The following is a 71,692-nucleotide window of genomic DNA, read 5'->3' on the forward strand; positions in this document are numbered from 1 at the left end:
TGGGTCAATCATGTGATAGAAGGGCAAGGCATCAAAGGCTATCAAACAGGATGGAGTTAAAACGACGTGCTCAACCTCCGCATACTAATCTCATATCAACCTCAAAGTTTTAACTTTCCAACTCCATCAAGCACTTTACAAACCCCAAATTTGATCACAAGCCTGACAACCACAAACCCGTTCGCAAGGAACAAAACGCCCACAACTCATACGTTGTACACCTACCGCTTCAACTTCCGTATGCACATCACGTCTTAAAGAACTAACGTATCGCGTTACTATGTCTACAAGTCGCACGTGATATCAAAACAATTCTCGAGTCTACTCAGAAGGATACAAGATTTAGGAATGAGAGATAAATGTCAACAATAATACTCATAGATTTGAGAGAGTGTATCCAATTTCTAGATAAACAAAGACGCTCAAGCAATGAAGTTTGCTAGAAATAAATCAATTGACAACTTCAAAGATAACCCTTGGATAAAAGAATTTCAATAGGTCCAATAAGAAGAATCAGCACATTAATTTGAACCAAATTCAAATTGGGTCGAAGAAGTATGAGGTTTACAAAAGAGAATATTTCAGACCCAAGACAAAGCTCACAGAACTCGAGCACGATTAAAGGTACTTCCGAATACATTGTTCATAAAGGAACCAAAACTTGCGGAAAAACCACTTCGCAGTCTAAAAGAAAGGTTAAGTAACAACATCCTTCAAGAGAGTAACAAAAGCATAATCGTGGCTTTACCTCAATACAATTTCATGTTGAAGTAAATCATGTAGAGTTTTAAAAACAAAATGCACACAAGTTTCGCTAAGAGCTAAAATATTTCCTCAAATATTTTAGAAAGATAATTAGGTGCACAACTTAACCAAAAGTAATTCATAAAACTCGGAAGAGAAATCAAATGCTTGTTCAAAAATTCCCAAAATTCATATTCAAACAAGCGTGTATAACATTCATAGCAAGGGTGAAAGAGGAAGTTAAACTCTTTTTAGAAACGAAATTCCAAGGTAAAAACTTGCTTGCAATTTAGTAAAGGAAATAAGTGGTGCATCACAAACAAACCGGTTTCCACTAAACAAGGAAGCTTTTCAAAACTTCATTTAAAACAGCATATGCCAAATTTAAATTAACTTTGTCAAAATTGAACAATGGTTTCAATCTAAATCAAACAACAAAAATAAATTCCGTTTAGTATTCTTCCAAAGGGAATTCAAAACTTCTTTTAAAGTTCAAAACAAGACTCCAAAAGTGTTATTGAAATCACCATCTTAGAAGAACATTCAAGAAGTTTAAGATGCATTAAAAAGGAGTTCAGCCTTGCAAGAAAGGATCTTAAATTAAAGTAGTTCAAACAAGATCCACTGGACATGAAACATCAAACAAGATTTAAATTGATCCAAAAGAATACAAAAGTCATAGAAAAAGACAATTCGATCATTTGTAATTTCTCAATGATAAATCTTTGACTAAAAACTCTTGTAGAGATAATGGAAAAATAAACAATGCACTAACTTGAAACGAATTAAACTGACCCTCATAAGGATGAGATTCACAAGAGAGGACAAACCAAGATCAATGGTAGTGTTCACAAGATGTAAAAGATTAGTTAAAAATAGAATCACGTATGACATTCATAGAGGTGAAAAGCTTAAGAGGGAACGAGTCCGTTCATAAGAAGAAAACTATGAGTCCAACATTTTCAAAAGAATAACAATGGCATAAACCATGCAGTATGCTAAATCAAACTCAAATCAAAATGAATTAAGTGAAGTTTACCAAACGAAACTCAACCTAAGTAAAAGCGAAAAATTCTTTCTTTCCGGGATCTTGAAGAATAACCAAATACATAATCAAATGAAGATGTTCATTGGGACTATAGTAAAATTACTAGAAAGTCAATTTACTTTTAAAGTAAATGCAATTTCATAAACCAGTAAAAGTACAAGCGAGGTATTAGAGATAAATAGTTATTAAACTGTATAAGAAATCTTCAAAGATTCATATATAGATAAGTACATATCTAATCAACAGCAACTTTATAAAAATCTCAAAATTGGCTTTAATTCACTGTCAAATAAGAGGAAAACTGAATCAACAAGTTCTCTAAGAATGAACACGGAACCCGGAGTTAAAAGTCACAGCACATCAAGACAAGTTCAAGACTATATCAAAGAATAATTGAATCAAGAAGAACTCAAACAGAGGAAGACAGATGCATCAAGGATTCCAAACAAGCATATGCAACTGAGGTCAAACAAGAATGCATATGAATAGAGAAATAGAGTGGAAACATCAAATTACTTTTCAAGAGGAGTACCAAACAAGAACTTCAAGTTAGGATATGAAAGAACAGGTCGACTCGAACAGAATTCAAGACACACAACTGAATAGCCTCGAGAAAAAGTTTCTAACGTTCCACCAAAACCCGCGATTCACTTTACTCAAAACTCGTATTTCATCTATGACAACCCATCAGTGCTTCCATATACATAATTCACTAGTATTAAGCCGGCCAAACTTAATATCAGGAATTATGCAATGCAAGACTAACAGCGTTAATCAATAGACCGTCATGTGCATAAAGCTCTAATTCTCGTCATTTGACAAGACCTAATACATGACAAACGCTCAGAGTATGCAATTGAAGCATAGTCAGTCCATTCCTCAGGCTCTACAGGAAGAACTGCTCTGATACCATAATGTAACACCCTAACTACCAAAGCTCGCACTTCCGGCTGTGCGACTCTGATAGCTCGGACATTACGACGACACTTATATTATTTAATACTAAAATATGAGCCTGTTTAAAATTTTAAACCGCAATACCGCTCCCAAAGATACTTTCGTTCGATAACGTACATCCATAAATACCATTCAACTTACAACAACTCATAAAGAGTACATCCATATATATATACATAAATATATATAAATAATATTACAAACATAATACAATACAATTCCTATCCCTCTTACAGATTATATCGAGATAAAGGCGAGGGTACAATAAACCATAACTAAAACAATATAGAGCATCACAACAACAACTAAATAAGCTCTTCGTAACTTCTGCGCCCATATCCTGAAAGGGGAAAAATGTAGGGGGGTGAGAACATCATCCTCGAGAGGGTTCTCAGTAGAGGGTTTTTGGGAATTACTGTAATAGGATACATGAAGATAAACAGTACAAATGATTAATAACCATCTTATGCCTCTTTTCAAAAACAACCGTTTACAATAAAAGAGAAATCTGAAATCCTTTTTCTGAAAGAAGAAACTGTTCATTTAAAACAATATTCAAAAGCATTTCAGAAGGTTTATCTATGCTGAACCAAATTAGCCTTTCACGCATTTCCAAACCATAACCACAATACCGAAACCAACCATCGGTCCATCTCAATTCAACCACGGCCCTAGGCCCAAACAATCCAACCAACAACCAATCACCACAATCCAACAGAGTCCCAGATGCAAACACAGGAAGGAAGTTCAAGCACAAACAAACAGTTATTACAAGTAGAACAGTTAGCAATTAATCACATAGGCAAACCAGGTATAATATGCACACCCAACCAATGTCACACAAATGCATATGATGCATGCCTGTCCCTAGTGGCTGATGATATCATCTGTCGGTTATAGAGCCAACCCGACAAGTCCTGGTAGCTAACCATTGGACTGTCCCTCTGTCGTGCATCCCCAACTCGAGTTATACTCATCATAAACTTGATCATAATCATGATCCATATCCATCACCCTCACTGGTGAATATTTATCCATCACCATCACTGGTGAATATTTATGGGGCCGAGCTCATCCGGGCCTTTCACAGTGCCCGGCCACACTTACGACATAGGGTCAACAGAGTATCAAGTCTCGACCTGGAGCACGTGGTGGCTAGCCACTGCTACTACCCAGGGAAACTCGTATCTCAGATAGTGGAAGTGCAACATTCACATCTATCAATGATTCAGCATAAACATGCATTCAATCTCATCCATGGATCAACATCCATCTCAGCCATCCGGCTCACGGTTCAGTCCAGAACCAGCCAATATTCATATCATACACAGCCATTCCGGCTCACAACAAAACAGCACTTCCACCATTCAACATCATTAAATTCATAAAGTCGGCATTTAAGCCATAAATCATTTTCTCAATTCATTTCACTTTGAAATCGAGTTTCAACTCTTTTCAGCCTTGGCTTTAAAGATCTCATTTCTCAAATCATCTCAGGCTCATAAGCCACTTTTACTCAAGGTAAATTCCCCTTTGAAAACAATGCCACTCTCGGCATCCTCTTTCCAAACTTCCATAACCATGGCAAGTTAAAGATTTATTTTGAAACATTCAAAATCATCCATTCAACAATGGGATTTTATAACAAAGTTTCTCGGCAGAGTCCCAAGTCTTTAGGGGAGAATAACATATCTCATTTCGCCAAATTCATTTAAAATCATTAAAACATTGGCTTTCTGATTTGAGTAAGAAAATAGGATCTAAGCCAAACCGAGTCACGTAATCTTTACTTCTTTCAAAACCATTTCCTTTACTTAAACAAAACCGGCTTCAATTCCATAATTAAATCTGAAGCGTTTCAAACTGATAAGAGAATCCTTTTTGTTGTGTTAAACTAGAGTTCAAAAGATACTTTGAATCTTATTTAAAACGTCAAAATAATGAGGCTCATCACTCGAAATCCAATTCCTTTTAAAATCACGAAAACTCTCCCAAGGGACAATCTTTGTGTTTAATAGAGAAAAACATAAACCTGTTTTACCTTTTAAAACAGCCTCAAAGCAAAATTCTCTTTCGAATGACTTGTACCCAAAGACATACTGTTCTTCTTGGAAAATAAGGAGAAATCATGATTCTCTTTTCAATAATTCTTTCAACGCATAACTTCATTGCTTTCTTAATTGTTCTAAGTAAAGGTAATAAAAGAAGCCATAATTTCACAATCCTCAAAATAGATAGGAAAGGCATTAAACTCAAAATTCCCCAATTAACATTTCAAATAAGGACTCGGATTCTATAGAAATTTCGGCAGCACCTCCCCTAAAACTTGGACTTTCGCCACCCGGTTCGGGTCCCAACTAAACCGTTTCTCATTCCTTTTCAATAGCTCAAAACCAGAAATCAATTCAAAAGCAAGCTAAATCCAACAGTCGCCTCAGTGGCATATCTCAAGGAAGCCATTTCAAAAATCAACTCAATATCAACCAATTTAACTCATTTCTAAAGCTTTAAAGAATCGGTTCAACAATAAATCATTTATCAAAACCAAATCAATTAAAGCAACCCAGGCTGAATTTCAAGAGTATTCTATCTTCCACATCATCAAAATAATTGACTCAATTCAAACCAATCCTCAACGGATTAAACTCATTTCAAATCTTTAAAGAATCAACTTCAAACGTTACATTTCACAAGCCACACAACAATTCGGCCAAACCAATATCCATAGTCATTCGAGTCAATCAAATAATACATAAGGCAGATACAATCACCAAATACACAATATCTCACATCAGTACCCATATGTAATAATTCCAATAATAAACTATAGTTTTTGGAAAGTGCCCCTACCTCGAAACGCAAATCCATAACCCAAAAGTCTCATAGAGTCCTTTCCGCCTTAACCCGAGATCAACAATCAAAATCCCGGCAGCCAAAACCTCTGTTCCAAGCCACTTTCGCAACAGTCTCAACAACTCTAATCGCAACATACAACAACCGAAACTCAATCTTATAGCAATTAACGCCATAAACCTCAGCGTGAGATTACAGAACAGTAACGAAAGGGCTTTCAAATCGAAACGCTTACCGAACCGAAGAAGGAACGGCTAAACCGGAACAGCGGCGGTCTCCGAACCGGTTTGGCAGCAGCCCGGCAGCCACCTCAAGTAGTAGCGGTGACCAGACTCCGGCAATGGCGCCTGGAACCCACATACAGAGACGTTAAAGCTTCCAGAATCTTAAACGAATGAAGACCGAATTCAAAAACCCTTACCGGAAGAGTTTTCCGGCGACGGCAGCGGGGTTTTCCGGCGGCCAGGCATGGCGGCGCGACTCAACACAACCAGGCAAAGCGGCGGCAACCTCCAGCAACTCCGGTGAGCTTCCTCAACGACGGTGACGGCCGGAGCTTCGGCGGTGCTAACCGAGGCTTACCGGCGGTAGGAACGGCGGCGATAGCTTCGTGCAGCACGGCGGCGCCTGTCTTTTCCCCCACCGCGAGCTCTCTGTCTCTCTCTCGCCTTCTGTTCCGATGACGGCGGCCATGGCTTTGCCGACGAGACCAAGAGCGGTAGTTTCAGGCCCTCAGACCCTTCTCGCTCGCGTACCCTCTCTCTCCATGTCTCAGCTTCGATGGCGACCCTCGGTGGACCAACGGCGACGACCGTAGCGCGGGCAGCCGCGGCACCCAGGTGCGACGGCGACGGCGCAAGACAGCGCCCTCTCCTCTTCTTCTCTCGCGCCAGCTTCGATGGATCAACAGTGGCGGAGACGGCGCGAGTTCTCCCTCTTCTCCATGTCACAGTGGCGGTGGCGACGTGGTGGCGCAACGGTGGTGGTTCCAGGTCGACAGAAACGCGTGATGGAGGTGGCGGCAAAGGCCCCCTCCCCTCCTTCTCCTCCGATCTCCTCTACTCCCCCTCAGATCTCTTTCTTTCTTTGTTTGTTTTCTGTTTCTTTCAGGGAACACAAAGGAAACTCAGCGTGTGTTGCTGCTGCTGAGAGAAAGGAAAGGTTGGGGGTGTGGCTAAAGGGAACCGGGTCATGGGTTAGGGTTTCTTTTTTCAAAAATTAGGGTTAGGGACATTTTAGTAATTTCAAATAAAAATAGGGATATTATAGTAATTAGAAATAAATTCTAATCCATTAATAATAATGTATAAAAATACTATTTGCTCATCAATTTCATAAATTATTTTCAATAAAATGTCCCCACCAAATAATTAGAAATAATATACTTATTTTCTTCATTTTCCAAAATAGTAATATCAATATTCTAAAATATTACTTATCCAATCCAAATCATTATAAAATACTTATTATTTTATAACTATCAACTTTATAATTCAAATATAGAAAATAATCCAATAATTATAAAATTGGATAATAATCATAGCTTATCTCAAATCCAATAAATCAAAACTTGCATTAATTATCTTTAATAAAATAATTTCTGAAATTAAGGCTATAAATAACCATATGATTTTGAGACTTGATCATAATAAGACTTTTCAAAAGTTCTGGGTCTTACAAAATCAGTGGTGAGAGAGCACACTTTACTCTCTAAAGTGAAATTCAAACTTTAGAGGATCCAAATCCATCAAAATCAATCATGAGATAAAATTAGCAACAGACAATAAGGACGAACATACTCGAGAGCCTGAAAACTGAAGAGGTGTGGTGTCTGAAGCAACTTGAAACTGCAGAGGTGAGACTTGAGAGACAATGACAAAGCGGTGAGAGGCAAAGATGAAGAATATACGTCAGCAAAGAGGAAGCAGAACAGTCACAGTGAATAGAACAGCAATGCAAAGAGAAACGCAAAATGACAGCGACACAAGCGTGAAGAAGCTTAACTTAGTATTGACGGAGAGAACGGAAAATGCTGCAGTGACATCGACGATAGTAACTCTAGAGTCTGGAACAGAGAAAAAAAATTGAAAAGGGGAAGAAGGTTAGGTATTTAGAGAATTTGAAAAATTATAATAATTAGATGCTTGTAATTTATTTTTATTTCTCATTTTTTATGTTTTTATTATTTTTCAATTTTAAATTTATTATTAAAATAATTTAATAAAATAATCATCTTTATTTTGAAATTAGTTTAACACAATAATTTAATATTTTATCAGAGTTAAGGTTAACAAAATAATTTTGATAATGATTTATTAGAGTGGGATAAAAATTAATGTTGTAGTGGGGTAGTTAATTATTAGTGTTAAAGAACTACTCAAAAATTTTTAAAATCTTATTAGGGCATTTGTCTCCACTGGCCAATGAATAAATTTATTTTTGGTTTTGGATATATAGTTCTAAAAAAATTTATGTGTTGTATATTAAATAACTCAAATTTTTGAAGCATAATACAAAATATTTTTTATATAATACAAACTTATCGATATAATGTAAAATTTTTTGCATATAGCACATAAATATTTGTATATAACACATAAATTTTTACACATAGTACACAAATTTTTGCTGCGAATGTATTTTATTAACAAAATGAGTCAATATTTTGGGTATGTAGTCCTCCAAATATTTTTGTGCTGCATATTAGATAGTACACAATTTTTTTTTTAACATAGTACAAAAATTTTCACATAACATAAACTTATCGATATAATATAGAAATTTTTTTACATAGAACATAAATATTTGCATATAACACAGAAAATTTTGCACATAGCACACCACTACAAGAAAAACGTTGACTATCGTCAAATTTTCTGTAAAAAAAAACAAACAAAATTTTACCGTCGGAAGAAATCGGACGATATAAACCTCACCGGTAAATATTTACCATCGGATTTTTTCGTCCGATGGTAATTACTGTCAAATTCTGTGACGGATTACCTGCTCGAAAAACTATTTGGTTACTGGCAAATTTTTTTGACGGTAATGTTAGCGCCACAATATGTTGTTTTCTGTATCATTACCGTCGGATTATTCTCTCGGTAAATCCGATGGTAATGTCAATTTAAAAAAAATTGTGAAATAAATGGTCAATTTTAATTTTTTATTTAAATTTATTTTTCATACAATTAATGGTCAATTTATAAATAACAGACACATGTTATTTAAAATAAATTATCAAATATTTAAATAAATTAAAAGTCAAGTAAATCAAATAAATACAATGAAACAATAAAACAAAACACTAATCACTAAAGATTCAGGTAATCCTTCTCGTCGTCATCGTCATTCCCGTGGCCCTGATGAGGTGGCGCAGAAGGCGGTAATGTCTGTGTGCCACCAGTAGAAATGATGCTAACGCCACACATCTAAGCTTGGTACACCTCCATCTGAGCCTCCATCTCCTGAAGCCACTCCAACTGCTCCCTCAACTCCAGCCTGAGATCATCCGTGTCCCTCACGCATGTGAGGATCTCCTAACATCTCTCTCGATAATCATTCAGCTCCTGAGCTTGCTGGTGAAGGCTACAGGTGAGCTTTTACACAAGTAGCCTCAAATCAACACCTTCCTTGAGCTCGACGGTCTGACTGGTGGCAGAGGCGGACGTTGGCCTCAACATAGAGGTGTTAGGGCTGCTGGCGAAGAACAACCTCAATCTGTATATGCGGTTCTTGTATGGCACAGAGGCAGTCTCGTGTAAAATCGCAATTAGGTCGATGACTGACGTAACAGAGCCATCAACATCCTCCCCCAAACATTGCTGAGATTGCTAAGTTGTAGCCTCTTGTCTCTGTAGTGCACGAAATTGTGATTTAAAAACTTGGTATGGCGAAATAGTGATTTCAACACTTCTTCACAACTCCGATGCAACTAACCAGCAAGTGCACTGGGTCGTCCAAGTAATACCTTACGTGAGTAAGGATCGATCCCACGGAGATTGTCGGCTTGAAGCAAGCTATGGTCATCTTGTAAATCTCAGTCAGATGGATTAAAATGGTTATGGGATTTTGATACTTAAAATATAAATAAAACACAAAATAATATAGAAATACTTATGTAATTCATTGGTGGGAGTTTTAGATAAGCATATGGAGATGCTTTGTTGCTTCTGAACCTCTGCTTTCCTATTGCCTTCTTCCAACCATGCGTTACCTCCTTCCATGACAAGCTGTATGATCCTCTCGGATGAAAACAAATCCATATGCGCTGTCACCGCACAACTAATCATCTGTCGATTCCCGCTAGCGTTGGAATAGGACCATTGTCCTTTTGTGCACTGTCACTTGCGCCCCACATTCGCAGGTTTGAAGCTCGTCACAGTCATCCCTTCCCAGATCCTACTCGGAATACCACAGACAAGGTTTAGACTTTCCGAATCCCAGGAATGGCTGCCAATAATTCTAGCCTATACCACGAAGGTTCTAATCTTAGATTAGAAACACAAGAGATACGCACTCAAGCTATTGCAGATAGAACGAACGTGGTTGCCAGGCACGCGCTCATAGGTGTGAATGATGATGAGTGTCACGGATCATCGCATTCATCAGGTTGAAGTGCGAGTGGATATCTTAGAGGAGAAGTAAGCGTGAATTGAAGAGAAAAATAATAGTACTTGTATTAATTCATGAAGAACAGCAGAGCTCCACATCTTAATCTATGGGGTGTAGAAACTCCACCGTTGAAAATACATAAGTGAAAGGTCTAGGCATGGCCGTGAGGCTAGCCTCCAAATGTGAACATACAAGTTCCAAAGATCTAAGATCAAAAGTGATCAAAGATAAAAGATGAAAATACAATAGTAAAAGGTCCTATTTATAATTAACTAATGGCCTAGGGTTTACAGAAATAAGTAAATGATGCAGAAATCCATTTCTGGGGCCCACTTGGTGTGTGCTTGGGTTGAGCATTGAAGCTTTCACGTGCATAGGCTATTCTTGGAGTTAAACGCCAGCTTTGGTACTAGTTTGGGCGTTTAACTCTAATTCTGGTGCCAGTTTGGGCGTTTTACGCCAGAATTCCTTGGGCTGACTTTGAACGCTAGTTTGGGCCATCAAATCTCGGACAAAGTATGGACTATTATATATTGTTGGAAAGCCCAGGATGTCTACTTTCCAACTCAATTGAGAGCGCGCCTATTGGGCTTCTGTAGCTCCAGAAAAACTACTTCGAGTGCAGGGAGGTCAGAATCCAACAGCATCTACAGTTCTTTTTCAGCCTCTGAATCAGATTTTTGCTCAGGTCCCTCAATTTCAGCCAGAAAATACCTGAAATCATAGAAAAATTCACAAACTCATAGTAAGGTCCAGAAATGTAATTTTTATTTAAAAATTAATAATTATATACTAAAAACTAACTAAATCATACTAAAAACTACCTAAAAATAATGCTAAAAAGCATATAAATTATCCGCTCATCACAACACCAAACTTAAATTGTTGCTTGTCCCCAAGCAAATAAAAAAAATAGGATAAAAAAAAGAGAATATACAATAAATTCTGAAAACATCTACGAAGATCAGTCTTAATTAGATGAGCGGGGCTATTAGTTTTTTGCTTCTGAACAGTTTTGGCATCTCATTTTATCCTTTGAAGTTCAGAATGATTGGCATCTATAGGAACTCAGAATTCAGATAGTGTTATTGATTCTCCTAGTTCAGTATGTTCATTCTTGAACACAGTTACTTTATGAGTCTTGGCCGCGACCCTAAGCATTTTGTTTTCCAGTATTATCACTGGATACATAAATGCCACAGACACATAATATGGTGAACCTTCTCAGATTGTGACTCAGCTTTGCTAGAGTCCCCAATTAAAGGTGCCCAGAGCTCTTAAGCACACTCTTTTTGCTTTGGACCACGACTTTAACCGCTCAGTCTCAAGCTTTTCACTTGACACCTTCACGCCACAAGCACATGGTTAGGGACAGCTTGGTTTAGCCGCTTAGGCCAGGGTTTTATTCCTGTGTGCCCTCCTATCCATTAATGCTCAAAGCCTTGGATCCTTTTTCTATCCTTGACTTTTAGTTTAAAGGGTTACTGGCTTTTTTCTGCTTGCTTTTTCTTTTTCTTGCTTTTTTTTCTTTATTTTTTTGTCACTTTTTTTCCGCAAGCTTTTTCACTGCTTTTTCTTGCTTCAAGAATCAATTTTACGATTTTTCAGATTATCAGTAACATTTCTCCTTTTTCATTATTCTTTCAAGAGCCAACAATTTTAACATTCATAAACAACAAATTCGAAAATATGTACTGTTCAAGCATTCATTCAGAAAAATAAAAAGTATTGCCACCACATCAAAAGAATTAAACTATTTTAAAATTTGAAATTCATGTACTTCTCTTTCTTTTTCAGAAAACATTTTTTTCATTTAAGAGAGGTGAAGGATTCATAGGACATTCATAACTTTAAAGCATAGGCACTAAACACTAATGATCATGTAATGAAAATGCAAACATAGATAGCACATAAAGCATAAAAATAACAATAAAAAACAAAAAGATAAGAACAAGGGGATCAAAGAACGGGTCAATCTTAGTGATGGCGGCTAGTTCTTCCTCTTGAAGATCCAATGGAACGCTTGAGCTCCTCTATGTCTCTTCCTTGCCTTTGTTGCTCTTCCCTCATGGCTATTTGATCCTCTCTAATTTCATGGAGAATAATGGAGTGCTCTTGGTGCTCCATTTTTAGTTGCTCCATATTGGAACTTAAATCTCCTAAGGAGGTATTGATTTGCTCCCAATAGTTGTGTGGAGGAAAATGCATCTCTTGAGGCATCTCAGGGATTTCTTGATGAGGGATTTCCTCATGATCTTGTTGAGGTCCATAAGTGGGCTCTCTCATTTGCTCCATCCTCTTTTTAGTGATGGGCTTGTCCTCTTCAATGAGGATGTCTTCTTCTATGACAACTCCAGCTAAATTGCATATGTGACAGATGAGATGAGGGAAGGCTAACCTTGCAAAAGTGGAGGTTTTGTCAGCCACTTTGTAGAGTTCTAGAGATATGACCTCATGAACTTCTACTTCCTCTCCAATCATGATGCTATGGATCATGATAGCCCGGTCTATTGTAACTTCAGACCGGTTGCTAGTAGGAATTGTAGAGCGTTAGATAAACTCCAACCATCCCCTAGCCACGGGTTTGAGGTCAAGCCTTCTCAATTGAACCGGCTTGCCTTTGGAGTCTCTTTTCCACTGAGCTCCTTCCACACATATGTCCATGAGAACTTGGTCCAACCTTTGATCAAAGTTGACCCTTCTAGTGTAGGGGTGTACATCTCCTTGCATCATTGGCAAGTTGAATGCCAACCTTACATTTTCCGGACTGAAATCTAAGTATTTCCCCCGAACCATTATAAGCCAATTCTTTGGGTTCGGGTTCACACTTTGATCATGGTTTTTGGTGACCCATGCATTAGCATAGAACTCTTGAACCATTAAGATTCTGACTTGTTGAATGGGGTTGGTGAGAACTTCCCAACCTCTTTTTCGAATCTCATGTCGGATCTCCGGATACTCATTCCTTTTGAGCATGAAAGGGACCTCAGGAATCACCTTTTTCTTGGCCACAACTTCATAGAAGTGGTCTTGATGGACCTTTGAGATGAATCTCTCCATCTCCCATGACTCAGAGGTGGAAGCTTTTGCCTTCCCTTTCCTCTTTCTAGAGGTTTTTCTGGCCTTAGGTGCCATAAATGGTTATGGAAAAACAAAAAGCAATGCTTTTACTACACCAAACTTAGAAGGTTTGCTCATCCTCGAGCAAAAGAAGAAAGAAGGAAGTAAAAGAAGAAGAAAATGGAAGAGATGGAGAGGTGTATGTGGTTCGGCCAAGGGGGAGAAGGAGTGTTTATGATGTGTGGAAATAAAAGAAGGATGAGGGGTTTATATAGGAGTGGGAGGGAAAGGATTTTGAATTTGAATTGTGAGGTGATGGGGAAGGGAAATGGAGGTGATTGGTGAGGGGTATTTGGGAAAGGGTGTCATGGGAATGTGTGAAGAAGAGAGAGAGAGAGAGTTGAGGTAGGTGGGAATCCTGCGGGGTCCACAGATCCTGAGGTATTAAGGATTTCTCATTCCTGCACTATTTTGGCGTGTAAATGCCCTTGGAGTGCCAATCCTGGCATTAAACGCCAGGTTCTGCCCATTTTTGGCGTTTAACACCAGCTTTTCTTCCCTTTCTGGTGTTAAACGCCAACTTTTCTTCCCTTTCTGGCGTTAAACGCCAGTTTGGTGCCCTTTTTTGGCGTTAAATACCCAGAATGGTGCCAGACTGGGCGTTTAACGCCCATTCTGCTAAAACGCCAGTAAGCTCATCCTCCAGGGTGTGCTATTTTCAATACTGTTTTTTATTTTAGCTTTTATTTTTGTGACTCCACATGATCATCATCCTAAAAAAAACATAAAATAACAATAAAAATTTAACATAGATACGTAAAAATTGGGTTGCCTCCCAACAAGTGCTTCTTTAATGTCAATAGCTTGACAGTGGGCTCTCATGGAGCCTCACAGATACTCAAAGTATGAGGATGGCCTCCCAACACCAAACTTAGAGTTTGAATGTGGGGACTCTGTTTGACTCTGCATTGAGAGAAGCTTGTCATGCTTCTTCTCCATGTGTACAGAAGGAGATTCTTTAGCTTTAAACACAAGGTAATCCTCATTCACTTGAAGGACCAACTCTCCTCTGTCAACATCAATCACAGCTTTTGCTGTGGCTAGGAAGGGTCTGTCAAGGATGATGGATTCATCCTTATTCTTCCCAGTGTCTAGGATTATGAAGTCAGCAGGGATGTAAAGGCCTTCAACTTTTACCAAGACATCCTCTACAAGTCCATAAGCCTGTTTCCTTGAATTATCTACCATCTCTAGTGAGATTCTAGTAACTTGCACCTCAAGGATCCCTAATTTCTCCATTATAGAGAGGGGCATGAGGTTTATACTTGACCCCATGTCACACAGAGCCTTCTTAAAGGTCATGGTGCCTATGGTACAAGGTATTAAGAACTTTCCAGGATCCTATTTCTTCTGAGGTAATTTCAGTTGAACCAGAACATTTAGTTCATTGATGAGTAATGAAGGTTCATCCTCCCAAGTCTCATTACCAAATAACTTGGCATTCAGCTTCATGATTGCTCCTAGATATTGAGCAACTTTCTCTTCAATAATATCTTCATCCTCTTCAGAGGAAGAATACTCATCAGAGCTTATGAATGGCAACAGTAAGTTTAGTGGAATCTCTATGGTCTCTATATGAGCCTCAGATTCCTTTGGTTCCTTATTAGGGAACTCCTTGGAGGCTAGTGAACGTCCATTGAGGTCTTCCTCACTGGAAATCACTGCCTTTTCTTCCTTTCAAGGTTCGGCCATGTTGGTTATAGTTATGGCCTTGCACTCTCTTTTTGGATTCTCTTCTGTATTGCTTGGGAGAGTACTAGGAGGGAGTTCAGTAACTCTTTTATTCAGCTAACCCACTTGTGCCTCCAAATTTCTAATGAAGGACCTTGCTTCAGTCATGAAACTGAGAGTGGTCTTAGATAAATCAGAGACTGCAGTTGCTAAGTCAGAGTGGCTCTGCTTAGAATTCTCTGTCTGTTGCTGAAGAGATGATGGAAAAGGTTTGTTATTGCCAAACCTGTTTCTTCCACCATTATTATTATTGAAGCCTTGATTAGGCTTTTGTTGATCCTTCCATGAGAGATTAGGATGATTCCTCCATGAAGAATTGTAGGTGTTTCCATAGGATTTTCCCATGTAATTCACCTCTGCCATTGCAGGATTCTCAGGGTCATAGGCTTCTTCTTCAGAGGAAGCCTCCTTAGTACTGCCTGATGCAGCTTGCATTCCAGACAGACTCTGAGAAATCATATTGACTTGCTGAGTCAATATTTTATTCTGAGCCAGTATGGCATTCAGAGTATCAATCTCCAAAACTTCTTTCTTCTGAGTTATCCCATTATTCACAGGATTTCTTTCAGAAGTATACATGAATTGGTTATTTGCAACCATTTCAATGAGTTCCTGGGCTTCTTCAGGCGTCTTCTTCAGATGAAGAGATCCTCTAGCAGAGTTGTCCAATGACATCTTGGACAGTTCAGACAGACCATCATAGAATATGCATATGATGCTCCATTCTAAAAGCATGCCAGAAGGACACCTTCTGATCAACTGCTTGTATCATTCCCAAGCTTCATAGAGGGATTCGCCTTCCTTCTGTCTGAAGGTCTGGACTTCCACTCTAAGCTTACTCAATTTTTGAGGTGGAAAGAACTTTGCCAAGAAGGCATTGACCAGCTTTTCCCAAGAGTTCAGGCTTTCTTTAGGTTGTGAGTCCAACTATGTCCTAGCTCTATCTCTTACAGCAAAAGGGAAGAGCATAAGTCTGTAGACCTCAGGGTCAACCCCATGGGTCTTAACAGTATCACAGATTTGCAAGAATTTAGCTAAAAACTGATGAGGATCTTCCAATGGAAGTCCATGATACTTGCAATTCTGCTGCATTAGAGAAACTAATTGAGGCTTAAGCTCAAAGTTGTTTGCTCCAATTGCAGGAATTGAGATGCTCCTTCCACAGAAGTCAGGAGAGGGTGCAATAAAGTCACCAAGCATCTTCCTTGCATTGTTGGCATTGTTGTTATTTTTAGCTGCCATGTCTTCTTCTTCTTCGAAAATTTCTGTTAGGTCCTCTCCAGAGAGTTGTGCTTTAGATTCTCTTAGCTTCCTCTTCAAGGTCCTTTCAGGTTCAGGATCAGCTTCAACAAGAATGCCTTTGTCCTTGTTCCTGCTCATAAGAAAGAAAAGAGAATAAGAAAGTATGGAATCCTCTATGTTACAGTATAGAGATTCCTTGAGGTATCAGAGGAAAACAGGAATAGAGGGATGAGGTAGGTAGATAAGAATTCGAACATATGAAGAAGAAGAGAGAGTCCGAATTGCTAATTGAGGAGGAGTGTTAGTCCTTAAATAGAAAGAGGTGAGAAGGGGGAAAATTTTTCGAAAACAAATTTTTAAATAAAACTAAAAATTTTAAAATAATTAAAAAAAATTTTGAAAAAGTGGTTGATGGTTTTTCGAAAATTAAAAGTGAGAAAGTGGTTAGGTGATTTTGAAGAAGATTTTGAAATCAGTAATAAAAAAGATATGATTGAAAATTATTTTGAAAAAGATGTGGTTGAGAAGATATGATTAAGAAGATATGATTGAAAAACAATTTAAAAAGATTTGAATTTTTTTTTGAAAATTAAAGTTGATTACTTGACTAATAAGAAACTAAAAGATATGATTTTAGAATTTAAAGATTGAACCTTCTTAATAGGCAAGTAACAATTTGAAATTTTTGAATCAAAATATTAATTGTTAGCATTAATTTTGAAAATTATGAAATAAAAATAAGAAAAAGATTTTGAAAATCAAATTTTAGAATTTTTGAAAATATTAAGAAGGAAATTGAAAAAGATATGATTTGAAAAAGATGTGATTTTGAAAAAGTATGAAGATTTGAAAAAGATTTGAATTAAAAACTAACTTACCTCCCTTGTGTTGTCCTGGCATTAAATGCCCAGAATGGTATCCATTATGGTGTTTAACGCCCAATTGGCTACCTCCTTGAGCGTTGAACGCCCAGCCATGTACCCTGGCTGGCGTTTAAACACCAGGATTCCTTCTTCACTGGGCGTTTTGAACGCCCAGCTTTTTCTCTGTGATTTCTCTGTTGTATGTTCTGAATCGTCAATTCTCTATATTATCGACTTGAAAAGACATAATTTTAAATTTTTTTGAATTTTTAATGATGAGAGAGAACAACAACAAAATGAAACCAATCATAAAAAAAAACTAAGATCAAATAAACAATGCATGCAAGAACACGTTGAATGTCCAGATGAACATTAACACATATTTTTAAGAAAAGAAAGACATGCAAGACACTAAACATAGAAATTTTCATATTAGAGACACTAATAAATTGAGAATGCACATGAGAAACAACAAAAGACACAAAAACAAGAGAATTTAAAGATCAATCCCAAGAAAATCATCAAGAACAACTTGAAGATCAATGAAGAACATAATGCATGAAATTTTTTCGAAAACTTTTGAGATAATTTAAAAATATGCAATTGACACCAAACTTAAAATTTGACACTAGACTCAAACAAGAAACACAAAATTTTTGGTTTTTATGGTTTTATGAATTTTTTTTTGTATTTTTCAAAAATTATTTGGAAAAAGAAGGAATAAATAAATTCAAAATTTTTAATAAGAATTCCAGGAATCATGCAATGTTAGTCTAAAGCTTCAGTCTAAAAAGATTAAACATGGCTAGCCAAGCTTCACCAGGACATTACATACAATAGCCAAATTGATGGGAATCAATTAGCTCCTGTGATGATAAAAGCATCATCTGAAACTCTAGAATTCATTCTTAAAAATTCTGAAGAACATAGAATAATTTATTTTTTTTTGAAATTTTTTTTGAAAATAAAAAGCTTAAAAATAAAATAAAATTACATAATCTGGGCAATAAGATGAACCGTCAGTTGTCCAAACTCGAACAATCCCCGGCAACGGCGCCAAAAACTTGGTGCACGAAATTGTGATTTAAAAACTTGGTATGGCGAAATAGTGATTTCAACACTTCTTCACAACTCCGATGCAACTAACCAGCAAGTGCATTGGGTCGTCAAAGTAATACCTTACGTGAGTAAGAGTCGATCCCACGGAGATTGTCGGCTTGAAGCAAGCTATGGTCATCTTGTAAATCTCAGTCAGGTGGATTAAAATGGTTATGTGATTTTGATACCTAAAATATAAATAAAACACAAAATAAGATAGAAATACTTATGTAATTCATTGGTGGGAGTTTCAGATAAGCATATGGAGATGCTTTGTTGCTTCTGAACCTCTACTTTCCTATTGCCTTCTTCCAAACATGCGTTACCTCCTTCCATGGCAAGCTGTATGATCCTCTCGGATGAAAACAAATCCATATGCGCTGTCACCGCACGGCTAATCATTTGTCGGTTCCCGCTAGCGTCGGAATAGGACCATTGTCCTTTTGCGCACTGTCACTTGTGCCCCACATTTGCAGGTTTGAAGCTCGTCACAGTCATCCCTTCCCAGATCCTACTCAGAATACCACAGATAAGGTTTAGACTTTCTGGATCCCAGGAATGGCTGCCAATAATTCTAGCCTATACCACGAAGGTTCTAATCTTAGATTAGAAACCCAAGAGATACGCACTCAAGCTATTGCAGATAGAACGGACGTGGTTGTCAGGCACGCGCTCATAGGTGAGAATGATGATGAGTGTCACGGATCATCACATTCATCAGGTTGAAGTGCGAGTGGATATCTTAGAGAAGAAGTAGGCATGAATTGAAGAGAAAAACAATAGTACTTGTATTAATTCATGAAGAACAGCAGAGCTCCACACCTTAATCTTTGGGGTGTAGAAACTCCACCGTTGAAAATATATAAGTGAAAGGTCTAGGCATGGTCGTGAGGCCAGCCTCCAAATGTGAACATACAAGTTCCAAAGATTTAAGATCAAAAGTGATCAAAGATGAAAGATGAAAATACAATAGTAAAAGGTCCTATTTATAATGAACTAATGGCCTAGGGTTTACAGAAATAAGTAAATGATGCAGAAATCCACTTCCAGGGCCCACTTGGTGTGTGCTTGGGCTGAGGATTGAAGCTTTCACATGCATAGGCTACTCTTGGAGTTAAACACCAGCTTTGGTACCAGTTTGGGCGTTTAACTCCAATTCTGGTGCCAGTTTGGCCATTTTATGCCAGAATTCCTTGGGCTGACTTTGAACGCCAGTTTGGGCAATCAAATATCGGGCAAAGTATGGAATATTATATATTCCTGGAAAGTCCAGAATGTCTACTTTCTAACGCAATTGAGAGCGCACTGATTGGGATTCTGTAGCTCCAGAAAATTCACTTCGAGTGCAGGGAGGTCAGAATCCAATAGCATCTGCAGTCTTATTTTAGCCTCTGAATCAGATTTTTGCTCAGGTCCTTCAATTTCAGCCAGAAAATACCTGAAATCACAGAAAAACACATAAACTCATAGTAAACTCTAGAAATGTGATTTTTATTTAAAAACTAATAATTATATACTAAAAACTAACTAAATCATACTAAAAACTACCTAAAAATAATGCTAAAAAGCGTATAAATTATCCGCTCATCAAGGGCTTGCTTCAGATTCACTTCCTGTATCATCATTTATAATAGCACTGGGTATAGAGTTAGCATCATAAAAAGATATATGTATGGACTCTTCAATAGTTCTATGTTCTTTAAGGTAAACTCTAAATGCTTTGCTAGTGGTTGAGTACCCTACTAACATTCCTTCATATGATTTTGGATCAAATTTACAAAGAGTTTCTTTGTTGTTAAGAACAAAACATTTTCATCCAAAAATATGAAAGTACTTGACATTAGGGGGAGTTTCTTTCCAAAGCTCATTTGGGGTTTTCTTCAAGCCTTTTCTAATGATGGTTCTATTTAGGATATAACAAGCTGTATTTGCAGCTTCGACCCACAAAAAATTTGGAACATCATTTTCATAAAGCATTGTCCTAGTCATTTCTTAAAGGCATCTATTCCTTTTTTCAACAACCCCATTTTGTTGAGGTATTCTAGGGCATGAAAAATTATGTGCTATTCCAAAATCATCACAAAAACTTTCAAAATCTTGATTTTCAAATTTTTTTCCATGGTCACTTCTTATGTGAGCAATTTTTAAATCCTTTTCATTTTGAATCTTTTTACAAAGAGAATAAAAGGCATAAAAAGCATCATTTTTATGAGCCAAGAAAAAAACCAACCATATCTTAAATAGTCATCAACCACTACCAAACCATAGTGTTTACCTCCCAAACTTTGAGTTCTAGTGGGACCAAAAAGATCAATATGCAACATCTCTAATAACCTTTTAGTAGAAATTCCATCTTTGGGTTCAAAAGAAGATTTTACTTGTTTGCCTAATTCACAAGCTTCACAAGTAATATCTTTGTCAAATTTGATATTTGGAATTCCTCTAACCAAATTTTTCTTAACAAGCTTAGAAATTTGGTACATGCTAGCATGTCCTAATTTCTTATGCCAAAGCCATTTTTCAGATTCTATAGATGTAAAACATGTTACTTTTTTATCTTTTAAATCCTCTAGAGTAAGTCCATACACATTGTTGCATCTTTTTGCTTTAAACAAAATATCACCGGATTTCTCATAAACAACTAAGCAATCCAATTTTCTAAATACAACCAAATATCCAAGATCACATAATTGGCTAATGCTTAGAAGATTATGTTTCAATCTATCAACAAGTAAAACATCATTTATGAAAGAAGAAAAGTTCTTACCCACTTTACCTATGGCCACAATTTTTCCTTTTCCATTGTCACCGAAAGTAACAAAGCCTCCATCATACTCATCAAGCTTGATGAAGAATGTTGACTTTTCAGTCATATGCCTAGAGCATCCACTATCCATATACCACATGTTGTCTTTTCTCTTGGATGCTAGGCAAACCTACAAAAATACTCAAGTGACCATAGGTATCCAAATCTTTTTGGATAATTGTATGTTAAACCATCTTAATTTTAGCCTTTAACCGCTTGTTTTCTTCAACAAGATCAATGGCAGTTTTGGCTTCCCTTAATTTATCTTTGAGAAAACCATTTTCTGCCTTTAGAATGGTAACTTGAGATTCAAGTTCATAGTTTTCATTTAAGAAGCATCTGATTTTTTCATTGAGATGATCTATCATAAGATGAAGGTCTTCAGTAGTAGGTTCAATGAGACATACCTCATTAGTTTGATTGGCCATGAGACAGGTTTGAGATTTGCTGTCTGATTCTTACTCATCTTCAAAGTCGTTCTCCAAGTCTTCCCAAGATGCCAAGAGTCTCTTCTTCTTTTCCCTTTTCGGCTTGTCTTCTTTTTTCAATTTTGGACAGTCAAACTTGTAATGTCCAGCTTCTCTATAGTTGTGGCAAATGACCTTGCTTAAATCCCTCTTAGGTTTCCTTAAACTACCTCCTTTGTTTCATTCTTTTTGCTTCATCATTCTCCTGAATTTCTTAGCAAACAAAAAAAATCATCGTTAGATAGGTGTTTTCAAAAGCAAGTAAGTTTGCTCCCAGATCATTGTAGGTCATTTCATCAATGCCATTACTCTTAGCTATGACTATAGCCTTGGTTTTCTACTCTTTAGTGAGACATCTCAATATTTTCCTCATAACCACAGATTCTGAATGTTTGGTTCCCATAGCATCCAAGCCTGTGATGATAACATTGAATCTTTCAAACATTTTATCAATTGTTTCTCCTTCCCTCATTCAGAACATTTTGTATTCTCTGTTTAGCATGTCTATTCTGGTTCTTTTGACTTGGGTTCTGCCTTCATGAGTAACTTGAAGCTTGTCCCAGATTTTCTTTACTGTTGTGTATCTTGATACCCGTCGGTATTCCTCGAAGCTAACAGCATAATTAAGCAGGTTGACAGCTTTGGCATTGAGCTCTATTTTCTCCCTATCATCGTCATTCCAATCAGCCTTAGCCTTGGGATTAACCACACCATCAGCTCCAGTTGTGATTGGAACTTGTGGGCCTTCCAGAATTATCTTTCAGAGTCTGTAATCTACAGACTGAACAAAAATCTTCATTCTCTCCTTCCAGTAGCTGTAGTTCTTTCTATTGAAGAACGGAGGTCTGTTGCTTAATTACCCTTCTGTCATTGTATAGGCCACCATATTAGTACCACTGTTGTTCTCCATCAGGATCTTTCTCCAAGCTGTAAAGCTTGATCTCTTTAAGACCAAGCTCTGATACCAATTGATGGTAATTAGTGGCTAAGAGAAGGGGGGTTGAATCTTAGCTTCCCTTTTCGCAAAGTATTACTTTTACTTTTTCAACAAACTTTAGGAGATATTTTCACATTTGTCTCATAACAAGTTGAGAGACATTTTTAGTATTGTCTCATAACAAGTTGAGAGATATTTGTCATTTTGTCTCCTGAGAACTAGAAACAGAAAAGAAGCAGAGAAGAAGAATTGACACCAGATATATCATGGTTCAGCTACTAGGTGCAATGTAGCCTACATCAAGTCTTCATCACAACAATAATAGAATTTTACTATCTTTTTCAAGATTAAAAATACCAATTCTTCCCTAGGATCTACCCAATCCTATTTGGGACAAATCCATATTCTAACCCCAATCTGAATTTGACTTGGACTCAAACCAAGCTTTCAACAGTAAAGTGCTAACCCAACTTGCAAGAGAATTCCCACAAGATCATGACACAAAATAGAAAGATGTACAAAGAAACTCTGAGACATCTATGGCTTTTTCTCTAATTTTGCTCACTACCTTTTTTCTCTCATTGGCTTTTTCTTACAAACCTCACCATATTTGCCTTTTCCACCATGAGACTCAGACAGACAAAACTAAGAAAAAGAAAACAAAATAAACATTATTGAAGGAGAAGAACTCAGGTAGCTTCTGGGTAGCTATGAGAATTCTGTGCTTTTTCACTTACTCTCCTTGCTTTAACCCTTGGTCGTTCACCCTTAATATAGAAAAGTGAAGCTTCCAAGATTGAAGCCAGCAGCAGCGACTTCATCAGAGAAGATTGAGAGGACCGAGGCTGATGCATGTAAGCTCTCCTCTTCTCTCTTATCCTTTTTCATCCATCTTCTTCAATCTTGGCCATTGATCTTGACTTTGGCACCAAGAATTGATTCTGAGCATTGATAAGCATCTGATCCAATATGACTTCACGTTTTTTATTTTTGCTTTTTCCAGCTTGAGACTCTGAGGCTTTCCTCTTCTTTGTAGCACAAAAGAGGAAATAAACTTTTGCTGTGCCTTCACCAAGATAGATTTGCTTCATGAACCAAAGCTTTTCTTTCCTTTCTTGGCAAAGAAATCTTTTGGCCTTTCTTTACAAAACTTCCTTCTGTGGCAAAAATCTTCTTAGCCTTTCTTCATAGGCTTTTCTTATATGGCTTCCATTTTTCTTCTTTCTTCTTCTTTGAATGAAAGATGTGACCGAAGCAAGAGAGAGGATAGAAAAGAGAGAAACTTTTGGTGGAAGCTTTCAATGAAATTAAATCAATTTGAATTTCAAGTTTCAGTTACCAAAAATTAAATCAAATTGAATTGAAACTTAGGAAACATGTTACTTGCACCAAAGGAGTAGGTAACCAAAGCTTGCTTTGTGAACCTTGGGTTCCATTCTTTGACTTATCAACTTTGGTTCATGCGCTTTTGATTTGGGCCTAGGATTTCTTTTCTTTAATTCTAAGGTTTCGGCCATAATTAATTTTGCACAAGGCTAAATTAATTCAATGTTCATCTTGGGCTTGTTTGACTTTTGGCCCATTATGAAAACTGAATTGTTTTCCTGCACACTCACCAAATTCATCAAACAACCAATTGGACATAGTTAAATAAACATTCAATAATATTTTTAACAATGTTTGTTCATCATATTAATTTTAACTTAAGTTTTTCAAACTCAACAGTAATGAATATTATTGTTGTATGAAATATAATATTTTATTAATGATATTTATCTACTAGGTTTAGAATATTCAATAATTGTCAAACCTATATAATGGGTTAGACAAGATTAATTTTTGAGAGTAAATGTTGCGACTATTGCAGAGGTCTCGGTTGCTGTTGCCACGTCGTGTTACTTTGGATGTCTCCTGCCGGACATCCTTTTGCCATATATTAAGGATGCTGGATTTGGACATACAGTAAAGTTGAGGAATTTTATGTTTGACAATTTTTTTATATCTGGATTTGTCGAGCAGTGGAAGCCTAAGACCCACAGTTTTCACCTTCCATGGGGTGAGGTCAGCATTATGCTCCAAGATGTTGCTTACCATCTAGGGGTTGTACCAGAGACTTTTAGCAGTACCATGAACACCGTACGTGGGAGTGGGTTGAAGATTTTCTTGGCGACAAGCCGCCACTACAGCCAGAGGACACGAAGCAGGTTTTTGGTCTGAGGATGACCTGGCTAGGAACTTGGTTTTACACATTCCACCTGGGGCAGATCTGGATACACTCTGTAAGTATGCTAAATACTATTTGATGATGCTCATTGGGGGGGTTTCTTTTCACGAACAAGTCAGCTACACTTGTCCTTTTGATTTCGATTGTTACAGGAAGTTGTCTTGGGAGTCTGCATTCCTGGCACACACGTATCACTCATCTGCACCGCTGCTAGGGATAATGTGAACAAACATTGCGGGGTGCATGCCGCTTCTTGTGTCCTGGATCTACCGTAGGTTCCCGTCATTTTGTTCGATAGGATATGATGTCATTAGATTTTCACTTACATCTAAGTATGTAATTATTGTTAAAATTTTAATTTAACATATAAATAGTGACTAAATTAAATTACCGTTATTAATTATTGTAAATATTTAATACTGTTAATTATTTTTATTGTGCGTAGATTGGCAGTACTAGAACAACAAAGCAGGGATCGCCACGACGGCATGATCCAGAGTTTGCGGCGTCATATCGATGCCCTCACTTTTGATGAGGTACGAGATGTTTTGTTTTCTATTTTATTTCAGATATTGGTCTTTCGTACCTAATTATTTTACTATATGCAATTTTTCTAATTTTGATGGACACTATACGTGGATTCCCAGTTACAGTAGATTGCTCCTAAGTGGATTAGGAGTATTGCAGAGATTTATACATGGAGAGCTGTAGAGTTTCATCATGTGGACAGAGTTAACAAACAGTTTGGGGGGGCAACAGCACTGATGGAAGCACCATTCATAAACATGAAGGAAGTACCATTCATAAACATGAAGTGCTTCAACCACTCCTCTCAGTACAGAGCCTAACAGAGCTCCCAGACACCAATTCTAAGTTTGGTGTGGGGCAACCATCATCAAGCTCTAAGAAGAATGGTAGTAGAAAGTGCCCAAGGGCTGAAGGGATAAGAAAATTCCCACTGAAGGCCTCTCACCTGGCATGAGAGTTATCTTCACTAACAATCCTGTCACTCTACACACTGTGAACAGGATCCTGTCTCTAAAATATGTGGAACTTATCCATGAGAGCACAAGCAAGAAATTCACTTTAAGGGGCAAAATTCTAAGCCCATATCCATCTCCGTAAAGAGCTAACTATCAAGCTAATGACATTAAAGAAGCGCTTGTTGGGTGGCAACCTGATGAGTTCATATTTGACGATATATTTTAGCTTGAATTGGATGGATTTCATCACATAAACTCACACTTATTCACCAAAATAGCATACTTTTGTGTTTGACCCCTAAATTGAACCTAAATGTGAAAATATGCGTTTTGTGCTTAAATTGAGCAATTTAATCTCACTTTTATTTCATTCAATGCCGTGATATGTTTGTTGAGTAATTTCAGGTCCTAGAGGCAAGAATGGGTTGGTAGAAGTGGAAGAAAGCATGGAAAAAAGGGAGAAAACATGAAGAAAACAAAGGAGAAAAGCATCTCAGCCTGTGTCCACGCACAGCTTCTGTGCCCACGTACAAGGCAGGGTAAAAATAGGACCTGTGCCCACGCACAGGCTGTGCCCACGCACAAGAGAAAAATCAGCAAGTGTGCCCATGCACAAACCTGTGCATCCGCACAGGTACCAGCGCATGCCTCCATTAAAAAGTCACGTGGACTCGCGTTTTGGGGGCTTTTTGGCCCATTTTTGAAGGCTTTGGAGCATATTTGAAGGGAAAAACAACTATAATCATACCATACACTACCATACTTGGGAGCAGAGTTTTTAGGAGTAGTTTTAGGGTAGTCTAGTTTAGGTTTTTCTCTCAAGTTTCCTTAGGTTTAATTAGGGTTTGTAGCATTTTATACTTTAATTATGTCCTTGAATTTTGCTATCTCATTGTAAGTATTTCTTTAATTTCTCTTTTAATTACTACACTTGTTCTACACTTTCATCTATTTTCATTTCTCTTATCAATATATGCATAGTTTTGCAATTTTGGATTTCTAGTTGTTGAATTTGATGTTTGATGCTTACTTTATGTTTGGTGAGTTGCCTTTATTAATTTTGATCATTTATGGTTCATAGCTTTCATCAATTTCTCAATTTTGCCATATTTTATGTTCATGCCTTCTATGTGTTTGATGAAATACCAATCTTAGTTATGGGATGATTTTCACCCCTTGGCTTGGGAGAAAATGAGTCTATGGATTACTAGAGTCATAATGTCCAACATTTAGTGATAATTCTTAGGTTGTTAGTTGTTATTGTTTCCACTAACACTAGCTTTTTACTAAGGTAATTAGTAAGTTAGCTAGGACTTGTGGATTAATAACAATTATGCTCACTTAACTTATCCTTCGATGTTAAGGGTTGACCTAGTGAGATTAATCCATCATGATTATCATAGTTGTGGTTATGGCAAGGAAGGGATTCCATAACTCATCCCAAGTCAAGGTTTCTTTTTTGTTTTGAATCACATTTCTATCACTTTATAGTTTTACTTGTTTATATTACATACTTAGTTCGTTTATTCCTTTATTGCTTTGTTGATTCTAATTTTGTCTTGTTCTTTATTTCGTTTTTACTTCCTCATCATTGAAAACCCCTTTGATTCTCACAACCAAAATTGTGCACTTACGGGCATTAGTTCCTAGGGAGAACGACCCGGGATTTAAAACTCCTGGTTATTTTGTGTTGATTGTGACATCTTTAAGATTATAATTTGATTGATGATCAATGGTTGGGTTGGACTATACTTGCAACATCAATCCTATTTTTAGTGCGAAAATCCAAACCCATGCTTTTGGTCACTCGTCAATTTTCGGCGCCGTTGCCGAGGAACTAGCATCATGAGTGCTATATTTTGGTTGTTGTAAATATGTCCATAGTGTGAATAAATACTTTTTGGTTGCTTGTTTGCTTTTGTTGGTAATTAGGATTTTGTTTATTTTGTTAATTGATGTCTTTGGTTTTTATTTTCAATTTCACAATCTTGGTTTGGAGTTTGGTTGTGCTTATTTTGTAGGGCTTGATAACTTTGGTTTTGGATTGCATCATGGGATTGGAGTATCAATTTTGGGAGGAGCCACCTCCTCTATATTACAATGAGCCATACTCTTCCCAATGCATATACCCAACCCAAGGATATGGTGGATTTCACTTTGACTATACACCTCCTCCACCATATACCTACGACCCATACCCCCAACATGACCCTCAATCACCATCTTTTCAAACACCACACCACCACCACCATATACCCTCTTACATACCACCTCTAAACACTTGCCAACATGAGTCACCTCCCACATATATAACTTTTCTCCCAAATTATGAACCTCAACTCTCACCCTAATGTGAAGCTTTTCCACCCTTGGCTCAAGACCAACAAGACCTTCAAGCCTTTCTCCAAGAGCAAGAAGGATTCTGAAAGACTCAAGGGCAATTCATAGCTACCATAGCCGAAGCGGTGAACCGCTTGGTTCTTCTACGCTCATCCAATCAAGACACTCCTCTTAGAGGATATGAGAAAACAATTGAAGGGCGGAGTGAAGAGAAGAATGTGAAGCCTCAAGGGAAGGAAGAGGAGTTGGGTCATGACATGCAACAAGAGGGAGAAAGGGAAGTATGTGAACCGGAGGAAAGAAAGGGAGAATTGAGGGAGATTGATCAAAATGAGGATTCCATCATAAATGATTTTTTGTCCTCCTTGATCAATCCCCTTAATGACCCTATTGAGCCTCTCCCTCTTGAGTTTGAGAGAAACATGGAGGTAGACTTCTCACAACCTCCTTGTTATGATGTGAGTGATGGGGAAGAGGAGGAAGAGGTTGGTGAAGAAGGAGTTGACAACCAAGAACATATTGAGTGGGTGGCAATTTCTCCATTGAGCCTCATTGGCCCCCACCAATATGCTATCTTGGAAATGGATTATCAACTCAAAATCCTTCTTAGGTTGGTACATAGTGGAGAAAGAAGTGTTGGTTGCCAATTGAATCCAAGACCCTTCAAGAAGAACAATTCAAGAATTGGAGTTCAAGTGGTGTGTAGAGCACAATTGGGTGATTTTTGGAGAGTGTTGGGTTGCTACAGGGGTCATTTGAGAGCTCGTCCATCCAGCTTGAAGCATAGCGATCAACAAGAAGGTGACCGGATGCCTAGAATATGGGATCCCGAAGGAGCCATAAAGTGCAAGCTTGGATGGAGATTCAAGGAGGAGTGAAAACACAAGCCACCCTAACAAGAGTCTCCTCAACAAGTCCAACTTAAGGACTATAAACTAAAGTGTTAGGTGGGAGACACCCCACCATGGTAACATCTTTCTTACCCTTTCTCTTTATTTATAGTCCTAGTTTCTTGCATGTTTGCTTGTCTTAGTTAGCTTAGGATTAGTTTAAATTTGAGTTTAGATAGGTTGAATTGCAAATGGATGATGATTTTGTGATGTTTTGAATGTTTTGGGGTTGAAATGTTGATTGAGCTAAGGCATAACACCTTAGAAATGAAAGAAAAATTTTTGCAAAACAGGGTATCTATGCGTACGCACGCTTTTGTGCGTGCGCACACAACTATGAGTTTCGCGACCTGTGCGAGCGCACAAGCCTGTGCGCCCGCACACTCTTTGTATTGCCCCCGGCTCGCAGCACCAGCATAGCTTGTGCACGTGAACCCCTATCCTTTTTCGCTCTTGTGCGTGCGCACGGACCTGTGTGCGCACGCACACATGATCCTGCTTACAAAAAAAAAAGAGAGAGTCTTCTGTGCGCCCGCACACCTTTGTGCGCGCGTACACATCTACATTCTTGTTCTGTCCGGAGCACTCGTACACCTTGTGCGAGTGCACACCCCCTGTTTCGCCTTTTGTGCGTGCGCACACTTGCTTGTGCGTCCGCACAGGTGCTGTTTTGGGCAAAATTTTTGTTGCACATTGAATTAAGCCCTAACGCACTTCCCACCCTTCCACCCCCTTTCACCTCTCTCTTCTTTTACTTTTCCCATGTTTCTTTACTTGTTTTACTTAGTTTTTAGTGCATCTCATTTTCATTTTAGTATCTATATTATTTTTGGTTTACTTGCTTGTTAATTCAATAAGTTGCAAGTGTTTGCTTGTTGATTGATTGGGTTGCTTGTTGCTTGAATTTCATCAATGCACTTATACCTTGCCTTCCATTCCTATCACCTAATTGGATTTGCACATGTATATTTTGTTACATATTAGGTGAAACTTTTATGAGTGCACATGGAATTTAGTGAATTAAATTGAATTGCTTGTTCACCATGGACTTTAAGTCAATATAATCATATCACAAGGTCATTGTTTCTTGTTAATACTTTGTATTTGTTTGAGTTGGCTTAACTTGATTCTATCAAGTTTGTCACCTTTTTGTAACAAACACCTTAACCGTGTGATTATTTGATTTTTCCTACGGATGAATAAGTAATTTTCTTTTCATCATTGCATTGGTTATTGTTTGTTGTGCTATTTTATATATCAATTTTGCTCTTTCACTTGCACACCTTCAATATCCAATATTTTCTAAATTCAATAGACTCTTGTTGCAATTACCGAAGCTTGTTTGTGTTTAATTGATGATCATCTCTTAGTTGTATCTTAGGCCATTTAGTTGAGGAACTCATGCTTACTTTTTGAATATGTGGATGCCATTTTAACCGGCCGTTGTGTGTATTCTAACTGCGTGCACACTTGGAATACACGCTGGCTCATCTTTTTATCATACCACACAACTATGCAAACTTTCTCAATTAGATGCTTATTTGCTTACTCCTTTACCCTTTTTGTGCTACTTGTCCTATGATTCTTAATTATACTTCATTCATTCCTTTTGAGGATGAGACGTGAGGCAAAGAGCTGGGAGAGGAGGAGAAAACCGAGGATGGAGATGTTGAGCATAGATTGGACTTGGTGACTTCCACACAACCCAAACCCCCACATCCACTAACACTACAAAAAATCTGGTTAAAATGGCGGTTTTTTTGGGTATTTACGGCGGTTTGAACCGCCATTATTACCAAGAACGGCAGTTTTAAAAAACGACGTAATTCTGGGCGCCATTCTGGTTATTACGGTGGTTTTCAGAAAATCGTCACAATTTCCAAGGTTAAAACGGCGGTTTTTAGATAGGTTAAAATGGCGGTTCAAACCGCCGTTATTTCTAAATAAAACGGCGGTTTTTAACTGGTTAAAACGGCGGTTCAAACCGCCATTATTTCCAAATAAAAGGGCGGTTTTTGGTTGGTTAAAACGGCGGTTCAAACCGCCGTAATTTTCAGGGTAAAAACGGCGTTTTTGATTGATTAAAATGGCGTTTTTAAACCGCCATTTTGACCCTAACAAAGTGGCGTTTTGTTGGTTAAAACGGCATTTTTGAACCGCCATTTTTACCTTGATAGTGATATTTTTATTGATTAAAACGACATTTAAAACCGCCGTTTTTACCAAGTTAAAATGGCGTTTCATGTTGTTTAAAATGACAATTACAAACCCCCCTTTTTACCAGATAAAAGTGACATTTTTTATCTTTTAAAAATACAATTTTTACTGTTGTTTCTATCATGCTAAACAAATAATTTTTTTATTAAAATTCCACAATAACAAAATCATAATTCATAGACAAAATATTATTTAACTCAGTATTAAACATAATATATAATTTTTTAGTATTGCAAATCAAAAATAATAATTCCTATACAAAATATCAAACTAAGAAATATTATTAGTTCTATTACATTGGGAGTTTTCCTAGAGATGCTCAAAAAGTTTGCAACAGACCCTTCCAACATTTTCATTGTTCATGTCCGTGTGAATAAATATTATCTGCAAAAGAAAATTAAACGTTAGAAATAAATAGTTGCTCAAATAAATAGCAAACTACTAGCATTTTGAAGAAGAGAAAACTAAACCAGCAGTCTTACAAGAAATATGCTATTTGATAAGAACTCATTATTAATTAGGAGTAGCTATCTTTTTAACCTCTTTGGCTCCATCTTATTTGTGTGTACCTATCCTTCTCTTAGATTTCTCAAATAAGGCAATGTAGTTCACAAATGTCTATAACCAGCATTAAAAGACACTCATGGGAGAAAATGGCAAGTAATGGAAGCAAAATTGGACAGATTCGAAAACTCACGGGGTGGTTTCTTGTCCGCCTCCTTGAGAACAGGTGTTGTAAAAAATTCCAGCAGGCTTTCCTGCTAGTGCCTGTGTACACCATAGGCCTCCAGTTGCATCCAAGAATGCCTTAAACTGAGCAGCCATGAGTCCAAATCTCGTTGGAAATCCAAGCAATAAACCAGCAACCTCAGGTAGCTCATTGGGTGTAATAATCGGCACATCACTCTTTGGAGGTGCTCCCATCTTCCTAAGTACCTCTTCAGGCAGTGTTTCAGGTACCTGCATGTGTTAAAAATATTATAACTGCAGCATGCAAATTCCCAAAAAATTCTCAGAACAATGAGTTATAAAGAAAAGATTTATAACAAGATAGATTTTTCAATACAAACCTGCTAGAATTTTGCTTCTACTCCTTCCACGGAAGCAGCCCCCTTTTTAATCTCTCGTACACGTAGCAAAATCGGTTCCAGGATTGGCGTTGTACCATGCTTCCGCACGTTCATCTATGTCAAGAAAACAAATTTAACAAGGAAAATAAAGTTGGAACCCAAATTCCTAATTCAAGAGTTATAATAGGTCGGATTTCTGCAGAGAACAACAACTCAGGAATTCAGTAAGCAGAAGAATTAGGTCAAATTTTTTCCAACTGTAATCATCCTATTAAAGAGGAGAGGAAAGAGGAAAGTGGCAATAAGTATAGGATAAGGAGAGTTGATGGTAGTTTTGTAAAATCAATCTAGTTTATTAAAAAATCAAGATGTTTCCAATTTCCTTAATTTCTATGCTTAAATGCCTAACTAATTTTGGACAGGTAGTAAAATATTAAGCAACTTAAGTCACATGCATGCATGTTGAAACAGTTCCTGGAATGTTTGTAGGAACTAATTTCCAAATAGTTTTTAACCACAAATCATGTTTATATAAACTCACTAATAAGCAAGATTAATTTTGCAAAATCACGACTCTTACCCCTTCATCTGCAGGTGCCTGGGCAAAGCTAGCCTTGAGAAAATTCCTCCACTTGTCCTGCAAACCAAAATCTGTTTTCAGTGCAATTTAGTGACAACAAAATCGAGCCATGTACTTTGCTGACTAGCCTTAACACGACCAGACCTCAAAACTGCTTACCTTAAGATCGACAGAGGTACGATACGAGTGTGACGAAAAGGAGAGCCGTTTGATCTCAGACTACCTCCCTGAGCTACACCGTGATACACCGTCATGATTCAATGTTCATTGCTTCTTAAAAAGCTAACTCTGCAATTTTAATCAGACATTGGCAGCGTATATGAGGGGTAACTACCAATCTTAGTATTGTTCTTTTTAGAATTCTTCAAGTCCTTTCTGTTCAGGATGTTAATTTGCTTAATATTTTGAATTACACACTCAAGTGAACATGTTGCTTCCACTATCATGATGTTGCTAACTAATTAGCTATAAGTTTAGAAAGTATAAGGTTATTTAATGCATACATGAACAAAATATAGGGAATTAGTATACAAAAGCAAGATGAAGTTTTAATATAAGGTATGGTCTCGTGCAATTATACAGAAGACAGGCTCAAGTAACTTGCAAAAATCATAGTTACTAAGTACTACATTAATGGTTTAATAACTTATGCAACAGAGAACACTATAACCTGGTCAAGAACAGGGCCACAGAGAGATCCATAATCATCAATTCTGGTATGGTAAAAGGAGCTGTAGAATATGAGTCTTGTTCTTGGTGCAACTGCTTTGAACTTGAAGCTCACTGTTCTGAAGTTTCCCTTCCCTTCAGATTTGAAGGGAACTTTGACCCTTTCCTATTAACAATTTTGTAGATCAGAAGAGTCTTGGACATTATCCTTATGATTTTTTAACATGATATAGATAGCCAAATTAGTTACCTGCAAAATGAAGCATTGTATAACACAAGCAATGGTTTAGCTTGGCTGTTACTTGTTTGGAAAACTAAATTGTCTCATCGTATAATTTAAAATGGATAATATAACCATTTTGATGGTTGAAAAATTTATTAACAAAAATGATCCAAATACTAATTTATTAACAAAATTGTATACGTGATACATTATTGGTTGTGCAGAAGTTTGAAATCTTCCTAAAGTTGCAATTTAAATTTGTTGCGTCAATCGGAATTAATAAGACAAAAAATGACCAATTCTAAACAAACAAAGCATAAGACAAAGAAAAGTAACCTTCAAGACTACCACATGAAGTCAATGGCTAAACTTGCTGACACAGTTAAGCTGAAACGAGCATGCATATATCAAAGAAAAGAAGCAGAAACGAGCATGTATGAGTATGGAGAGCAGAGCAGCACACATCACATATAACAAACAAACTAAATCAGAGAGGGAGAGCCAGCTGTATATGAAGGATAATTCCCTCACCTCTAACCTCTCACCCAATCCCTCCATTCCACGTGTCTCTCCAATGTATATCCTGAATTTCAAAGATTATCAACTGCCAAATTAAATTTATCTCCAATTTCCCCAGAAGTTATGTCCAAATACCAAAGCATATAACACCATTATTATAATAAAGGCTATGCATTACTTATGAGTACGTGGACTTGGAATTAGATTTGGATATGGATATAACTCTCATTGCTTTTCCTCAAGACCAAATATAAATTAATAAATTAAAAAAAAAGAGACCACTTTTGCTTGTATCCTTTTTCTTATGTCACAAAGCGCAAAGCATAAACATGAATGAACTTATGAAATAAAAGCTATAAAGAGTTGACAAGTAATAGAATGTTAGAAATTTACTGGGGAAGGTACATTTTCTTCTATTTATAAAGTATATGAAATATTTTATCAAAAACCTCAATAGAAACAATAATATATATAAATAGAAAACAAATACTTTTATTGAAAAAAGTAAAAAACAAAGACTTTTGAACTTTTGACTACATAAATGAAAACTTTTAAAAATATTTCTTTTTTTTAAATATTTCAAGAGTAAGTAATAAGTTAAATATTTCACAAAAATTTACAAAATCATATTCGAATAAACATAAGGTGGTAGACAAGAAACTGAGTTTTCAGTGGCAAAAAGGAAAAAAGAAAAGCACTAGTCTTTGTGCATATACACAAGAGGGTGAGTAAGTTGTTAGTGACCATAATCTTGGTATTTTGTCACTGAAGCATCAAGAAGCTGAACACCGTAGTAGTTCCCAATATCTCCTTGCCTTGATTGTATTATCTTCAAAGACTAAATATCAACTTAGTAGATATTGATATTACAAGTGCATTTAGTGAAAAAGTCTATTTTCCTGCTATGCATTATTTATAAGCAATGGAAGTGATTTTCAAAAATCAAAATCAACTTCCTTACAAGCCACTCTACAACCTATTTCAAACCTCAACCAATTCATTCTTTAATTGCATCTATCGGAGGATTAATGTAGAAGAAGCTGTCAAAGAGCTATGTAGCAATTACTCAACCACTTTCTAATATTTCACCCTAAAGAAAAATACAAAAATCATAACTGAATTTTCCACGAAGCATTGGCATAGATAGTGTCTAGAAATATGTCAAACAAATAATGACCGCAAAAATAAGATATAACAGCTGATCTTAGACAACCAATAGAGTATAAAACTTACCTTTAGAAGTTCATAGATATAATATCGAATATCATAATCTGACAGGGTGGGGTAGAGCACTTTAAAATCAGTGTTATTGACATATTCAAATATAAGGCTTGGGGTCTTTGATTGCTGGTCCCTAACAATGTCAAGCAGCTTTATAACATTGGGACTTCCACAAAGATTATGTAATATTTTGATCTCCCTCTTTAACTGCAACCAGAATAACAACTTATAAGATGTACAAACTTATATATACAACCAGAATATTAGAAAGGGTAAAATCTTACAGGTTTAAAATTAGAAATTTAATAACAAACTAAATGAACTACTGGACCAAAGTTGGTCATTGAAGCCCTAGCACAGCATTCATTGCCATATGAGGATGGAATGAAGTGAAAAAGTATACTGAAACTGAAAACAGCAGTGTTGTTTTAAATTAAAAATAGCAGTCATATTAGTTAATACAAACTGCAATAGGTGTAGGGATTGGAATTTGATTCACCTTTTTCTTCTTGACGAGTTTGAGGATCTTGATTATGCATTTTTCATTATCGGTGGAGTGAACGCCCTTAAAGACCTCACTGTATTTCCCTCTTCCCACCTTCCTCACAACCTCGTAGTCATCTTGCTCCCTGCAACTCATGAACACAATTTTTTAAACAGATAATAGATAAACAAAATAGGAAATAGGAAATGAAATAAAAGTATTAATAATAATAAATATGATTATTGTTACCCCCACTGGACGGTGAGACTATAAGCACATAGTGGAACAAATTCAGAACTGATAAAGCATGAAAGAATCAACTCAAGGAACTAAAACAAACTGTTAACTAAAAGCATTAAGTTTCAGGCACAAATAATCCAATAAAACAACAAAATTACCGCAACTCCATTCTCCGCAGCATCGGGCGCTTCATCATCATCATCATTATGAATTGTTTCAACGATCCCTTCCTCAGAAACCCTAGCTCCTATAGTTTTAGTAGTTGTAGTTGTCATTTCGCAAAATCTATCATGTATTCTGAAATTTTGGATCAATAATTCAAGAAATCGAAAGAATTAGAGTAAAATATTTTCAAGAGAACAGAGGAAAAGAGGGAGAAGAACCTAACTCGCGAGCTTGTGGGAGGAGAATCTCTCATAGCACATTAGCTCGATGGATGAGATTGCCGGCGTAGGAGAATGCCACCGGAAGAGATCATTGCAGTAAGAGATGCCGCTGGAGAAGACCGTCGCAGGAGGAGATTGTCGTTGGAGGAGAGGTCACCAGTGAAGATCACCGCTGAGGAAAAAGTCGCCGAATGAGGTCGTCGTTGGAGGAGACCATCGCCGAAAGAGATCGGTAAGAGAAGGTCGTCGCTGGAGGAGATCGGTAAGAGAAGGTCGTCACAGAGAAGATCCCTCTGGCAGCGATTCAAACTTTGCGTTTCAACGAAAAATGAGAATTGGATTAGGGTTAGGCTATTTTATATGGAAGTGATAATGGCGTTTTAAAACCGCCAAAATCAACAGAAACCGCCACCAAATACAATTCAATTATGGCAACAATGAAAAACGTCATAATACCCAGGTATTACGGCAGTTTTACAAAACCGCCGTAATATTTATGCCATTTTATGTCTCTTTTTTTGTAGTGTAACCTAAGGTGGAGGAACTTCGAGATACCCCCCGGATTATGTTCGTGCACGGAGGACCATGCAACGCTTAAGTGTGGTGGAGGATTCATCCGTCTGGGGCATAAACTTTCTTTTCCGAACACTTTGTACTTTATTTTTGTTTCTTTTTATTAGGTTTCTTGTAGATATTTAGATTGATTTTGATTGTTGCATTGCATTTTCTTCTAGTATATATATCTTAGCTTATGTATAGTTTAATTTCTAGTTATTACATGTTGCATTTTTGTATCTTTTTCTTAGTATATATTTTATAGATAGAAGTTATGATTGGATGATGAGAATAGTATAGCACCTAGTTTAATTTTGTCCTAATTGTTCATGTTAATTTTTTCCTGTTGAAAATTAGAAATAGAACTAGGAAATTTTTAGAAATTGCATCCATCACATCATACATATAGGAAATAATTTTGGTGAAAAAACAACAAGAATTTTGTCTAGGGAGTTCTATTGAATTGATTTGGAAAATTATTTTTAAACTCGCTTGAATAAATTTTTATGGAACATAGAAGAGGAAAGAACAAAATACCTTGTGAGTTTTTGAGCCTATAATGAGTGGTTACACCTTTTAACCACTAATTTTGTTCATTGTGTGCTATATCTCTTCTATGATTGTGATCTTGGTTTTGCTTGATTCTTTATTTCCAATATTTGATGTTGTGATTGCATTTAGCATGATTGAGACTATATTTAAACTAAACTCACTCACCCATATAGCCTTACCCTTGCATCTACCTTTGTTAACCCCTTTGAGCTTTTTAATCCCTTTGTTCAAATTATAACCACATCAAAAGCTTGAGCAAAAAATCATGAATTACCTTGAATTACATCTTTGATTAGCTTAGGTTGAGGTGTGTGTGTCGTTTAACTGTGGGTAGAAATTTTGGGAAACATTGGTAATGAATGAAAAAGTTTGTATTGGGTATGCGTTGAGAAAGAAAATTTTGGAAAAAAATGGGTGCACATTCATGTATCAATTTGCTTTAACCATATGCATTTGTCATAGAAAAAGAAAAAAAATAGAAAAAAATGAAATGAAAGAAAAAAATATAGTAATAAGATGGGACAAAAGTTATCCCAAAGAGAATAATTTTGGAATAAGAAATGCATATGTGTTTTGAATAGAAACTAAGGCATGAATGTATGTGAAAAGAAGTAATGGGTGGCTAGAATGCATTTTTTGTGGGTTGATTGATATAGGTTGAGTTGGGTACTTGAACTAATCAAAGATTCAATCCTTTAGTCCACTTAGCCATATACTAATCTTACCTTTACCCCAACCCCATTACAACCTTCTAAAGACCTCATGATACTTGTATGCATGCATCAAATACTTGTTGATTGTTAGATGAAAAGCAATTTCTTGAAAGCATGAGTAGAGGAGACTTAAGTGATTAAACCCTAAACACCGAGCGTTGAGAGTGTATACACACCTAGTGAGGGTTCGATCACTCAACTCTATGTTTTCATACCTCTTATCATGCATTCTTGCAAGTTGCTTCTTTTTGATGAGTTAAATCAATTCTTTAGATTTTGATTGCATTGAGCTACTTCTTTGCTTAGCCCTATATGTCTATATAATTGCTTGGGAATTGAATGTTTGTTTTCACCAAGTCAATAGAATACTATAGTATATATAGGTATATATAATATATACATATTTGTATGCATATAGATAGTTGCATTCAATAAGTTGTTTCCCTTTGGTCATTCTCCTTGTTTGGTTTAGCATGAGGACATGCTATTGTTTAAGTATGGGAGAATTGATGAGTCCATATTTGACGATATATTTTAGCTTGAATTGGATGGATTTCATCACATAAACTCACACTTATTCACCAAAATAGCATACTTTTATGTTTGACCCCTAAATTAAACTTAAATGTGAAAACATGCATTTTTGTGCTTAAATTGAGCAATATAATCTCACTTTTATTCCATTCGATACCATGATATATTTGTTGAGTGATTTCAGGTCCTAGAGGCAAGAATGGGTTGGTAGAAGTGGAAGAAAGCATGCAAAAAGGGAGAAAATATGAAGAAAACAAAAGAGAAAAGCATCTCAGCCTGTGCCCACGCACAGGGGTCAAAATCAGGACCTGTGCGTCCGCACAGGTCTGTGCCCACGCACAAGGCAGGGTAAAAAGTGGACCTGTGCCCACGCATAGGCTGTGCCCATGCTTAGGGCAGAATGGAAATCAGGACCTGTGCGTCCGTACAGGTCTGTGCCCACGCACAAGAGGAAAATCAGCAAATGTGCCCATGCACAGACCTGTGCGTCCGCACAAGTACCAGCGCATGCCTCCATTAAAAAGTCACGTGGACTCGCATTTTGGGGGCTTTTTGGCCCATTTTTGAAGGCTTTGGAGCATATTTGAAGGGGGAAACAACTATATATCATACCATACACTACCATACTTGGGAGAGGAGTTTTTAGGAGTAGTTTTAGGTTAGTTTAGTTTAGGTTTTTCTCTCAAGTTTCCTTAGGTTTAATTGGGGTTTGTATCATTTTATACTTCAATTTTGTCTTTGGATTTTTTTATCTCATTGTAATTATTTCTTTAATTTCTCTTTTAATTACTACACTTGTTCCACACTTTCATCTATTTTCATTTCTCTTATCAATATATGCATAGTTTTGCAATTTTGGATTTCTAGTTATTGAATTTGATGTTTGATGCTTACTTTATGTTTGGTGAGTTACCTTTATTGATTTTGGTCATTTATGGTTCATAGCTTTCATTAATTTCTCAATTTTGCCATATTTTATGTTCATGCTCTCTATGTGTTTGATGAAATGCCAATCTTAGTTATGGGATGATTTCCACCCCTTGGCTTGGGAGAAAATGAGTATATGGATTATTAGAGCCATAATGTCCAACATTTAGTGATAATTCTTGGGTTGTTAGTTGTTATTGTTTCCACTAACACTAGCTTTTTACTAAGGTAATTAGTAAGTTAGCTAGGACATGTGGATTAATAACAATTATGCTCACTTAACTTATCCTTCGATGTTAAGGGTTGACCTAGTGAGATTAATCCATCATGATTATCATAGTTGTGGTTATGGCAAGGAAGGGATTCCATAACTCATCCCAAGTCAAGGTTTCTTTTCTGTTTTGAATCACCTTTCTATCACTTTATAGTTTTACTTGTTTATATTACGTACTTAGTTCGTTTATTCCTTTATTGCTTTGTTGATTGCAATTTTGTCTTGTTCTTTATTTCTTTATTGCTTCCTCATCATTGAAAACTCCTTTGATTCTCACAACCAAAATTGTGCACTTACGGGCATTAGTTCCTAGGGAGAACGACCCGAGATTTAAAACTCCCAATTATTTTGTGTTGATTATGACATCTTTAAGATTATAATTTGATTGATGATCAATGGTTGGATTGGACTATACTTGCAACGTCAATCCTATTTTTAGTGCGAAAATCCAAACCCATGCTTTTGTACACTCGTCACAACCCATCAATAATTAATGTTTTCTTGTTTTTCTTTAAGTTTATTTAAGTTATATTAGTTTAACTTTCATGTTTTCTTTGAGTTTATGATCATGTGCAGTAGTTAAAACAAAAACAGAAACAGTCAGCGCTGAAAACAAAACACCCTGGAGCAGAGACCTTGCTGGCATTGAACGCTAGCCAGGGAGGCCAGAGTGGGTGTTCAACTCCCATGAAGTACATTGCTGGCGTTGAACGCCAGCTAGGGAGGCCAGAGTGGGCGTTCAACGCCCATGAAGAGCATATTGCTGGCATTGAACGCCAGCCAGGGAGCACAGTGCTGGCGTTGAACGCCAGCCAGGGAACACATCGCTGGCATTGAATGCCAGTGATGGGGCAGAAACCTGGCGTTGAACACCAGGCAGGAACACCCCAATGGGCGTTCAAACGCCTACTTAGTGGCACATTATTGGCATTGAACACCAGCCAGGAGCAAGTGTTGGGCATTCAACGCCCACAAGGGCGCAGGAAACTCAAATTTCCTAGCCCCTCAGGATCAGTGGGTCCCTTAGAATCTCCACCTACCCCCACCTTCTTCTCTCTCTTCCTTTCACTCTTTCCCACACACTCTTCCCTATAAATCTTAACCCAATCACATCCATATCACTTCCCAAAACCATTATAACTCCCACCAACCCCCACCCATTTCAAATTTTAAATTTTCCACCCAATCCCCACCCATTCATTCGAACCCAACCTCTCCCACTTCTATAAATACCCCTTCTTCCTACCCTTCATACACTAAAGACCTTCTTGGCCGAATCTACTATCCCTCTCCTTCTCCTCTATTCTCTTCTTCTTATACTCTTTTCTTCTCTTTTCTTCATATTTTGCTCAAGGACGAGCAAAGCTTTTAAGTTTGGTGTTAGAAAAGACTTGCTTTTTGCTTTCTATTCACACTTATGGCACCTAAAGTTGGAGAATCCTCTAGAAAGAGGAAAGGAAAAGCAGTTGCTTCTACTTTCAAATCATGGAAGATGGAAAGATTCATCACCAAAGCCCATCAAGATCACTTTTATGAAGTAGTGGCAAAGAAAAAGATGAATTCCTGAAGTCCCCTTTAGGCTAAAAAAGAATGAGTACCCGGAGATTCGAAGAGAAATTTGGAGGAGAGGTTGGGAAGTCCTAACCAATCCTATCCCAGAAGTTGGGATCTTGATGGTGCAAGAGTTCTATGGTAATGCATGGGTTACTAAAAACCATGACACTAGTGTGAACCCTCATCCCAAAAATTGGAGCACCATGGTCTGAGGGTGTCTCTTGGATTTCAGACCGGAAAGTGTAAGGTTGGCGCTCCATTTGTCATTGATGCAAGGAGACCCACATCCTTACACTAGGAGAGTCAATTTTGACCAGAGGCTGGACCAAGTCCTTTCAGACATTGTGTGGAAGGAGCTCAGTGGTAGAGGGATGCTCAAGGCAAGCCTATCCAACTAAGAAGGCTTGACCTCAAGCCCGTAGCTAGAGGATGGTTGGAATTTATCCAACACTCTATCATTCCTGCTAGAAATCGGTCAGAAGTAACCATAGACAAAGCTATCATGATTCGTTACATCATGATTGGAAGTGATGTGGAGGTACATGAGGTAAAACCTCAAGAGTGGTATAAGAAAGCTAAAAAGCCTTCCCCCTTAGAAAGGTTGGCATTCCTCCACCTTATCTATCATCTATGCAATTCAACGGAATTATCATAGAAGGAGATATTCCTATTAAGGAAGACAAGCCCATCACCAAAAAGAGGATAGAACAAACTAGAGAGCCAGCACATGGACCATAGCAAAAGCATGTGGAGCTGTCCCAACAAGAAATTTCTGAGATGCCTCAAGGGATGCAATTTCCTCCCCAAGGCTATTAGGACCAATTGCACACTTCTCTAGGAGAATTAAGCTCTAGCATAGATCAACTAAGGATGGGACATCAAGAGCACTCTACAATCCTCCATGACATAAGAGAAGATCAAAGAGCCATGAGGGAAGAACAACAGAGGTAGGGGCGTGACATAGAGGAGATCAAGCACTCCATTGGATCATCCAGAAGGAGTAGCAGCCGCCATCACTAAGGTGGACTCGTTCCCTTTACTCCCCTGTTGCCTATGTTAATTTTTTCTATTTTCCATGTATTGTGTTTTATTGTCTATTTCTAGTGCATGATCAACTTTATGTCTTAAAGCTATGAAATATTTCATGCATCTATCACCTTGCTTAAAAGAAAAATTATTTTAATTGAAAAAGAAAAGTAAGATGCATGAGTTTCAAGTTTTATATTAGGAATAGTTCAATTATGTGATGTGGTGGCATTGTTTTTATTTTCTGAATGTATGAATAAACAATGCATATTTGATGTTGGAGTTAAGAATGTTGGATCTTGAAAGAATGATGATAAAAGAGAAGTATTATTGGTGATCTGAAAAATCCTAAAATTGATTCTTGAAGCAAGAAAAAGTAGCAAAAAACAATTAAAGAAAAAAATGTATGCGATAAAAAAAATATAGCAAGCTGAAAAAGAAATAAAAAACAGAAAAAACCAATAGCTCTTTAAATCAAAAGGCAAGAGCAAAAAGCCAGTAGCTCTTCAAACCAAAAGGCAAGAGCAAAGATCCAAGACTTTGAGCATCAATGGTTAGGAGGGCCTAAAAGAAATATCTTAGCCTAGGCAGTTCAAATGAGCTGCTTCCCTAACTATATGCTTGTGCTGTGAAGGTGTCAAGTGAAAAACTTAAGACTGAGCAGTTAAAGTCGTGGTCCAAAGCAAAGAGTGTGCTTAAGAACTCTAGACACTACTGGCTGGGGACTCTAGCAAAGCTGAGTCACAATCCTAAGGGGTTCACCCAGTTAAAGTGTTTGTAGCATTTATATATCCGGTGGTAATACTGGAAAACAAAGTGCTTAGAGTCACGGCCAAGACTCTAAAGAAGCTATATTCAAGAATCAAAAAGAACTTAACTAAGAAAATTAATAGTATCATCTGGATTCTAAATTCCTAAAGATGCCAACTATTCTGAGCTTCAATGGAAAGTGAGACGCCAAAACTATTCAGAAGCAAAAAGCTACTAGTCCCGCTCATCTAATTGAAACTAAGCTTCATTAAGAACTTTGAGATTTATTGTATCCTTATATTTCTTTTTATCCTACTTTGTTTTTGGGTTGCTTGGGGACAAGCAACAGTTTAATTTTGGTGTTCTGATGAGCGAATATTTTATACGCTTTTTGGCATCATTTTCATATTGTTTTCATTATGTTTTGTTTAAGTTTTATTAAGTTTTCATAGGTTTTAGTGCAAAATTCACATTTTTGGATTCAACTTTGAGTTTGTGTGTTTTATGGTAATTTCAGGTATTTTCTGGCTGAAATTGAGGAGTTTGAGCAGAAGTTTGATTCAGAAACAGAGAAAGGACTGCAGATGCTATTAGGATCTGACCTCCGTGAACTCGAAGGAGCTTTTTTGGAGCTCTAGAAGTTCAAATGATGCTCTCACAACGGCTATGGAAAGCTAACATTTAGGGCTTTCCAGAAATATATAATAGTCTATACTTTGCTTCGGAAATAAAGGCCGAAAATTGGCATTCAACGCAGCCCCCAGCCCTATTCCTAGCGTCCAGCACCCAAAAAGGGGTCCCTAACCAGCGTTCAACGCCCCTAAGGGACATTAGCACGTGAGAGACACTCAAGCTCAGCCCAAACACTCACCAAGTGGACCCCAGAAGTGGATTTTCGCACTCCTAAGTCTAGTCTATTATATTTCTGTATTCCTCACTCCTAAGTCTAGTCTATTATATTTCTGTATTCCTTAGTCATTAGATTAGTATATATATACAAGAGTTCACCCTTGTTAGAGGACTCTTGCCCATTCGAATCTTTCATTGTATTTTTTTATCAGCATGAGTCGCTAACCTCCTAAGGTTAAAGTTAGGAGCTCTGCTGAGTTTTATGGATCAATAGTATTACTGTTTTCATTCAATATGTCTGATTCTATTCTCTTATGTAACCTCGTTCTTCATCTTATGATTGAGGGTGATCCGTGACAATCACCCTTGTTCTACATGGATTCTGTGCGATTCCTGACCCGGATAGCGTTGAACTAAAGCTAGAGATTGCATTGTGGATTCCTATAGAGCATCTGAGCTACTTTGGATATGTGACATATAATCCCGTTGTCTATGGGTGCGTGAAGTTTCTGTGGTGTTAAGGCTAGAGTCAGAGAAGCAGCACTTTCTGATCCAAAAGATCTGCCTTGTCTGTGGCACCTTGAGTAGGATCGTGAAGGGGAGTGGACTGCTTATAGCTTCATCTTCTGCTACAGTGAGAAACCTAGAGGTGACTTGATGAGAGGACATGAGTCATCTCAACGTGGTGGATTGCTGTAGTAGAGGAGGTTAACTTGATGAGAGGACATGAGTTAATCACTTACGGCTGTCATTGAAGGAATCAGAAGGTTATTGAAGAAGACAGTAAGAAAAGTTAATCCAGAAAGACAAAGCATCTTCGAAGCCTCAACCATTCTATCACCATTGAATTCTCGTTTAATCAGTAACATTTTATTTAATTATTCGTTTTATGCTTTTCATGACAAACTATAATTTCTATCCACCTAACTAAGATCTGCAAGGTATCTACTGCTTGCTCAAACCACAATCCTCGTGGGATCGACCCTGACTCACCTCAGGTATTACTTGGACGACCCGGTATACCTGCCGATCTATCTGTGCGAATTCTGCAGAGCCAGTTTTATGCACCAGTGGATTTGCGACTTGTGTCTGAAAAACAACAACAACATATGGTATGAGAACAGGAGGTTCTCAATATGGTAATAGTTCCCAATATATAAGATGTAAGGTTCCAGGACACCAAAGGCAATCCTAGAACTTCACACCAATATAGATATTCAAGCTTAAAACAAAAGTAAATAACTAAAACATAAACCATAAACAGGGTTATCTAAACTTAAGGGATTTCTAACCAATACCAATCACACAGTTGTATCCCACAACCTTCGCAAACCTAACCTCCATGCAATCCCATCGTCACCTCCTACCGAGCCTCCTCAATCCCAAAAGAAAACACAAGTAATGCAGACAAGTAAAGTACAAGTAAAGTACATATACAACAATTAGATTAATTAGAAAGTAAACATGTGTTTCATTTAGGCATAACAAAAATTAAGCAAAGCAAACAAACATGTAGAAGATGCATATGATGAATGTTTGTCCTATTGGCTCGTGATATCACTTGTCGATCTATAAATACCAACCTGACACATCCTTTCGAATGTAGTCTTCCTGCCACGCCGAGAAATATAGACTCTCCATACTCATGCAGCAGAGAAATCTGTCAGGCCGGAGATATAGGCCCCGCACACTGATGCAACAGGGAGTCTGCTACGCCAAAGATATAGGCTCTCACACTCATGTAGCAAATAAGGAATCAACAACAACTGCCTCATCATAAATCATTCCAAAGATATAGTGTTGGGCACACTCTTGCAGCAGAAAAACTGCCACGCCGGGGATATAGGTCCCACACACTTTTGCAGCAGAAAAACTGCCACGCCTAGGATATAGGCCCTGCACACTCTTGCAGCAAAAAAACTACCACGCCAGGGATATAGGCCCTGCATACTCCCATATAATTCAATAGTTTCATCATTTATTTCCGAATTCTCAACTCATCATAACCATCACCGGTTTCCAAATTCTCAAATTCATCATAAGCATTCCCACTTCCCAAAAATCTCTTCAACCTATACTTCACAACTCAGCATTCACCAATTCAAGTTAGGATTTACACAAACCTTCCAAAAACCTATGTCACCGGCTCTAAACTCATAACTAAAAATACCCTTTTTATTCCTTTATTGTTTTCTACCTTGATTCAAGACCCTAAACTGGTAAAAAGGTTTTAAATAGGTGTTACGGAAATTTACAAGCTTGCCGGAAAGGTAAAACAGTTAAAAACAAGGTTTTCTTTGAAAAATAGGGTAGTGTGCGTATGCATAGGGTTGTGCGTACGCATGCCCAGAAGAGTTTTCCAGATTTTATGTACGCATGATGTTATGCATACACACAACTTGAAAATTTAACAGAATATGTGTGTGCACCAGGGTGTGCGAACACTCTGAACAGTAGGCATATCCCTGTGTGTGCGTGCACACCAAAGTGTGCGTACGCACGTTTTCTGAAAATCACAGGGTGTGCGTGTACACAAGTGTGTGCATGCGCACAAGTAAGAATGTGGTCCCTGTTCAGATCACGCGCATAGCAGTGTGCGTGCGCACACAAACCAGAACTCACAATTTCTGCAACATCACAGAAATAAGATTTTTGACACCAACTTCCAACGATAATATCTTTTTCTACAAAATTTTGATTTCTACGAAATCTATACTGTTTTAAAACTCTTTGAATTATCTTTAATTTGATGCAAAATTTAATCAATTTAAAAAACTGCAGCTCAATATATGATCCACCAAAGTTGGTCCAAAATCCGTTTTTACCATAAACCTTAAAAACTCAATTTTACCAACACTCTCAATTCAAAACCAATTATTCACAATCCAACAATACCAAACATCCAAAATTCTATTCTTATTTCTCACACTCAACATAACTCATACCATTATTCTTAAATTTTCCTAAACCATCAATTGTTTTACATTTCCTACTTATAGATCACCAATCTCAATAATCCTCAACTCAAGCATCAATCCATCACAATTACACCATTCCTAGCCATTCCAATCATTGTTCATCTACTAATCATTATAAATTCTCATAATTCATTCCACACTCTCAACTCCAATAACCTTATCCCATATACAAGCCATATACACAATTATCATCATTCATCATCAAATTTTGTAATCATCATCATTATTATCCCAATTCAACAAGTTTCTATTTATTCCACACAACACCACCACAACATTTATCATCAATAACCATCAACGTATAACATCACTCCTCAACCATATCCATTTCATACAACATTATATCAACCTCCAAATCATAAATCACATTCAATTAACATATGCATTCAATTCAATCCTATCTTTAGGTCAACTAGCCTAAGGTTCACGAAATATTACATATTACATAAAGAAAACCGAAACCATACTTTGGCCGATTTCCAAAATGTACCAAACACCAAAACGAAGCCACCAAACTCGATCCGAAGCCTTAAACCAACTCCAACAAACACTAAAACTCAATCTAACATCACATAACATACTAAACATCAAACCTAAGGTTCACAAAATAACTAAATACAAGGGTTTAGTAAAATCTTGCCTTACTCAACGAGATTAAGGGCAAAATCCAATAATATTCCAATGCTAGATCACCTCTAAACAAACAAAACTATGAAAATCTCAATCTAACAAAGCCACAACTCAAATTTGCCAAAGAACAGAAAACTGGAGCTTGAAATTCGAGTTTCTTACCACTTTGTTTAGATAGAAATGAAGAGCTCGACAAGAGTTTCGTGTGACCGCAAACGGCTCGTCAATCGAGCACCGTAGCTCAAGTTATGGCTAGAACAATGAGAAGGTGAATAGTGTCATCCCTCTTCTCCTCTCTTCACCATCAGCGCCCCCCACTCTCTCTTTAGGTCAAAATGAGTTGATTTGGCTCATTAATGGGTTTATATATGTTGGGCCTTGGGCTCGGTTTGGATCCAGTCTAACCCGTTAGCGTTTTAGGTCCGTTTGGCCCTCTTTGGGTAAAAACATTTAAGATTAACACCCGTTTTTCAATAATAAATTATTTTTGTCCTTTCAAAATAATAAATTAAATTTCCAAAATCTTATTTTCAAAAAATATGCAGTACCGGACAGACTAGAGCCGGTACTGCCGGCTTAAGTATCGGTACGCATTTTTACAAAAATCTTTCGCAAAAGATACATTTTCTAACTCAAAAAAATTCACTGAATTTAAATTTTACCTTTATATTTTAAAAAAATATTTTTATATTTTTGAATCTATTTTAAATAATTAAATTATTATTTTATTAAAATAGTTTTACGTAAAACTCCAATTCTTACACATATTACAAAAATTCAATTATAATTAAACATGTCTAAGATAATAAAACTCATATTACTCCCACTCTAAAAAACTTTCATGTACTCTGTCTCTTGTAAAAAAAAAAAAATAGGAGTTAATTACAAAAAGAGAAGAAAAGCTAAACACCAAATTTAGTATAACATGTACAATTTTTAAGATTAATAACTCCAATATATAAAAAAAAGTTTAACAATAAGGTCATCACTAATGTAAGAAACAGATTCAATTTATAGTGGTATATATTCTTCCTCTTCTCATGTTAGCTATGTTCTCATCTTAATCAAGTGATATTATAAATTAAATTTATGAAACACAACGACATTCAAAGAGAACCATTGAACTACAACAATCTAAAATTTATACAAAATTTAATACTCCTAGCTAGAATTTGAAGAATCAAGCACCAGTTAACTCTTTCTCCCCTCAACGAGCTGTTAATTTTCTTTGGATTTTCTTTATTAATCTCCAATTATTTTCTCTAAGGATGTAATGGTGATATTTACATATGGAGTAACTTGAGAGGTTTCTATTTTTTTTTTTTTTTTGTGTCCATATTTTCTAGTTCTTTTGATGGTATTTTTTTGGGTGTAATATTTTTTCGCATTTTTTAAATACTTGACTACTAACAAATTCAACAATCAAAATCTAATTAAATTCACATAGCAAAATCAAATTTTAGTAACTAAGATTTAATTAGATCCCAAACTGACCAAGTCCAATATCTAGTATTCAATCAAATACTCAAGCTGCAAATAAATTCAGCAACCAAAATCAAACTTTAACAACTAAAATTCTATGAAATAGGAAGATATCCATTAAATTATAACCAAATATGAACTAATTATCAGACTTAAACACAAAACAAGTTGCTATTGCTTACTATTTCCAACCAATTAATCTTTAGATTCTGCTTCAAGGTAAAAAAAAATAATAACAGTAGTTTTTTATGATCTTGCAGAACTCATGCTATAATTCAATAATATATAATCAAAATATTATAATACATGCACTCACATTTAGAATTAAATAAGGATTTAAACAAGTCTGATTGAACAAACAAAATAATCCAATAATATATAACAAAAAGGTCAAGTTCAATGCTACAATAATTAAATGTGAATGTAACAATATATGAGAAAAAGGTTAAGTAGAATATAATTAACATAACTCTATTAAATCTAATGCAATTCCCTACTAATAGATCTAAGACCATCATCAAAATGCATTCATAACAATAAGAAATCAAGAAAGAATTGAATTTGGTGGAAGAATTTTTGAAATTCTTAATAAGTGCATTGCAGAAACGTTTAAAAGCATGAATAGGAGTATGTGCACAAGAATTTCTTTTAGAAGTAAATGCTAAATCGGCACTCGAAAAATAATGACGCTGAAAAAATTATATTTGACTTTTGTTATTAACAAAATAATTCCTGAAAGATTTTAAAATTTGATAAAAATACCCAAATATAAAAGCATGACATCATATTGAACAAAAAACGTTGATCTGATAATCGGAAGAGCTTCAGTGATGATGGCAGCTGAGAGCTTTGATGGCGTTCCGACAAGGAGGGGAGCTTGCAGCAACAATGATGTTTTCGCATCTCATTCTCTTTCAATCTCGCATCCCACCTCTTGTTCGTCATTTTTTCTTTCTCTCTAGCTTGAAGAAGAAGAGAAAATCAAGAGAGAAACAGAGGAGAAAAGAAGAAAAGGAAGAGAAGTGAAAGAAGAGGGCGCCGATGGAGGACTGCTACTCGCCGTCACCGTTGTTAGTTGTTGCGGTTGCAGGGAGAGGAAGCCCGAAGAGTAGAGAGAGACAACTTGAGAGAGACGCTGAGATGGCATAGGCACGACGGAGAAGAGGAAGGAAGGAGCTGTCCCGTCTTTGCCATCGTGCACTATCACCGCCCATGGAGCCGGTTGGAGCTATTGCCTTCGACGCAACGAACTAAACATGAGGAGAGAGAGTGAGATCGATCTTCTCTTCTTCTTTTTCAAGTTAGAGAGTAAGAGAGAAAGACAACGAGAGGTGGGATGTGAGACTGAGAGAGAATAAGATGCAAAAACACCATTGTGATAGTTTCGTGCTTTCCTCCTTGTCGGAAATGCCATTGGAGCTCTCTGTTGTTATTAGTGAAACTCTTTTGATTGTTAGATCAGTGTTTTCATTCAATGTGACATCATGCTATCACGTTTGGATGCTTTTGTCAAATCTCAAAATCTTTCGGGAGTTATTTTGTCAATAACAAAGATCAAATATCATTTTGTTAGTGTCAAAATCTTTCGAGTACTGATTTGGTATTTATCTCTTTCTTTTAAAACTTGAAGCATGAAATCAAGCAAGTAATTGCAGTGATCATCAGATCGAGCTTCAATTCAAAGTGAAATGGGACAAACAAATTAAAGTATTCGAATAGATCATTAGATTAAATCATAATCAATAATCTTTAGTTAAAAGGGAGAAAAATTTCATATTTTTCGCCCTTGGAACGTGGAATATCTTTGAGGAGAAATTTTTTTCTGAAGTTCATCAAGCTATTGGAAACTAACAATGAAGTATATTTGATAATAAATTAGATCTAAAATCAAACAAAAGATAGCAAAATCAAATATAGAAAGTAGTGAAATCAAGTATAAATTGAATAAGAAAAAAGAGTAGAAATTCACATTGATATAGAGATGAAAATGCAAAATTAAACAAAGAGAAGGAGAAAAGAAGTAATGAAAATTAGTTGAAAAACTGTGAGAAAGAACGCAACCGAAAATTGAGATAATGTTAGGTAGACAAAAAAAAATAAACAGAACTTACTTTATTTAGCATTAATTAATTATCGCAATAATTAATGAATGCTAAATAAGGCAAGTTATGACTGTTTTTGGTTGATTTTCTTTGGAAAATCGCAACTAAGAATCATGCATAAGAGAGAGGGAAAAGAAAAAGGAGAGAATTACACCCGATAAAAAAAAAAAAAAAAAAAAAAAGAAAGAATCGTGTGAGAGAAAGAGGGAAAAATGAGGTGATTTTAATGCGTGTAACTGAAATTAATGAGAGTAAGATGGATCGCTTGTTATAGGTGAAAGTAGGATTTGTTTATCAAATTTTTTATTTTTGTATTTATGTCTATATTTATATATATTTATATACGGTGACTGAAATTAATGACTAAAATGAATGTACATATAGTCTAACTATATATATATATTCTAAAGTAGATAATTATTTGATGGGAAAAAGGAGTATCACTTGTAGCTTTGTATGGCAGAGGCGTAGGTGTAGCTCCCAACCTAATTCGGTGCCCCCATGTCGCCACTAGGCAGCCATGAGCCCATGAGCCAACACACACGCCATGCCTTCAAATTTTGATGCATCATAATATTAAATGCAGCAACCACCGTTCCCTTCTCCACATTTGCCATTATTATCGCATTTCAAGCCAAACTTCAACATCAGTACCATGCATAGGATATGCTGCACACTTGGCACTTAGACACACACCATGCCCACATTTCTATATATCCCAACATTTGCCACGCAAGTGATGTCATTGTACAAGATATAAATGCACGCACCAACTACCCCTCTCATCAATTTATCATATTGTTGGGAAATAAAGGATGAAAATTAACTAAAGACACAAGTATTTTTATTTATAACATATTAGAATTAGAGAGTAAGCACAAGAGAAAGAAAGAAGAGATTGAAAAATTCACATAAACTACATTACTAAATTGAAATGCATTGAACAATAACGGGAGCCCCATACTGTGGCGTAAGAGTAAGACGGGCACATGGAGCATGAGAATAAGAAGGCGAAAGATGGAGTGAGAAATGTTGAAGAATCATAGCCAGAGCCATCTTTGATTCCAAGTGGGCAAAATTTTGGCCAGGGCAGATTCTTGGGCCCCAACCGAATGGATAGAAAGCATTTTGATCCTTAGAAGCTTTTGAAATCCCTTGGCTAAACCTCTCTGGGTTGAACTCTTGTGGATTCTCCCAATATCTCCCATCATGATGGAGAAGCAACAATGGTAAATATAGCTCCACCCCTGCTGGAATTGCCATGCTTCCTACCGTCGTTTCACACGTTGTGTACCGAGAAATTACTGGTACAGGTGGATATAGTCGCAAAACTTCCAACAATATCATCGACACCTGCAAAATAATTCAGCAGTTGATTTTTTGTGTACACATCGTATTTAATTATATTTTACTATTTAGACCTATACTTTTCCTTAGTAATATGATTAGTTACTCAGTAAACGAGACTTACTATCTTGAGGCGGTTTATGGCTTCAAAATCGGGAGGTATTTGTTCTTTGCCGAAAAGATCTAATACCTCTTGTCTTGCTTTTTCTTGCCAATCAGGGTGTATAGATAAAACTACCATGGTCCACGCAAGCAGGTTCTTTGTGGTGACTTGGCCAGCAAAGTAGAACAACTTGCATTCCTCAATCACGTCCTTGGTTGTTAGAGACTTTCCTACTTCTCTTGATTCCAGTAGAATGCTTATTAAATCATTACTACTCCGCCCTTCTGATTCATCTTCTTTCATTGCGTGCTCTTTCTTCTTAATCATATCCATCAATATATCTTTGATTTGAACATCTAACTTGTATCGTTTCTTGTTCTTCTTTGTTGGTATAAATCTATTTACACATGAACATTAGTAGACCACAAATACAAATATATATACATCATTTTAAATTTAAATTAAATTCAAAATGTTATCAGTCACCAATATATGTATTCTTTAACTCATTTTTAATGTTATTTTATATTTTAGTATGGATAGTTAATTTTTCTGTAGGCGTATAGATTATGTGAGAGACACAGACCTGAAACCAGGGATGTAGATGTTGGTGAGGGCATCATGCACCAAGATTGCAATCTCCTTTTGTATGTCGAAGATTCTCTTTCCTTCTTTGTAGCTGCTACCGAAGGCTGCTCGAGCAATAACATCACCCGTGAGAATGTCCAATTCAGAAGTGACATCCAACTCAGAGGATCCATTGTTTTGTTCCACGAATTTTTGCCACCGTTCAATCATGGTACAACAACTGTACGAAAATGCCGGAAGCATTGCCTATAAAATTAAAAATAAAATCTGAAGGATTAGTAATTACTACTGATGTAACAAGTATGTTGGTTAATACTTATTAGTTTGTTACCTTCAACTTGTCGAGGAGAAATGCAGATGTAACGGCTTTTCTGCGTTGAGACCATTTTTCTCCCTCGAGGGAAGTCAAACCCATGGTTAGGAGCTTAATTAAGGGGTCACGCGGCGGCTTAATAAGCTGACCGTTCTTGTTTGATAAGATCAAACGGGTAAGTTCTGCGTCCACTATTATCACTCTTGCTTTTCTTCCAAACCAGCATACTGAAACTTCTCCTACATAAAAACAAATTCGATTCCAGAGAGTTGAAATTAAATGATAGAAATTTGGATGGGGGTGTGTACGTACCGTATTTTCGAACCATTTTGTGAACGAAAGGGAAGACTCGTGGGACGATTTGGTGGTTGAGATTGATAGGCTTTGATGCTGCTTCGCGAGCACACTTATTCATTTCTGGGATGTCACCCTTAAAAGGTTTGTAACAAGTCCCTTTAATCCCTTGCTTCTTCAATAACTTCTCTGTACTTGTTGGTTTCCACCATATGCTATGCACAAGTTTTACCAAGATATACAAAACTAGAAAACCAAAACACCCCGCCATGCTTTCTAATAACATGTATTCATCTTCTTCCATCTTCTCTTGGATCTTTATTTCTAATAGCATATTCTCTTATGTACTATTACATACTCTTCATTTTCGTGTGCCACACTCTGTAGTCTGTACTACTGGTCTACTATGACTCTTCTTGCTTCTCACGCCTTCCTTCTCACGCCTTTAATTTGTTTAGAATTAACGTCCTTCTATTTTACACACTAATTTAAAATTAATATATTTATTTAATTATTTATTCATTTCAGACAATATAATATTACTCTCTAGCTACGACATATCATATCATATTATATTATTTTATACAAAAATTAATATTTTATTTTTTTTTATAGTTTTATTAAATTTATAATTAAATTTTTATATTTTTTAATTAAATTTTATACTATTTTAATTTTATAATTAGGTCATTTCGTGTTTAAAATATTAAAATTAACAGAATATTTTTTTAAAAAAATATGTAATCAAATATCTAATTAGGTTTTTAATTATGTGTATTTTTAATTTACAAAAAAAATATTTTGTTACCTCTAACATTTTTTATATTTGTAAAGATTTAATTATAAAATTAAAAATAATATAAGAATTTAATTAAAAAATATAAGAACTTAATTGTAAATCTTGTAAAATTATAGAGACTAATAAAATAATTAAATATTTATATAATGACATAACCTTTTGAAATTATTAACATTTAGAGATACAGTTAAATATCCAATTAAGTGTGAGATATATTTTTAGAAAATATAAAAAAAATTGTTTAAAAAAGTATATTTTTTAAAATTATGACTTATTAAGAGTTATAATTTATAGAATAGCTGAGATCCATTGAAGAATTATATATATATATTTTTTAAGGGATGTTTTTTATTTCTTTATAAGTATATATGTTGATACATGAATTCAATGTCTATAATATAGAATATCATTATTTCTATAATAAACACATCAATCCATACAAGTATACAACAATCGATCCTCTTATTTCATTATTTTTAATTTTCTATCTTCTTCATTTCAACATTTTTTTATGCGTCAGAAAAAAAAAAGAAAATATTATTTTGTAAAATATCATGTTAGGCTTGGTTGTGTGAGTACAAAAATAAATTAAATATTCTTCATTATATTCTGCAAAAAATTTGCTAATAACCATTATGCATACCATAATTAAACTGCTAAAATGAATTAAACCTAAAAAAAATATGTGTAAAATACGTCTTGAAAAATTACGCCATTACATTCTCTTATATTTTTCTTTCAGATTCTGTTTTTACATTTCTCATCTTGAAAGATTTTAACAAATCCTAAAATTCCAATATAAGATCTCACATTAATTAATCTGATTTTTATTCGGTTGATAAGTCATCAAAGAAAAAATATAAATAAAAAGAAAAATCAACTCATCATAAAGCTAAGATAAAATTACCCCATCATGAATATTTTCTGTTTACAAACCAAACTTAAATGGATTTTGTTAATAAGTGCACGATTTTATAGGAATTATGAATTTTGCGTGTTTAATATTACTGGTTATGGTTTTTTGTCTTCCGGCTCTTAATATTTTTAGAGTTCTAGTTACATTTAAAATGTAAGATACATAACTACATAAGAAATAAGTCTGAAATTACTAACAAATTAATAAGTATAAAATTTATAAATGGTAATATCAAGTGACTATAATTTATAATTATTTTATTTAATTTAATATTTATAATTTTATATTTATTATATTAATATTACTTAATTATTTCAAGATAGTTAAAGAATACAAAAATAAAGTAAAAAATAATTAAAAATACAAAATAAAATAAAAAATGTTATATAACTAACAAAATTATTATTTTTAGTCAATATTTAGTCCTTTCTAAACACTAAATACTAAATTCAAAATTTTGACATTTTATAAAGTGTTAATTAATATTGATTTTCCTAATATTTTTCAAATAAAATAAATTCAGACTATCTGTTATTTTGAACTGATTTTTTATTTTGTTTCAAAATTTTTCTTTTAAAAACATACTTTTTTTTTTTCTAAAGACAATAATGTACAGAAGTATATATATGGCTTATGGGATTCGGCAAGTCAGAAAGGTTATTCACATAGTACTCTACAGGTGAAAGAGTCACATGGAAGTGGTCAGCACAAAATTATATTATTTGGAAAATCGTCGTTTTTCCCGTCATATGGCATATACATCTGAATGTAATTAGAGATAAGAAAACCCAAATTGTTTATATTTTAATTGCCGTAATTCGTAGGCAAACTTTGTTATTAGTTTATTGAAATTTTGCACCTATTATTTGTCTTGAGTTGTTATTAGTTTATTGAATTTTGTACTTATTATTTGTCTTCGAGTTGGTAAAATATACTGTTCGATCAGTACTACTCAATAAAAAAATCTTCTGGGTGCATAATATTTTTTTATTCTCTCTAGTAACTAATTTTGTTTGATAGTTACCCACCCTCGGAAAATTTCTTTAACAAAGGAAGTTTTCAAGAAATTGAATAACTCTCTTGCAGGATTTTTTTTCTGAAATAAAATAAAAAAATATTTATTTTTTTAAACAAAATTTTTGAATTTTAATTTTTTAAATACGATTTTTTTTTTACATTTAGAATAAGTTCGTCGCTTCCCCAACGAATTGTATAATTTATATAGAGTTCGCTGCACTTTGGCAAACTTTAGCTGGAATTTCTAAAATAAAAGTATATATGTTGGAAAACGGAACTCAAAACCACAATTTCATTATCCACTGTCATTCTCATTCTCATTCTTGGCATTTTTTTCTATAATGTCAATAAATTCATTGTTATCCATTCATTATGATGGTGAAATAGTGTATGATGAAGAATGTTCTATTGTTTTTAGGTTTGAGCAATCGATAATTACGTATTTGACACCGGAAGTCAACAATCTAACAGCGTTGAAGAATCTGATATTGCACTCCATCGGACAGCAACAGACGAAAAGCATAAAAAAATTTACTATAGATATCCAACCGAAGTAGATGACAATTTGTTTTATAAAAGGAATGTCACAGTTGGCTTAGCTCTGTTGTTAGTATGTTTATTGGACCACGGTTTTGAGAAATATTTCTGTTGTTTTGAATTAGGTATCGGTTACGTGATAACGAGGACGTACGTCTTATAAGGTTGTGGCACAACCGATGAACAAATGTTCATCTGTTGGAATTATTCGTGTTCCTCGTTGAGTTGGGTGGACAAGGATCATCTGCGAATACTGTCGATGATAGTCCGTTAAGTGGAGCTGTTAGACAGAATATCAGAAGGACGATGGTCGATCTAAATATACCACCTGAAGGTAGTCAAGAGAGGTCTAACGTTGAAGTTGGTAATGCTGACATAATGGAAGATAATGTTAAAAGTTATGAGGATTCTGCTATTAAGGATTCGATGATAGATCAGTATGAAGTTAACCCTGATGACGGAGACGATGCTGATGATGAACCAACAGAAATTCCTGATGATGGTGACGAGAAAGAAGAGATGAACTACTACGGTGACACACAAATCGCTCTAATACAGCCTGCCATTTCTCGACCATATGACCGGCCGGATCACTTCCAGGTTGAATTTCGATGCAATAACTTCGGATTGGTCGTTTACCAAAGGAGGCCCTGAAGAGGATCCAAGGAATGAGTTCAAGGTTGGACAACAATTTCAGAACAAGGAAGAAGTCATGTTGGCAGTTAAGATGTACAACATCAGGAGGGCTGCAGAGTATAAAATAGTAGAGAGTGATCAGTTGAGGTATAATGCACAATGTATTCATTTCGGGCCCAGTTGTTCTTGGAGTATACTCATATCATATCGCCGAAAGCAAGAAAAATGGTTAGGAGATACACTGATACTCATACTTGCATGCAAATATCGATAGGGCAAGACCATCGTAGGTTGGATTCAAAGGTGATTGCTCAACACATTTTCACAATGATCAAAGCAGATCCAACAATTAGCATCAGGGTTCTTCAAGGAGGTGTGGAGAATCACTTCGGTTACAAGGCGTCCTGCAGAAAGGTTTGGCTTGCAAAACAGAGAGTCATTGCTAGAATATTATGGTGATTGGGAGGAGTCATACAACGAGCTTCCTCGTTAGTTATTCACTATGCAGATGTACTTGCCCGGTAAGATTCATTTCATTGTGCTTAGATTTGTATAAAGTCACCAGCTATATGTGCTAACTGTTGATGGGTCTTTAGGTACTTGGGTGCAACTTATGACACAGCCTTGGCCTGGTTCAGCCGACACTGTCATGTTTCATCGGATTTTTTGGACGTTTCTACCTGTGTTGAGACTTTCAAGCATTATAAGCCACTTATTTCCATTAATGGCACCCACTTATATGGCAAATATGGTGGGACGTTACTGATGGCCATTGCTTAAGATGGCAACGCAAACATTTTGCCTATTGCATTTTCCGTTATTGAGGGTGAGACAAAGGAGGCTTGGTTGTTCTTTCTTCTATATCTGCAGCAGCATGTGACACCACAACCCAGCATCTTAGTAATTTCAGATAGACACAAATCAATTGATGGTGCGTTGAACGCCAAGGAAAGTTTATGGAAACCACCTTATGCCTTCTAGTCATTTTGTACAAAACACATTGCTGCCAACTTCATGACTCACTTCAAAAACAAGGACTTGAAGAAGGTTCTGGTTAACGCATTGTATTTGAAGTCGCAACGGGAATTCACTCATTATTTTGGCTGTCTGAGGGGCGAAAATGTAGCAATCACAAACTAACTTAAAGAAATGCCTCGATTGCATTGGGCACAGTATGCGGATGCGGCTCGTCGGTTTCGTCACATGACGACAAATATCTCGGAGTGCATTAACGTTGTCATGAAGGGTTCTCGTAATCAAGATTCTTGTTAAGTCAAGTTATTTCCGTTTGGGTGAACTTTTTGCTAGGAAGGGTTCAGAGGCCCTTGTCTAACTTCAAATCGGTGCTGAATTCTCACAGACGTTCATGAATGTCATAGAATTCAACTTGAAGCACGTCAACACTATGAATGTTTACTAGTTTGATCGGTCGAGGACTACCATCATGGTTGAAGAGTTAGTAGCAGTGCCCGGGTCCAGGCAATAGAATTTCCAAGTGCTACTTGATGAGGGTAAGTGTGACTGTGGCTATTTTCAGGCTCTTCATCTTCCTTGCCATCACGTTCTTGTAGCTTGTTCTCATGCAAGACTTGATTGGAAGCGGTATGTACATCTTGTGTATCGCATGGAGTCAGTCTTTAATGTTTACAAATCAGAGTTTTGACCCATAGGTCACGATGATGATTGGCTATCCTATGGCAGGCCCCGTATTCAGCCCAACCCTAGGATGATGAGAGTGAAAAGAGGTCGCCCGTTTAACTCCAGGATTCGTAATAACATGGATGACGTTGAGCATATCGGGGAGAAGAGGTGCGGATTGTGTCGTCAAGTCGGTCACACGTGTCAAACTTGTATCGCTCTCGATGGTGGAGGGGCATCGTCGAGTCGACGTTAGTTATCAATGTTGTTTTAGGTATCAGTGTTGTTTTAGGGTTTATGGTCACTCTATGATTGTAAGCGTTGTACCCTGTAATTTACTACACAAGAAAAGTTGTTTATGGAACACTTGTTTGAACTTTAAAGTTAAAACAATGATATTAAGTTTAATAAATGTCAATGGTTGTCACCACTTACTATTTGTACATTACAAGTTCATAACAAAAGTAATATGGTGATAGGCTCAGAAGACCAACAAACTCACGCAACCACCCAAATTGTGCTGGCCATGCTCTGTGGCACGATACATCTGGTGGTACAGCCATGCCAGTACAGCCGAGCCCCATGATAACCCGCCACATCTATCAAAGTCCTCTAGGAGGGGGAGCCACCTGATGTGTACTCGAGAGTCAGATGCATCCGGGAATAAGATACCCCCAATCACCTGCATGATATACCTTCTCATGTACCGCAACAGGCGCTCTTTAGTGGCGTCCTGCTCCAACTCTCCGCAGACCATATTTTGGAACCATGTGAGCTTGACAGTCCACTTGGTTTGTGACTATTTGTCTTCTGGGCCAGGAACAACACCCAATAGCTACTGGTAGAAGTCTTCAATGGATCGTCCCTGATGGTGCTGCTCGCACCCACCGATGCAGCCACTAATAGGATAATCATCGATCCAGAGTCACATCTAGTAGGCCACGTCCTGCAGGGTGATAGTCATCTCCCCGCATGGTAGATGAAATGTGTTGGACTCAGGTCTCCACCTCTCTATCAACGCCGACGCCAATGACCAATCGTGCTCGAACTCCACCATATACACCACATGCTCAAACCCGGCTCGCCTGAGATATGGCCTAATCTATTCAGGCGGGCGTCTCATCAAATTCTGTCTGGTGCACGAGATCCAAGGTGCCTAACAAATGGGGAAAAAATTAAAAAAAAGGAAGGTTAATACATAAAATAACAAATTCGCTGTTTATTATAATATAATAAATAAGAGTGATAAAAGTATACCACTCGATCAAGTCTGCCATATATGTGCTCAGCTTGATCTAATCTGTAAAGCGTATCCTCGTAGCCTAATAACTGTTGCTCCATCTAACCACACTCTAGTAAAATAAAATAACATATACTAAACTTAGTTCATTTCACATTAACTAAATTTTTAAGAGACATATTTAAACCAACTAATTGTCTACCTTACATCTTAATCAGTTTATAAACTTATTAATTAAAATGTAAGGCACATGAGGCCGTCAACTAACTCTATAAACATACTAATCAATAACTATCTGAAAACTAAATTTTTACTAATCATGTTCCCTTTTAATCTAATCTAACTAATTACTCCACTAATTACAATCAACTTAAACTAATTATTCTGACTAAACTAATTGGTAATTAACTAATAACTTATACTAATTAACATGTTATAAACAGCAACTGTACTAAAAAACAATAACAAACTAATATGTTATATACTCTAATTAACATGCAAACAGTAAACAGTAGTTCTAAATAACATGTAAACACTAAATATTAACTCTAACTAACATGTAAATAGTAAAGAGTAACTTTAACTAACATGTAAACAGTAACTCTGTAATTCTAAGTAACATGTACACAGCAATTCTGTAACTCTAACTAACATGTAAACAGTAACTCTAACTAACATGAAAACGGTAACTCTAACTAACATAATATATACTGACCTAAAACTGACGATGTAGTGAATAACGAACTTCACAGATGTCAAAAGATAAAAAAATCTCATACAGAAGAATCTGAATATCACAAGCGAAGGAGGAACAAAGTGGATTTGGAGAAGAGATTTGGAACGAAAGCGACAAATGAAAATGACCCCATGCTTATATAGTATGGCGAACTCAACCCAGGAGGTGCGGCAAACTTCATACCGGGAGTGCGGCGAGCTCTATATAAATTATAGAGTTCGCCGGGAGTACAGCGAACTTGCCCTAAATGCAAAAAAAAAAAAAAAAAAAAAAAAAAAACATATTTCGAAAATTAAAGTTCAAAAATCTTGTTTAGAAAAATAAATATTTTTTTTATTTTATTCCAGAAAAAAAAATCATATATTTCAACGTGCCTGGTTATATATATTTTGAAACACTCAGTATATATAATTCAAATTCAAATATTTGTGTGCTCATAAATTTATTTTATAATTTTTTCCGTCTAATGATTTGTTTGATAGCTATTTATATATCTAAAAATTTAATTTAATTTTAATATATTGTTAATATAATATATATATATATATATATATATATATATATTTGATTATGTAAATCAGATTAATAAAAATAATTATTTTTTATATTAATTATATAAATAATTATTAAAAATAAATAATTAAATAATTATATAAAATATTTTATAATGTTAATATATTAAAATTAAGTTACTAAAGCAGTTTTTTTTTCGGAATGACACTTCAAGATTGCCAAAATGCATGGAACCCTATTCTAGTGAAATTATAATAGTATTAATTATTTATTAGTAACCGTTAACAAGAATGGCATATTTGTATTTATCGTTACTCTTAATTGGAAGATTTTTTTTTTAACCATAATGCTATATATATAACCAATAAGTTATAACTCAAATGACATAGTTTTTTCATACTCAATTAAGAGGTTGCGAATTCGAGTCTTCTATTTTTGCTGCACACCAAACTTTTTGTGCTATATACCAAAATTTTTGTATTGTGCACTAAAATTTATATGACGTGCATATTTTATTAGTTGGGTGTCAATGTTTTGGATAATTCTTTAAAAATTTTTGTATTAGGCACCAAATTTTTTGTGTTGTATATTAAAATTTTAATATTGTACATCAAAATTTATGTGCTGAAATGAAGCCTTGCCTTGCACATATCCTAGTATGCTCCTCCGAAAAATTGGTTTAACCTCAACACAGATGGTGTGTCAAGAGGTAATCCAAGACCAGCTAGTCTTGCTTGGGTGATAAGGAATGAAACAGAGTATTGGATCTGTGGTTTTGGATAGCATCTCCCTAACGCCAAAGCGGTGGAAGCTGAGATAGAAGCGATCCTATATGGATTGAAAATTGTTTGGAGTAGAGACATTAAATTCCTTATTCTTGAATCTGACTCTAAAGGATCCTTGCAACTGATCCGAAATTCTTCCAACATCTATCCTAGCCTAACTCGGCCCATAAGGAGAATTATCGATCTTTTAAATCGAAACTGGAAGGTGGATTTGAAGCATGTTTATAGAAAAGCCAATCAAGTAGCAGATCGATTGGCTAATTTGATTCTGGACCAGAACTATAAGGAGAAGTTTTGGAACCACCCTCTCTTGGAAGTAGCCTTTAAGGTCTTTGCTGATTGTTTTGGGTTTTTTTTTTTTTTTTTGCTTTTTTTTTTTTGCTTTTCTTTCGGTTTCTTGGTTTTTAATGTAAAAAAAAAACAAAAAATCTGCGCTAAACATATATATAAGAAGAAATAGGCGACGACGACAATGATAATGATAATGAAAGAGAATGTGGAGAAAAAAGTTAGAAGAAATTAAATAAGAAAAAAAAAAAAGATGACGTTGAAGAAGAAGAAGAAAAAGATGACCAAGGCGGTGGTGGCGATGACAGCGATGACGATGACGACCGCAATAACAACAATGAAGTTGACAAAAGAAGAACGAAGGAAAAGGAAAAGAAAAAAATAAAAAGAAGTAGCAGCAACACCTACATAGGAAGAAGAAGCACGTGACCAATTTGATTGAAGAATTAATTTAAAAAAATTTAGACATCTAATTTCATTATCTTTTTAATTAGCATACTTAGCCAATTTAAATAAATAACTAGTGGTTTGTTTAAATAAAATGGATTTGTCTTTTTCTTTTTAACCTTGGTATGAAAATAAATGTGAGTTTTTACCTTAAAGCTTTTTTACCTGAATCAACCCACTTTTGTCTTTTTTTTTAGTCACTTTTTTTTTTTAATTTTTTTAGTTTCTTTTCGTTAACCAAAACAATAAATAATTTTCTTAAAATATTGGAAATGCATTATCTTAATTTTTTTCTTCATTTATTTTGTTAAGTGTGCTCTCTCGTCATATATTTTTTAAATAGAAGTAAAAGAAAATATATAAAAAAAGATATTAAATGATGAAATATCACATTTGACTAAACAATTGAGGAAAATAAATTAAGATAATTCATTCCCATAAAAGCTATGCTATACGATTATGAACATACATAACCATGAATTCTTTCTGGGGACACATTTTCACAATCTTCTGACTATAGAGCCTATGAAGCCCATATGCTCAGCCTCTAGGCATTACGCAGCAACAATACAAACATAAATAGGAAACAATATTCCACAAAATCTTTGCTCAATTATGTCAAAATTTTGAGCTAACTTTACGCATCCTAATTAATTAAGCTTAGTTGCAATATTACGTTAGCTGGCTACAATGTACTGTAAACATGTCTTAATTTGTAGTGAGCCGAATTTAGTAGATTCAGATCAAATTCAGGCAGCATTGGTTAACACTAAAATAATCATACATTATATTATTGTTTCGGGAGTGTATATAAAAAGTTCTTAGTGAAGATTTTTCTACAAGTTTAGTGCAATAGATGCCACAAATGAGACCACGACCCATCCCAATATGAAGTATCCAACTAGTCTCGTTGGTTGGACATTCTCTGGTTCCTGTGATAAATAAATTAATAATTAAGGATAACAATTAATTCGGTCAGTGAAGAGGAAACCATGTTATTTATTTATTGGGTTAATAGTTAAATTAGTCCTTGAAAGATGAGACGATTTTTAAATTCGTCCCTAAAAAATTTTTTCAATTAAATTGGTCCTTCAAAAATTACGAATTAATCATATCTGTCTTTCAGTTATTCTACTCACAATTTTTGAGATTGTTGATATGAAATGTTAACTGATAGAATACATGACACATAACATGTTCAATTAGAGGTTGACAACATATGTTTACGAAAATCTATTAATTTAGTCCGTAGGTCATATTAGGAATAGAATTTTTGTAATCGAAAAAAATGACTAAATTAATAAATTTTCATAAATATATTTGATCAATATCTAATTAGACATATCAGGTATTATATATGTTATCAATTATCATTTTACAATATCAATTTTTGAAGAAAATGGTTAATGGAGTGACTGGATGATAAATATAATTAATTTGCAATCTTTAAATGACTAATTTGATTGAAAAAATCTTTCTTTCAAGACTAATTTGACTATTAACCCTTTTATTACCTGTGCTGGAGGTTCTTCTTTTGAAGTGAGTGTAGTTTTGTCAACCTCGTAGGGCCAAATGTAAGTGTCTGCACTCTCCGCTCTGGCCAAGCTCCAATCATATATTCTTCTTTCATCTACCGTTGATAGGATCCTGAATGATTCCTGTACATAATACCATGCAATTAAATCATCACTCTATAATGCCACTCAAATATGTATGAATATAAATATTTATTTTGGATAATCATTCTTGCTATCAATATAAAACGTAGTTATTTTTTGATGATGCAGTATTATGTGATTTGATGCATGTATAGAAACTGTTTCATACTGAGAGTGCATATCTGACCTTGACAAGTTCCAATTTCTTGTTAAATTCGTCTTCCTCTAGACCTTGGCCCTCCAGTTCCTGAACCTTGTTCTTGTATGCAACTACAACCTGTCAAGTCTCATGAAGATTTAAAGACACATACAAATTAATTAAAAAAAAAAAACAAGGTGGCCGGTGATTCTTAATTAATTCACCTTGTCAATTGGAAAATCTCTAGGAATGCCAAGTCTACCGTAATGATCTGCGTCTGTAATTGCTGCACTCCTAAACTATCTCCCTCAATTAAATGTACTTTTTTAAAGAGAGCAATAAAATTAAAATTATTATTAGCAAGATCCACTTACGTATGCCACGGAGAGCACGTTCAACGTTAAGAGCAGAGATTAAAGACTCTGATTCTTTAGGAACTTCAATGGAACTCTCTTCTGTCTCTGCATCAACTTGCTCTGTGGCACTGATCTCTGCAGAGACATCGTTGGAACTAGTTCTCACGATGCAACATCTGCATCTGCGCGGTTTCAATAATGTGAAACTTATTATGCTTTTCTGTGTTTGGTTGGTTGGAATAATAATGTTACTGCGAATGCATACGGTGGCGCTGGAGGTGGTTGACACGGCCATTGCCTTCAACCTTCAACCTTTAACCTGAGCTAAAATTTCTGTTTAGATCTTTTATAGTTTGTTTTTATTAAATTAAATCAAATTGGGGAGGAGATTGGATAAGGCAAGTGTTCTGTACCATGAACGAGTTATCTCTTAGATACCACTACAAAAATATATTATTAAATAAATCCAAACTAACTTTACTATCAACAAAGTCGTTGTAGTATAGTGGTGAGTATTCCCGCCTGTCACGCGGGTGACCCGGGTTCGATCCCCGGCAACGGCGTTTTAACAAATTTTTATTCTTTCTCAATTTTTTTTACCGTGGATACGAGTACAATGGTGGAAAAGAAATTCTTTTCATAACTAACGATCCAAAATCATAGTTTTATAACCAAACGTACAAGTAAAATTGCTAATTAGAAACACACAAACACCAACATCATCATCATTATCTCTTGAGTGGACTTGTATTTGATTCAACATGGCTAACATGAACAGCTTGTGGAAGAAGGTTGTATCTGATATCTAGCTCTTCTAATATCTTCTTCAATTCAATCACTAGTTCAGTTCTTCGCTTGTTCTTCTCCCCAAACTCTTGAAAGTTCATTGTGTGCACCACATACACACCCATCTTAATCTTGTTCACATTCTCAATCTCCTTCACTACTAACCCGTGATTAGGATGCCAGTATTGTGGATTCCTCTCCAAGTACCTGATTCAAAATGATATTATTATGTCACATCAGAATCTCATGAATCTACTCATTTACATTTTCAAGAGGAAATCATTATCTTACCTCTTTATCTTTTCTTTCAGTGCACCGATCTTCTCTGCTGGCGTCGAAAAATCGATGGCAAATTCTACTCCATCACCCATATCCGGGCTTCTATAATAATTGCTAATTGGTTTCATGGCAAGGACTGAGTTTGGATAGTACACCTTTTCATTATTCAGCTTCAAGAACACTGTTGTCAGTATGTTCATTTCTTCAACCAATAACTGCAAGAGTATCAGATCAGAAGGCATGAGTAATAATTAATAGTATCTAATTCATTTGTCAAATGAAACGAAATTCGGCCTCTATAAATTACCTCCACACCATCTACAACACATCGGTCACCAACATCAAATGGATGCATCACAAACACGAAGATGATAGCTTCAAAAATGTTCTTGCATGTATTTCCAAACATGAAAGCGGCAAGTACTAGCTGCGAAGAGAGGAAAACAAGTACTTTTGTTGTTGCAATCTCCATCAGTAGAAGCCAAATTACTATGGTCACAACCACTAGGATCCCTGTCACAAGTTTGTTCAATTGTCTTACGGCTGTTTTCGTATCACTTAAGGCATGTGCCAATGCTTTTCGTTCTTGATATACCTTCAACTGATGAACAATAAACATTTCAAACATTATGAAGTGAAATTGCTTTTGGTTGTAAAGTGAAATATTTTCCAATTAAACAAGAAAAATTTTCAGATGCACAAAATTAGAAGTCCTTACCACCCAATCTGCTAATGACTTTCTAGTAATTTGCCCTGTCTCTGCTTGTGCCAATTGAGGATATACTAAATCAACTTCTTCCTTGATCATAAACCTCCTCAGTTCATACTCATCAATATACCTATTCATAAGTGGAGAACTCTTTAGGAGCAGCAAGAGAGGCAAGTACCAAAAATTGGAGAACAAATACTATTTCAGAAAAATATAAGTGAAAATGCATATTTTATACTTACGTGCAACCGGGGGCAGCAACATTCCTGAAGATGAGATAGGCGGCAGCAGTGGCTTCCATCTCATTTGTAATCTCTTTATCAGTTTGCTCAGTCACTCCATCGTCGAAACTTTCGTCTAGTGAATTAGAGATCGTGGACAGACCTGAATTTGTCACAGCATCTATCAAATTCTTCATAGTCCAGGCTGAAACTTTCTCTTGTTTCATCTTATGAAGCTTTGCCATATCAATAACCTCTTTCTTTGTGCCACCTTTACCTGTTGTACTTTTGAAACTAAATTGACCAATACTTAATGATCCCCCAACCTTCTCAGCTTCTTCTATAAGCGGAGGCCCAGACAGAGTCTGCAAAATGTACTGATGGAATATCGATTCTTGAATCCGATCAAAGAAAGACTTGACATGGAAATTCGATGCCAAAATCTTCAGCAGCAATGTCTTTATCAACCACAAGAATGCTCCAATTAGAAGGGAAAGAAGAGTCCATGTCACTCCATCCAAGATTTTCGAGGCTAATTTAGATCGCGCCACGCCACGATTGATTAGTAGCACCCATGTGAGAAGAACTAAACCGAGCCAAATGAAGACCTGAACAGATTTCTTCAGTCCATGGACAAAATAGAGCACCTTTTTCCTCAACAGAAAGTTCATCTCAATCAAGAAAACAACAATGTGCATAAACCATCTTGTAACTAACATGCCACAAAATGTCACCAACACAAGAACGCACCATCTCCAAATCCCCAACCCCCAAATCATCGTCGCCCTGAGCTTTTCAACTGTCAAGCTAGCTATCAAGGTACCAGCAAGGCACACAAACACAACGCATTCAATCAAAACCATAGTGGTCACTCTCTTACGCTTCTCTTTACTCAATTCAACTTTCTTGTAAATGATTTCATCCTCATCCTCCCCGGCAGGACCGGGAGACGCCATCAAAGGCGTCTTGGGAGTCACGGAAGTGATGGAAACTGTTCTATTAACAGTCCCAGGTTTGTTATTAGGCGATGATGCTTTGAATGAGGTCCTATACGGTGAGTTACCAGCTAACTGTTCTTGCAAAGTTGAAATGCCATTAACATTACTGTCATCTAAAACAGAACCATCAATGGGATAAGGCTGTTCACCAAACCTTGATTTGGGTTTGGAATACACTGACCTTGAAAGTGATTTCCTTCTGACAAGGTTTGCATTTGAATTGGGAATTCTTGGGGGCTTGTTAGGGCTTGGCATGAACCTTATTTCAGGGGAAGCACAGTTCAAAGGTGGTGACTTTGAGGTTCCATACACTGAAGCAGCATCATTGTTGTCGTTGTTGTGCATTGTGAGAGGGGAGTCAACTCTACTGCTATGCTTTGGTGTCAAAGATTCAGTAACCCCTTTGGAATCTTGGCTCTCGCTTGGAATCGCAACCACCACTTCTGTTGTTTGCTTCTCCCACATGCTTATTTCACCGCCTTTTGGAGGACCTTGTTGCTTACTGCTGTTGTTATTATTAGCATCCATGGACCCTATTCTCATCAACAACAATGAAAAAGGCTTTGGTGCAAATTAATAAACTTGCTTATCAAAACTGTGTAACATATTTCATGATCCCCAAGTAACAGAGGAAACTGAAAAACAGAGTATTCTAAATGCTTGAGTTTTTTTTTTATTATTTCTATTTTCTTTAGAAATAACGAAATTAGGAAAGTGATCAAGTGAAAGTGAGGAGAGAGAGATGAAATAAAAATAGTTAAAAGTTGAAAAGGAGATTAAGAATTTCAGCACCGACTTTTGAATTTGAGTGAAGAGATTGAGACTTTCTGAGTTGACATGTATGAAGTATGAACTATGAAGTCAAATAACAAGAGCTACGCTTTGTGAGAGAGAAAACAGAGGAAGGAGAAAATGAATGGAAGGAGAAGAGAGCAGAGAAGAATGTGAAACGGGAGTGGAGGGATAGAGTGGCTTTGCATCCCGACTCAATGGATGAAGCAGCAGCGGCAAGAAGACGAAGAAGAAAAACTCAGCAAGCAACAGCTAATAAAGTAATGGCACTTACTTTCCGCTCAACCAAATCTTTTTAATATTAGTATTAGGATTTCCATGATCATCATAATCCATTCTATTTTAATTTCAAACCTTAGACTTCTTATTTCCCATTTTCTATCTCCCTTTTAAAACTCAGATCTTAATAAAAAAGCTATCTTACGAACTTGCATACAATATTTTGATATTGGGCAAGGCCGAAATGTATGACCTTATTACACATTATTTATATTTATTAAAAAGAAAATCTTTTTGTGAGCATGCTTAAGATAAAATAACCCGATATAATCCTTATCAATAACCACAAAAGTGACTCTAAATTATTAAGAGGGACACCTCCCTTGTCAAATTTCGAGACCCATGTCAGTGGTGTCTCCACTATGCTGCTTTTTTAACCCTATCATTGCCGTATTTATTGGAAAAATCATCCTCTGTGCTTGAAATCTAGCTGGGTTATGAACTTCTGATCAATAACCATTCTAGAAACTTCATTTCTCAATTCTATTTAGGAACCATTGAGTGAAACATTTATATATTTTATTTTGTCCCCTTTATGGCAACTCAAGTAGCCACAGCCAAGGCCATCCACCAGTGGCATCTTAATTATTTGGTTATTGACATTATGGACTGTATTATTCCACCTGCACATGCTTAAGAAAAATTATTAGTTGATTAAGAATTTGCCAAAGAATTAATCGTTTTAAATTAGCAATAAACCAATAAAGTAGTGGATAAAAAATTAAAATGAGGGGAAAATAATTTAAAAGAAAAATAAATATTGGTTGAGTTTTTGTAAAAAAAAAATAGGTTCTAATTTTTTAAAAAAAGTTACTTAAATGGTTTAAATTGATATAGAAAAGGGATTCTGCTAAGAAATTAATTTTTCTTTTAATTAACAACGAGTCAACAAAATAGAAAACAAACAGATATTAAAAGAGAATAAGAAAAAACTAAATATTATTTTGTTATTGAAAAAAAAAAGATTTATTTCGGTTTCAATGTTTAATGAGAACAACTAGGAACCAAAAGCATATCAGCCAAAAATCAGTCAAAATGTGTTTGGGTTCCATGAAAAATAATGTTGGATAATTTTTATAGTATATGTAACTTGGTGCTTACCTTATTTTTTATAATTTTAAGTATATGGAACCAAAAGGTAATCAGCCAAAAAATAAACAAAATCGTTTAATTAGAATCACTTTTTGAATAATATGTTTGAAAACTGCTCCTAAAATCACACAAACCAAAACCCGATTTTTCATGGATAGAACACAAACCAAAACCCGACATTTTGACTGATTTTTTGCTGATATGCTTTTGGTTTTCTCTTGTCCTAATGTCATGCGAGTATAACTGGATTCAACAAAGATACGCAGCAAAAAGTTCCTAATGTCATGCGAGATACGCAGCAAAAAGTGACAAACATCGCCACGGTGGAGAATAAATGAATAATAATTACTAATGAGTACGATTGTTAGATCTACAGATAATATTACTGAATCCCATCGCCCCAACCACCCCTCAACTCCCACTACTTCACATATTTCTCTAATGACAAGCTGGACTGACATACATTATTTATAATTAACATAGCTTTTGAGGGTGCGAGTAATAGTTGCGAATGATGGCCTTTTAGATGGATTTCCGTCCCAACAAAGGCATATAAGATCAATGAGTTCCTCCACTTGCACTTGGTCATGGTGATCATCACCATCATTTTCATTCCCTAATGATGTTGATGATGCAAGCATTGGCCTCAGCTTACCTTCCACTACTTCCATTGCAATCTAATTACAAAAGTATATAATATTTCTAATTAAATTGATGATAAATTAACTGTACAA

At 35.9% G+C, this 71,692-nt stretch overlaps 5 protein-coding genes and 2 non-coding genes across 24 annotated transcripts in view; 2 read left to right on the forward strand and 5 right to left on the reverse strand.

Annotated features, from left to right (window-relative positions):
* Positions 1–15,800: 15,800 nt before the first annotated feature.
* On the forward strand, positions 15,801–15,904 carry LOC112788277 (small nucleolar RNA R71). The gene has a single exon (XR_003195647.1). It is a non-coding gene; the product is annotated as a small nucleolar RNA R71 (small nucleolar RNA).
* A 15,356-nt stretch (positions 15,905–31,260) lies between these two features.
* LOC112782696 (casein kinase II subunit alpha) lies at positions 31,261–36,856 on the reverse strand. 17 transcript variants are annotated; one of them, XM_072229344.1, is made up of 11 exons: positions 36,529–36,856; positions 36,299–36,387; positions 35,916–36,045; positions 35,429–35,623; positions 34,208–34,259; positions 33,455–33,619; positions 32,944–33,072; positions 32,785–32,841; positions 32,205–32,318; positions 31,832–32,094; positions 31,261–31,518 (listed from the first exon to the last, which is right to left on the reverse strand). In XM_072229344.1, the coding sequence occupies exons 1-5, from the start codon at positions 36,556–36,558 to the stop codon at positions 34,218–34,220; spliced, it is 486 nt and encodes a 161-aa protein (XP_072085445.1). In that variant the 5' UTR covers positions 36,559–36,856; the 3' UTR covers positions 31,261–31,518; positions 31,832–32,094; positions 32,205–32,318; positions 32,785–32,841; positions 32,944–33,072; positions 33,455–33,619; positions 34,208–34,217. The 17 variants fall into 17 exon arrangements, with proteins under 17 accessions (XP_072085445.1, XP_072085446.1, XP_025680986.1 ...); XM_072229345.1 differs by having other exon boundaries at positions 33,455–33,703; XM_025825201.3 differs by lacking the exon at positions 34,208–34,259.
* A 15,418-nt stretch (positions 36,857–52,274) lies between these two features.
* On the reverse strand, positions 52,275–54,525 carry LOC112784401 (cytochrome P450 72A397). 2 transcript variants are annotated; one of them, XM_025827583.3, is made up of 5 exons: positions 54,116–54,525; positions 53,822–54,030; positions 53,489–53,736; positions 52,924–53,299; positions 52,275–52,805 (listed from the first exon to the last, which is right to left on the reverse strand). In XM_025827583.3, the coding sequence occupies exons 1-5, from the start codon at positions 54,429–54,431 to the stop codon at positions 52,377–52,379; spliced, it is 1,578 nt and encodes a 525-aa protein (XP_025683368.1). In that variant the 5' UTR covers positions 54,432–54,525; the 3' UTR covers positions 52,275–52,376. The 2 variants fall into 2 exon arrangements, with proteins under 2 accessions (XP_025683368.1, XP_025683366.1); XM_025827581.3 differs by having other exon boundaries at positions 53,822–54,042.
* A 9,887-nt stretch (positions 54,526–64,412) lies between these two features.
* LOC112786866 (NAD(P)H-quinone oxidoreductase subunit U, chloroplastic) lies at positions 64,413–66,217 on the reverse strand. The gene is made up of 5 exons (XM_025830239.2): positions 65,821–66,217; positions 65,671–65,732; positions 65,495–65,584; positions 65,164–65,307; positions 64,413–64,581 (listed from the first exon to the last, which is right to left on the reverse strand). Exons 1-5 carry the CDS (start codon positions 66,095–66,097, stop codon positions 64,486–64,488), a joined length of 669 nt encoding a protein of 222 aa, XP_025686024.1. The 5' UTR covers positions 66,098–66,217; the 3' UTR covers positions 64,413–64,485.
* A 76-nt stretch (positions 66,218–66,293) lies between these two features.
* TRNAD-GUC (transfer RNA aspartic acid (anticodon GUC)) lies at positions 66,294–66,365 on the forward strand. The gene has a single exon. It is a non-coding gene; the product is annotated as a tRNA-Asp (tRNA).
* Positions 66,366–66,419: 54 nt separating this feature from the next.
* Positions 66,420–70,050, reverse strand: LOC112783281 (mechanosensitive ion channel protein 10). Its single transcript, XM_072230191.1, has 5 exons — positions 67,819–70,050; positions 67,586–67,706; positions 67,175–67,468; positions 66,880–67,082; positions 66,420–66,795 (listed from the first exon to the last, which is right to left on the reverse strand). Exons 1-5 carry the CDS (start codon positions 69,336–69,338, stop codon positions 66,531–66,533), a joined length of 2,403 nt encoding a protein of 800 aa, XP_072086292.1. The 5' UTR covers positions 69,339–70,050; the 3' UTR covers positions 66,420–66,530.
* Positions 70,051–71,269: 1,219 nt separating this feature from the next.
* The window catches only part of LOC112786245 (serine/threonine-protein kinase STY17-like), a 1,858-nt gene continuing 1,435 nt past the window's right edge, over positions 71,270–71,692 (reverse strand). Inside the window, exon 3 of the mRNA XM_072229976.1 lies at positions 71,270–71,635. Coding sequence (XP_072086077.1) covers positions 71,423–71,635 — 213 coding nt within the window. The 3' untranslated portion in view covers positions 71,270–71,422. The remainder of the gene's footprint in view (positions 71,636–71,692) is intronic.

Source organism: Arachis hypogaea, chromosome 20, assembly GCF_003086295.3.
Source record: "Arachis hypogaea cultivar Tifrunner chromosome 20, arahy.Tifrunner.gnm2.J5K5, whole genome shotgun sequence".
Taxonomy (NCBI): domain Eukaryota; kingdom Viridiplantae; phylum Streptophyta; class Magnoliopsida; order Fabales; family Fabaceae; genus Arachis; species Arachis hypogaea.

Bases quoted from the DNA above. Each gene is read 5' to 3' on its own strand.
- LOC112783281 (XM_072230191.1), bottom strand. From the start codon at position 69,338: ATGAGAATAGGGTCCATGGATGCTAATAATAACAACAGCAGTAAGCAA. The intron at 67,707-67,818 runs GTAAGTATAAAA...ACTTATGAATAG, and splicing joins GTTGCTGCCCCCGGTTGCAC to GTATATTGATGAGTATGAAC. The intron at 67,469-67,585 runs GTAAGGACTTCT...ATTGTTCATCAG, and splicing joins AGTCATTAGCAGATTGGGTG to TTGAAGGTATATCAAGAACG.
- LOC112782696 (XM_025825200.3), bottom strand. From the start codon at position 36,558: ATGAGAGATTCTCCTCCCACAAGCTCGCGA. The intron at 36,388-36,528 runs GTTAGGTTCTTC...CTAAAACTATAG, and splicing joins CTCCTCCCACAAGCTCGCGA to GAGCTAGGGTTTCTGAGGAA. The intron at 33,620-35,428 runs GTAAGTTTTATA...AATTGTTAATAG, and splicing joins ATATCTATGAACTTCTAAAG to GAAAGGGTCAAAGTTCCCTT.
- LOC112784401 (XM_025827581.3), bottom strand. From the start codon at position 54,431: ATGCTATTAGAAATAAAGATCCAAGAGAAGATGGAAGAAGATGAATAC. The intron at 54,043-54,115 runs GTACGTACACAC...GTTTTTATGTAG, and splicing joins CAAAATGGTTCGAAAATACG to GAGAAGTTTCAGTATGCTGG. The intron at 53,300-53,488 runs GTCTGTGTCTCT...ATGTGTAAATAG, and splicing joins ATCTACATCCCTGGTTTCAG to ATTTATACCAACAAAGAAGA.
- LOC112786866 (XM_025830239.2), bottom strand. From the start codon at position 66,097: ATGGCCGTGTCAACCACCTCCAGCGCCACCGTATGCATTCGCAGTAAC. The intron at 65,733-65,820 runs GTAAGTGGATCT...TTAGGAGTGCAG, and splicing joins ACGTGCTCTCCGTGGCATAC to CAATTACAGACGCAGATCAT. The intron at 65,585-65,670 runs GTGAATTAATTA...GAGACTTGACAG, and splicing joins GAGATTTTCCAATTGACAAG to GTTGTAGTTGCATACAAGAA.